General features: G+C 35.2%; 1 protein-coding gene across 1 annotated transcript; it reads right to left on the bottom strand.

The window, feature by feature from the left end:
* Positions 1 to 24,717: 24,717 nt before the first annotated feature.
* On the bottom strand, positions 24,718 to 57,465 carry LOC141016236 (M1-specific T cell receptor alpha chain-like). Its single transcript, XM_073490487.1, has 5 exons — positions 57,414 to 57,465; positions 27,160 to 27,369; positions 26,832 to 26,873; positions 26,634 to 26,741; positions 24,718 to 25,123 (listed from the first exon to the last, which is right to left on the bottom strand). Coding segments are annotated over exons 1-5 (402 nt in total). The 5' UTR covers positions 57,454 to 57,465; the 3' UTR covers positions 24,718 to 25,121.
* Between the last annotated feature and the right edge of the window lie 3,483 nt (positions 57,466 to 60,948).

Raw genomic sequence — 60,948 nt, forward strand, 5'->3', positions numbered from 1 at the left:
ACTTCCATATTCAGCAGAGTTCAATACACAAACCAGAAACATTACCTTTATTCAACATGCTGCCACTGGACTATTATGGGCTGTCTCTGATGTTTCTCACTGTTATAACAGGTATGTTACATTATGCTTTCATTCTGTCAAGTTACATTCTCATCTTTTCTGAAGGCAGTTCATGTCTATTGAGGTTTTTTCTCCAAAATATAAAACAGATTTCTCTTCCTTCAGGTGTCAGCTGTGAAGAACTCAGTCCAGCCAAGAATGAAGAGTCCAGTGTAGAAGACAGCACTGTTACTCTGTCCTACACATACGCCAAACAAGCTGATAGCAATGATAATTTCTTCTGGTATCGACAATATCCAGGAAAACCACCAGAGTTTCTGCTCTACATCTCAGGGCTGAATGTTACAAGACCTGCAGAGTCTCTAAAATCAGACACAAAGTTGTCGACTAAACTGTCTGAAGACAAACGTGGTGTGTATCTGCAGATCTCCTCTGCTGCAGTGACAGACTCTGCTGTGTACTACTGTGCTGTGAGGCCCACAGTGACAGCAAACCCACAGTCTCTGTACAAAAACACAAGCTGACACACTGACAAGCTGCTGGAAGCCTTTTTTCCACACTGTTGTACTGAACTTTTTACCTCCACTAGAGGGCGACATTATCAAGTAGGCGGTGCACTACTTCTGCACTGTGTTCAACCATTGTGTCAATAATAACTGCTGCTGTGAAGAGAACAACTCTCACACTGAATGTTGAACATCAGCTAGTTCCTCCTGCTCAGTTAAACCTTGTTGTAGAGATGGAACATTGGCTGTGGATTATTCTTGCTGCTCTGTTCGTTGGTGAGACACAAAACACAACAAGTTGACTTTTAAAACTGTTTATAACACTTAACTGAGCTGTGAGTGATTTTCATTGTAATGATACAGAAAACCAGATCAGATCATTTTTGTTTGAATCTCGACATAACTCATATATTTTAATGTGACATCAGACAGCAGTCAGTAAAAATCACAGCTATTCTACATGTCCGTGTGTCTGACTCTCTGGCGAGGTAACTCTTTAAACCTACTGATTGTTCTCCTTTAATCAATCATCTTTATTGATTCATCTCTTCCTCTGCATGTTCTCTTCTTCCTCAGAGTGTAAAGGAGCAGACAGAGTGATCCAGCCAACAGGAGATGTCATTGCTGCTGAAGGAGACATTTGAGACCAGTGACCCAAGTCAATACCTCTTCTGGTACAAACAGGATGGAGACAACAGCCCTAAATTCATACTGAGCTGCTCTAAGTTTGGTTCGGTGAAAACAGAGAAGGAATATGAGGAGAGATTTTCATCCAAAGTAAATTCCACCTCAAACTCAGTTCCTCTGAAGATCCAGAAGCTTCAGCTGTCTGACTCTGCTCGGTACTACTGTGCTCTGCAGCCCACAGTGACAGGAAACACCAAAACTCTGTACAAAAACCTTTGGAGCAAAGACAACGCAATACTCCACAACATCCACTAGAGGGAGTCACACACCATGAACCCATTACAGTCTGAGCCAGTGTCACTGGACTGATGACAAATACAACACAACATGAACCAATAAAGATTGGACACAGCTACTGTGACAACAGACAAAAATGGATTGGTTGAGTTGAAGTGAAAAAATAATGTGAAGAGCTGATTGGCCCCGCCCATTTAGCCTCAACTCAACCAATGACATGATTTCTTCCTCATTGTGCTGCAGTGGAAGAACACTGCTCATCTGCTGTCTGTCTGGCTTTAATAAATCCAAAGACATGTTGCTTTACTTCTTTTTACTTTTCTGTCACTTTACAGGTGGGTTTTGGAGCACAACAGGAATTTAAGTTGTGTTGAACCTGCTGCATTAACCACATATACACAACCTGGATTTCATCACTCTCTCATTTCTTTGCTCTGACAGAGTCAATGCTCCTCATGTTTTCATCAGATTGACAAAATGGATGTTCATTGAATGATATTGTTTGTATTTGACTGTGAAGGAGCACAGAGTAACACTGTACACTTGATATTTTCCACTGTCTTCTCCTCTCAGCCTCATCAACAATGTTAGTCTGATGGCTTCATTTTCTACACTTTTTCCAGGACTAATAGCTGGAGACAACATCTCTCCTGAAAAAGATGAAGTCAGTGGAAGAGAAGGACAATCTGTCACACTCGCATGTCAATATCAGACAAGTGACACTGGTGTTAGACTTTACTGGTACAGACATCATTCTGACCTTCAGGCTCCTCAGTTTATACTCTGGAAACGAGCCAAAGGGAGCTCAGCTGAGTATATTCCTAACAAGCGATATCAGTCTGAAACAACACCAACATCAACTGAGCTGACCATCAGAGAGCTAACCCTGGCAGACACAGCTCTCTACTACTGTGCTCTAGAAACACTGTGATACAAAGTGTAGAAGAGGCTGTACAAAAACCTGAACATAGATATCTGACTACTCTTCAAAGAGGAGGGAAGTGGTATTCAAACCACAGCTTCATATCAGATGGATTCTGCTAATTCCTGTTTTATCACAGTCACTGTGGTTACAGCTGCTAATGAAACACTGTGGGAGGATTCACATGAGCAGCAAATCCACATCAATGACAAACCAACTGGATGAAGCTTCAAACTCAACACACCATGAAAACAAAGACATTGAAAGTGATTTAATAAATCTGCTTCGTACCCTAACCGTCCATGTTCACACAGGACTTGTTTTCCCTGGGGACCTCCAGTAATTTGTAAAAATTACAGAGGATATCTGGTCTTAATCCTGTTTGAATTTGCCGTGTCCATAATTTGCTGAGGAAAAATTCCACCCTATATTAACGACCAATATTTCACCAAGCATAGAGATCATGTGATAATATTAGTCCCATATTAATCTGCATGTCAGTGATTAGGGGTGGCATTATTTAAACATCTGTTTTCTGCTCGATCACGGCTCATAATGTATTTAAAAGCAGTCAACACCTGTGCTGAGAGATCGGCCATTTTGACGATTTAAATTGATAAGAGAGAAGTTTAGGAGCAACAAAAGGTTCTCGTATTCGAATACAACCAGAAAGTGTTTTGAACTTGATCTAAATGAGCTGCAAGTGTGCAGAACACATGCACAGTGTGGGAAAATCAACTCTGAACTATAATAATAATGTGACGTTGAAGAACAGATCCTTGACTTCTGAAAGTTGATGTTATACGGAGCCTTGACATCATATCCATGTCAGTAAATACAAGTAAAACACAGACTTGGATTATCCCGTGTGAATGTGCCAATAATTAGAATTTCTGTACAGTATACAGTTGGGAGTTTTCAATTTGTCAGAAAGTTGCTTCTCTCCAGATAGATTTCAGTGAATTTGAACCTAAGTAACATTTGATCGATCTATTTCAGAGTTGAAGGTAGAGGAAGAGTAACAGAGAGGAGAGAAGATACAGATCTAAGAGGAGACGGAGAGATTCAGGGAGGAGCTGAGCTGTTACTGAACTATAGAAGAGAGAGGAACTTCCATATTCAGCAGAGTTCAATACACAAACCAGAAACATTACCTTTATTCAACATGCTGTCACTGGACTATTATGGGCTGTCTCTGATGTTTCTCACTGTTATAACAGGTATGTTACATTATGCTGTTTTTGAAGTTTCATTCCAAAGTTTTATAAATGTGATTCACTTCTTAATCGTTCTGTAACAAAGTATAAAACAGATTTCTCTTCCTTTAGGTGTCAGCTGTGAAGAACTCAGTCCAGACAAGAATGAAGAGTCCAGTGTAGAAGACAGCACTGTTACTCTGTCCTACACATACTTTAAAGCTGCCACTTATACTGATTATTTCTTCTGGTATCGACAATATCCAGGAAAACCACCAGAGTTCCTCATCTCTCACTCTGGAACAGGGGAAATATTAAACAATCCAAACTCCAGACTGTCTGTTGAAGTGAGTGAAGATAAAACCAAAATGTATCTGCAGATCTCCTCTGCTGCAGTGACAGACTCTGCTGTGTACTACTGTGCTGTGAGGCCCACAGTGACAGGAAACACCAAAACTCTGTACAAAAACCTGACAAGAGTATCGCTCTTCAGCTCCTCCATTTATTGAACAACAGCGCCATCAAGTGGACATGATTAGCTCTGACAGTGTGAAGAGTCTGTCTCCTATCATGCCGTTTTAAAATGTTCTTTTTGTTTTCTACAGCTTTGTTCATCTTTTCAGGTCGACTTGAAGGATGTTAAATAAAAACAACACTTCTTCTACCTGCCAGTTCTTCCACCGTATCCAGAATGTCATTTAACTGCTTTACTGAAAATATATTGTGATAAACTGTAAAAAAAAAAAAAAAAACTATATCAAGAAATTGTTGCAACATAAAAAGACTTCACAAGTGACTGTTGGCTTTTCCTACAAATTCAATACCTGACAATCCAAAGAACTCTGTCAAGTTGATGCACAAATAATAGACAAATACTAAATTGCCATGAACAGTCCTGCTCATGGATTTGCAAAATTCCCCACAATAATCAAATTATACACTAAGCTATTAAATGAACAAACTGCCAAGTGAAATGCAGTCGTCTGATTCGGTTTGTAAAAAACAAACATGATGTCTGATGTGACGTTCAGTTGCAGTCCACTTTTGGCGTGGTCATGTAGGTGTTACTGCTTTAGTGTATTTAATTACAGCTGGTGTGTTTGGGATGGAGTCACTCCACAGATCAGTGGATCTTGAGTGGTGGATGTATCTGGCAGGTCATACGTGCAGGGCCAGCTCCAGCCATTTTGGTGCCTTAGGCAAGATTAGGATTTGATGCCTGACCTGCAGCTGTGTTCAAACATGCAGTAGATCCATACTGGTCCACCACTACATTAAGTCTGTGTCATTCCACCTCGTATAAAATAGGCACTGTACAAATAAGTTTTATTTGACTAAGACCTGCATTTAATTAGTAACACGGTTTAACTGGAACATTAAGTGATAATAAAAATAACAACAACGATAAAAAATAACATAGCAGTGTATCAGAGACCACAAATCATTTTCTGAACTTACAGTACATGCTTCAGAGAGTGGTGTAGATGGCAGATTAGCAGCTAACATAGCTTCATTATCTAGCATTATTAGCTAGTTTTGCCTTATTTCAATTCAGCTAGCTAGTACAAATGAAACTTCTTTATACACACAGTATTGTTTTTAATGATATAAAAGACAAAACCTCTATATTGGGATTTCTTTTCCTCCTCCTCTTTATTCCTTTTTCTAAATTGCGCACCTCAGGACTCGGACTTTTTCATTATGAAAAATTGAAATGTAAAAATAGATCACCTATAACCTCTTGACATCTGTCAGTCAGGCCTGTCCCTCTTCCCAAGTGCAGTCCAGGGCCTTTCTTTCTTTTTTGTTATTTTCAATGCAGAACATGAGTGAAGGGTGCTGAATAATTTGCATGTGGCACCCTGGATATGTGGTCTACACATAGACCACATATCCAACACATTTAATTCTTCATATAAAATGTCATAAATATGGAACCATATAGGCTGTGTTCTGCTAACAAAAAGCTTCCAAGACATGCAGTTTTATGACGTCATTCAGTACATTTTACAGCCTGAACAGTCACTGTGCTGTATCTGCCTGGAGGTACGAGGCTCCCTCAGCGTTTGCACTACGGAGCCGCTGGACAAGATGAACGAGACTCGCGATAGATACACACCGGTATTTACTTCCTGCTGTGAGTTTCAACGTTTCAAATCACTAGTGCAGCAGGTCCCTCTTGTGTTTGTGTGTCGCTCGGTCGCTCACAGCAGGAAGTAAATACCGGTGTGTATCTATCGCGAGTCTCGTTCATCTTGTCCGGCGGCTCCGTAGTGCAAACGCTGTGAGGAGCCTCGTGCCTCCAGGCAGATACAGCACAGTGACTGTTCAGGCAGTAAAATGTACTGAATGACGTCGTCCAGTAAACTCTGGATGTCGCCACTTCAGGACACTTGGATTGCAGCGGACGAGCAGTATGGAGGAATATTACAAAGTTTTTGTGTAGTTTTATGGACCTTTCGTCTCGGGCACCATTTACGCCCGTTATATGGATTATTGCTGCAGGAGGGAACCCCGCGGGTCTCCAGCTGCACTCTGAGGAATAAGAAGCTACACCGGACTCTCATCAGCATGAGGGCGAGTCCATAATGACTGAAATTCATTCTAGAGTGAACTATTCCTTTAATGTCAAAATGTCTGCTGAGGCCAAACAGGTTAATTTATGGATAATCAGTCAGGACACTGCTGGTTGGAGACTCGTCCATGTCAGTATATCTTTTTTACTTTAAATAGAAATTAAATCATTTATAATGGGCAAATGAGAGAGTATTGTCATCAGCCCGACTAACAGGAACCACATTCAAATTTCTCAGTTCAAAGACTGTTGCAAAGTGAACTACCGTCTAAATGTAAACGTTAAATTAACGTTTAATTACTTCAAAAACGTTTTTAAAACTTCAACATCTTTCAACGGTGACGATAGACATTTTTTAACGTCTTTTCAACAGATATGCTCATTGCCTTGGTTCAGCGAATAGCAGTTGGCACTCTGAATGTCATCATTTAGTTTTATTTTGTAGTTTTTGTAGCTAGTGCTAATATTTCTCTGGAAGTGAAAACCACTTCATTGACAGCGACAAACCAGCGAGTTAAAAACATAAAGGTAGTTTGAGGTGCACTTTACAGGAGCCTCGTCACAAAACAACACGAGCGCTAAAGACCAGCAACACAGTAATATCATATATTTTAGTTTTTACAAGGAAACTGTATTTGTCTTACCTTACAGCTGTGCTCAGTGAAGAAGCAGTCCAAGGTTAGCTAGCATCTTGTTAGCGCAGGCTGGGTTATACCATTGGTACCAGTCGTTATGACCTAGCGTTAGCCTAGCTATGTTAGCCAAGTTTAGCTAGCTGGGCAAAACAACCGCGAACTGCCTCCTCCTCCTCCACCGGCCAGAGCCGCGTGCCTCTGAACGTCTGAACTGCCTGGTTTTTTTTAAAGCTTTATTGAACACGATAATAAAAAACAGGGCACTTCAACAACACTAAAAATGTGCTAGAGCCTAAAAAAGGATACAAATAAAACCATATAATTAAACTGTTCAAACTGTGCCACTAAATTAAATTATAGAAAGTAAAATAATATAGAAAAAAATACAAAGGAAAAGATTTAAAAATCCATAAATTAAATACATCGATCGTCTTCAATATGAATTAAAGTTGAATACATTGAGGTCTGTTAATTTGTAGAATTTCAGCGGTTCTTTGCAGATTTTAAGTGTTTTTTCATTTACAGTCCAGTCTAAACTCATTATAAAAAACATTAAATATGGGTGTGCTTTACATTAATGTGGCTCTGTGTATGTAATATTTTACCATTATGAGAGCTGTGTTAATCTGACAGGTGGTGACGAGTTCAGTCTCGTCACTGAATCAGCCAATCACATCACGTATAGGCCTTCAAGTGTATTGTGTTACAAATCAAATAAAACTACATGCTTCCTGAGTTGTTTTAATTACTTTGTAAAGTAAATTTACCTCCTGGTATATACCTCTTGCATGGTATATTCATCTTTAAATGTATATTTTATATATGATACTGTAGATGCATAATTCTTTAAACTTGTAACCTGTTAAATAATCACAAATAGGCCTAAGAGAAGCAGTGTGCTGTTACCAATGTTCTTCCACCTTTGTGTTTTTATCATGAATCTAATAATAATGATAACTATTATAATAATAATGATGATGATGATGATGATGATGATAAACTACACAAGGTGTTTTACAGAAAAACAGCAGACTAAGGACTTTTTAAAAGTTGTAAAGCAATTACCAAGTATCAAATAAGGATCTGATTGTGAGCAACGTCAAGTTTCTTATAAACGTCACAGAATTGTGCAAAGATTTGGTTTAAGTCTGTCGTATGATCTTCATCCCTGTACATCCCGGCAGACTTGTCACCAGCTGTGATTGTGCAGATCTTTCATTATTGGTTGACTTATGTTTCTTTATTGTCCAGCTCATGTTTATCTCCCCTGCAGTCTGAGTGTTATGTCAGAATCGTAGACTAAACTACAGGATTTCCTTTGAACAAAACCGAGCTGCATTGCCATTCAGTCTCTGGCTCATCAGTTGAATGCACTTCTGCATCATCTGCATCCAAAAAGGAACAAACACAAAGAGCTTTCCCTCATCACACCACAGGTTTTAGCAGCTTCATGAAGGACCTGATTGATGTGTAACAGTTCCTGGGAAATGTCACAAGGTGGCGCTGGTGTCACACAACAAAAACCAACAGGCAGCCTGCAGAGCACCACCTACAGGACACATGAGAGCTGACACAATATATTAACCAACGTGCTGCTGCTGGACTGGACCGGTTCTGTTTTCTATGATCCCTGATTTATCTTCACAGTAAAAAAGGTTGAAGAAAACAGGTGAAGCAAAAAACACCAACCAAGCAAGGTGAGTAACAGCTCCACGTCCAGAACTGCAGGCTCAGAGTGGGCCAGCACCACCGGGCAGAGGGCCTGAGAACAAGACAAAAGGACATTAACATGGAGGAACTGAAAACAATAAAAAATCAAACATAATTCATCACAAAGCAACTACAGAAATGTAACATCTAAGTTAACTGTCACATTTAATGCCAGGTTTTTCTATCATGATGAGTCAATGTGAATAAATGAAATAAACGGCTGTGTGATTTATTACAGGAGACAGAATAACCCGTTTGAAATGTCTAACTTTTATAAATATTAATAAACACTTACACAATACTTATACTTGTTTATGTAGAAGTTAATTTAATATGTGATAATTGATTTAACACATGAGGTTGATGTGTAAGTTTGCATTAATTTAATGTGCTTTTATTAATTAAAAGTAATTTGAGTACATAAAGTCAATGTTTTAGGCAAATCATTTCTTTGAGTTGAGAATGAGGGAAAGTGAGGTCATGAAAGGCCGAGCAGCCAGTGGCCGGTCTGTGGGAGGTTAATCAGGACATAGACGGACAAAATAAGTTGTGGACATTTTAACTGCTACATTAGTGAAAATAATTCAAACAACAGAGGCAGAAAAAAACAAAATGGATGCAAGAGACAGCCGCCTGGTTCCAGTATCCTCAACTGTAGGTAAAGCAGAGTGCCCGGCGTGAAACAAATGTGAAAGTTGAGTTGAAGAGCAGTGACAGGAGCAGAAAGAGAAACACGAATTTTAAAAAGGGCAACTTCACATGAAGGCACGTCTGTAGCAGAGGGTTTAAACAGCAAAAGATCACCTTTCGATCTGATCCTCGACTTCAGAACGACCAGGAAGGCCCCATCTGAGGCTCATATCAGCATTACTATTATTTTAAAGATGAGCTTTAAAGGTGAACAGCAAAATCACGAAATCAACTCTAAAGCCGACAGGCGGCCAGGAAAGGAGTGGTATGATGTCGTCTGTTAAAACCAGGACTGTTTTCACTGAATGTCTCCAATGTCTTGTTGATGAACTCATGATTGTGAGTTTCCTAAAGGATCTTCTTCCATCACCTGACTTACAGTTGTTTATAGCAGTTCATGTAAAAACCCACAGGATGGTGCTGGTGTCACATCTAAAACCAAAAGGAAAGTGTTCAACGCGCCACCTACAGGACACATGAGCTGTGACACTGATCCAAACACCAGCAGAGCAGAAACACTGCAGCAGCTGCATCATGTGATGAAAGTGAGATCTCATATTAGAGGATTATTAACAGAACAGCTTTAAAACAGTCAGAAACTATTAATCTGTCTAAGCTGTTAGAGAGGGAAAATAAACCTTTCATATCCACACGAGGAAATCTGGATCACAGACAGAAGGATACAGGATAAATACAGGAAAATACATAAATACATAATAATAACAACACAGTCAATAAAATACACAGCTTAAGACGGCAAGAAGAAGAAATCATGAATTAATAAATGAATTAAGATGTTTATTACACTCAGATGTTTATTACACTCAGATGTTTATTACACTCAGATGTTTATTACACTCAGATGTTTATTACACACATACTAAACACTTTAAATGTGTTTTAACAGCCTGGACTTTACAAAACATCATTTCACAGTCGGACCGACAAATAGACTTCAACTGAAACCCACTTATAACATCCTCCTCTCTGCCTCAGTCTCAGTGATCGTTCCCCACTGCTGAAGTGTCCATGAGCAACAGCGAGAATCTGCCAGCACCACACCTCTGACCTCTGACCTCTGACCTCTGACCTCAACGAAAGAAAGACGACCCGGTTCCTTCCAGTGAACAAACACAGTGTAAAAGAAGAGTTGATTCATTTCTGACCTGATGATGGCACCTCGCACACATCAACAACCAGAATTAAAGGTCCATCCTGACACAGTTTGATCAAACAGTATCTTCTTTCTTTTTAAGCTGCTTGTTTCAGAGTTTATGAATCAGACTTCTCTCAGAAATCTTCACATAACAAATGAATACAGTATAAACCTCAGTGAATCCACCGCGAGGTCTTTGTTGACAAGTAGAAACACTACATGATGATCAACAGTGCAACACTGAACACATGTAAATGTGACACAATGTGAAAACATGACATGACAATTAAAATCTAATAAAAATATTCATAATAAATAAAAAATCAACAACATTTTGATGAATAGTAGTTTCACTTATTGTATCATGTATCTGTTATCATGTAATAAACAGTATGTGGTCAAAAGTATGTGGACAGTCGTGATGTCTGTACTGATGTCTGAGATACAGTAAATAACCTTTGTTATGTCTCCATATTAAGTATAAATTATTAATCATATATTATGTACAATAAAAGAAAAGATATGGTGTGTAAGTGAAGGTCACACATCAAGTAAGAGTCTTAAAGTCTCTGGTTCATCCAGCAGTGCAGGCTGCGATATGAACAGAGGTAATAAAGCTCAGTTTAGTAATAACATTTCTGTATATTTTATATTTTTATGATGATTGTGGTCTCACAGGACAGAAGCTGTTGAAAGACTTTGAGCTGCAGTTTGTTTTCCACCACGTGTTGGAAACACGCTGCCGGATGTTTGTCAGATTCTGACCTCAAAGCTTCTCGCTGCTGCAGCCTCGTTTCTTCCTCGTGCACATGCTGCTGCTCGCTTCCTGTTGGTGGTGAAGCAACAAAAAACACCAGCTTACAAACAAACAAATGATTTTCCATCAGCGGTGAAGCTGTCAGGAGGTTAGTGTCACAGCAGGTCACATGAGCTCAGACTCGACCTTCATCATGACAATGTGATCAGTCTGATTTAGACATTTATAAATGTCTCTCATAACGTGATAATGTAGTTTTTTGATTCATCACTATTTTGGAGGTAATTTGCAGCACTAAAGTAAAACATCAGCTCCAACACAACAGAGTCAACACAGAGCCACAAACACACACACACACACACACACACACACACACACAAACACACACAAACACACACAAACACACACACACAAACACACTGAGGTTCAGCAGCTTTCTGTGTCAGTGAGTCCACTTTTATTAAACACTTCATATTCAGGAACATGTGAACATAACATGAAATAATAATTACAGTACAGAAGAATTTTACTACAGTACATTGTTGAGGTATTTGTACTTTACCTGAATACTTTCCACTTGTTACTGTACGGTCACAATAATCTGACATCTAAACTTTGTAGACATTTCAACAAACGAAACATCTGATCAGATTATTAAACTGCTCAACATGAACAGGCTCAACACAACACATGTAACGGGATAATGTAACTGTATTCTGGCAAAGTTACTGAAAAAAGATGTAATTAGATTACAGATACATTCAGTAAAAAAGGTATTTACTACCTGGATTACAATTTTGAAATAGAGGATGATTTACTCGTCTGTAACACAACATCAGTGAGTCTGAGTGAAACCTGTGTTCGTACAGAAAACACACTCGTCATTCATTCTTTATTTGCAAATGTTTGGTATTGAGGTAATCCAAAAGTAACGGAAAGTTACATTACTTTAATATTTTGGTTCCTGTATTATGTTACTTCAGGTAATTAGTAACTGTATCAGAATACATGTTTAAAGTGGAACCTCCTGATTATTAAACATTAACTACTCAACATGAGCAAGTGAAACAGCTCAGTTATAATGTCCACACATTGTAATATATGTAACCAGTCTAAAGTGGCCTGTCTGCATAATGGAGATTTATACTTTAGTTACATTTTGCTGATGATACTTTTGTACTTTTACTCAAGTAAAACTATGAATTGCAGGACCAATGAGATTTTGACACCTGCCCTCTTTAAAGCTCCTGAGTCTCACTCCAACCTGGTGACGTACTGAAGCGATCAGATGGCGACCGACCGACCTTCAGCCCCACAGCGTCACGATTACAGTCTGAGCTTTACGACGGCGCGACTACACGAGTCACATCTGTCAAATTAAAGGTGTTGAAAGCGATTCTGGAGACAGAGTCGAATCACACCTGAGACCTGAGAGTGAGACTCGACCTTGAATCAGATCATTAAGAGCTGACTGCAGCTCAGGGGCCTCGAGAAGTCGCCGGGCTGCTACAGTCGGCACAGCGTCTCTTTAAAGGGGCACTAAGCAGTTTCTGGAGAAGAATTTTAATATTTACAATATTAATGAAGTAATAACACAAACTGGTTTCCATCAGTGAATAAACAAGAAGGTCCCAGAACACTGTTTGAAGCCAGAGAGGTGGCAGGGTCCGCCACATGTAAACAAAGTAAAACAGTATAAATTGTGTTGTCCTTTAAGGTCAGTTTGTTTATTCAGTCATGAAAACAAAGAGAGTTTGATTCTTTAGTTTGTTTCTCTGCTCATTAACATTTCTTCAGCTGAACTACAGACTGCTCCTTTAATGCTGAGCCTGGCCACACTCAGCAGGATGAGAACCAGCGGAGCTCGGTCGGGTAACAAACATGAATCGACCCGTTGTTGGTTTGTGTTTGTTGGACCGTCACCACGAGCTCATTATCATCGCTTTCTCTTTGAAAATGTTACAACATACACAAGAGGAAAGGAGCAGCACCGCACACACAACACAAACAGACACACACAACACAAACAGACACACACAATGAACCCAAGAGGAAACTAAACTGCCCACGTGAGCTCCTGTTGTCCGATCGCTCTCTGCTCAGGGTCTTTGCTCTCATCGGTTGTTGCTCATGTCTGTTTTCGCGGAGCTGTTCTGTGAATTGTGCGTCACGTCTGTGCCTGTGTGTGTTTGCTTGTTGTGGTATTGTTTGTCTTTAGTAAATAAATAATAATTTACATGTTTTAATTTGCTTTTGTCGCTGTCAGTGTCTTTGTCCTGCTCATGTCTTAAATCACAACTGTTATTTTAAACTTTTAGGTTTCCAGCTTCACACCTGTTCACGGACACCTGTTAGCCTCTCGGCTAATTGTGTTGTATTTACAGTGATGCTTATTAATAAAGTTACACTCTTCAAATCTCTTCTAAAGGATCGTGTTTCTCTTCTCCTGTGAATTTTCTACATTTGGAAAAGTTTGTGAACTTCAGAAAAGGGCCAGATTTAACATTTGTGATGATTTTAACTGGATCTCCTCTCTTGAATCAGCAGGTTCCCTCTGTGGTTGTTCTTTGTTTGTTTGCCTGTTATTTCATTAGTGTTGTTTTTATTATTCTGCTTTTTAACCTGTAAAGTGTCTTTGTGAACCCTGAAAAGCGCTTTATAAAACAAACTTATTATTATTATTAAAAGAGTGAATAAGTAAGTAAAAAGCATTAAAGGTTGTCGGGATCTCGTGTTGGCTGCTGACCTCTGAGCAGCTGTTCTTACGTCCACCTGTCTCAGCGTTACACCTGAACACACACGCTGCACACACACGCTGAACACACACGCTGCACACACACGCTGAACACACACTGACACATTTATCACATCAGATCTGTGTGACCTGCTGGTTTATATTTAGGCGTCTGATCTGTTTTCTCACGCTGAGTCTGAGGCCACACCTGATGAGGCGTCTCCACCTCAGCACCGCCTGACCTCGATTTCCCCGCCCACACACACACACACACACACACACACACATCCTGTCCCAGCAGGCTTTGAGGCTGAAACCGCTGCCGCCTTCGTCTGTGACGCAGGCGTCTTCGTGCAGCTCGTCTTCATCGAGCGACCACATCCTGTGGAAACAGTGAGGCTGAAGGTTTTCCAGCAGCAGCAGCAGCAGCCAATCAGATCACAGCAACAAACCCCTCCACAAAATGACACATAATGATTTAAACTTCTGATAAAACAGAGATGTTGATGTGTCTGCACATCTACTCACAATATGTACATTCTTTTCTTCTAATGCATTTATTGATATTTATTCATTTACTGCTTCTGTGTCATATTCATGTTTTTATTTATTAATGTTTTTCTTTCACACAATAATCTCCAGTTCTATTATTTCATCTTATCACTGGAACAAAGCTGCTGTACAACTTCTGACTTCCTCATATTCAGTGTAAACGTTGACTCCTATGATCTGAACTCAACAATCTTCATCTTCGACCTCCTGAGGTCACTTTTATATGTAAATATGAAAACTGAGGATGAATAATTTTACCTCAGTTCAAAATATAATTCAAGAAGAATAACATGTCAGGGTTTTTTGTCCTTTTCTCTGTTTTATATATTGTTTCTTTTCTTAAAATAAATATATGTGTATATACATATATATGTATATGTATATATATATATATATATATATATACATATATATATATATATATGTATATATCATGTCTTCTCCTGCAGTGTTTGTTTTTAGTTTTTAACTATTTATTTGCTCATTTTCTTTCTTTTTATTATTGTCTTGTAAATGTGATTTTAAAAATGTTCCATCTTTTCTAATGAGTATACTGTATATATATTATATTTTTATATATATACTATATAGCCTTTAAAGCACTCTGAATTACCTTGTGTCTGAATGGTGCTTTATAAATATGTTTTGTCTTACCTAGAAAATAATTAAGTTAAAGGATCATTTGAGGTCTAATTTCTACATTTGTTTCTATTTCTATCGTTATCGTTATAATCAGTGTGTCTGAACTTGTTTGAGCTCATTTATTAAAATGTAAAAGTGTTGTTGTCTGACGCTGATCTCTCCACTACGCTTCACACTTCTGTAACAACAGGATCATATTTTATGATTTCTGCTTTTAAAAGTCGATCTGTGATTTTTCTGTCAGCAGATATTTTCAGATTAAAGTTGTCAGTGGCAACAATCAGCCTCTAAACGTGTCGTTCCATCTCCTCCTTCCACTGCGTTCATGTCTCAACACCGCTGTTGTTCAATCATCTGCCCCCTCGAGTCGTCGCCTAGTGTGCACTAGCTAACGTTGTTAATGCTAGCTAACATTCGCTTAAATTAGCCAGCAAACGTTAGCGAGCTAATGTTAATGTCACTAATGCCAGCTAACATTAGGGAAGTACAGCACACTGGTGCACCCTGTAGAAATCAGCCATTTTCACGTTTTTTCACACAAACTGGTAACGACCAAAACACAGACACCACGTGACACCAACAGAGCGATTCTATTGGCTGACAAACCTGTTAGCTGGAACCAGCTGACACAGAGACAAACAAAACAAACGTTTTAAAATGATTCATTCACAATCAGAATAATGTTTTTCAGGAAAAGAAATACTTTCATTCTGCATCTTTCTACGAGCTCTTTTTTAAAAATGATTTGTCTTCATAAAAATGTTTTCAATATGACCTTTAACCTTTAAAGTTTCCCGTCTACAGAGACCAGGTTTATGCAGATGCACAACATGGCAAAAAGTATTTGGACGGAGAAACATTATTAACAGTGTAATGTTTGATTGTGACACCATGAATCAGAGCTCTAAAAATAACAAAAACATTTAAAATCATGTTAAAATCAGCGAATGTTTAATACCAGAGGACGTAAATGATCAGTTCTATAATGAAACATAAACAATCTCACACCAATCACGAAGGTTTAAAACATTATAATGATAAAATGATTAAACTGGGACGGTGCCAGTGGAAACCAGGTGGAGTGGAAGTGGGCACACACACACACACACACACACACACACACACACAGCTGTGAGTTACTGTGTGGTTTTCGTTGTTTCCACCCACATGTTGATGATTCTGATGTTCTCAATTATCTTGTTAAAAAGTTCATCAGATAAAAAACAAACATATTTTTTATCTCTAAATTTCATCACGATCGCTGTCGTCTGTAAGAATAAAATGTCAGAATGATGAGAGAAGAGCTGTGACCAACAGCTGTTTGGAGAAGTTCACTGAGTTCTCTTATATTTCCTGTTTGTTTTGATGTCCATGCTCCACAGTCTCATTATGATATAATAATAATAATAATAATAATGTCTTTATTTTTTATAGCACACACAGTCACAAAGTGCTTCACATAAACGACAAAGTGCATGAGTCAAAACCCAGTGTACATCGATCCAAACATACGAACACATATCGACATACATTCAAACACAAACATGATGCGAACTCAAAAACAGCACAAGACGAGAACTGAAGTCAAAGTGAAGCAACACTGGAGGAATCTATGAGAAGACTAACCTGTAGAAATGAGTTTCTTAGCTGTTGTTTAAAACAGACCACAGACTCAGCGGACCTGATGGACCGATGGAGGCTGTTCCAACGTTTTGGTGCCGCCATCACAAAAGCACGACCACCTCTGATCGTTTGAAACGTGGACGGGGAACAGATAAAAGGCCCTGATCAGATGACCGGAGAGGACGGCCACCAGAAAAAGGGCTTGCACCACACAGAGCCTTATATGTTTACTGGAAGCCACTGAAGAGGCAAGAACTGGGGTGATACATGACTGACGACCTGGCTGCTGAATCCTGGACCACCCCAGTGGAGCTAATGAGGTCCGAGTGACGCCTGTGAAGTTCTATGTGTTGACTGTCTCAACAGAAAGAAGCAGGACTGGACAAGTTTAGTAACGTGATCAATGATCAAAGATCAACTGTTTCCAACTGATTGTTGGAGGTGGTCTTGATAATAATAATAATGATCGACCTCCTTACTAAAATAATAAGTGCATTTTGATTTTCATCCAATTAAAAATGAATAACGACCCAAAAGATGGCTCAGTGTGCTGGTTCTGCCTCCGTCAGTCAACAGATGATTCTGGTGAAATGGAAGAGAACTTTTTTCTCAATAAATTGTTTTCATCCTCTTCTGAGCTTCAGGTTCATTGATGGACGCTGATCAAGTTATTGATAACTCATTATTGTTTGGATTAATAAGCAAAGGACTGATTCTTTTTCCTTAAATACACCTGCAGGAAATGCCCCTTAAAAATGTCTGGGATGGTTCAAAGAAAATGTTATATGGCCAAAAGTATGTGGACAACATTGATGGTGGACAATTCAGCAAAATCATCGATTACATTTTTATCCAAATCTGCATAACGTTTGTGTTTATTGATCAGGAGCAGAGCAAACATTAGCTGCAGGTCTGTTAAGCTGCCTGTCGACACGTCTGTCCTGGTTTGGGTCTCTTAGTTCCAGTGAAGGTTAAATGTTAATGCTGCAGCTCAAAATGTTCAAAATGATGATGCCACCGTACACAGAGCAGCTCGATAAGACTACAGTTCTCACAGTTTTACTGGTCCGCACAAAGTCCCGGCCTCAACCAGCACCATCGAGATGAACTAAAGCCCCGGCTGTGAGTCGGACCTGATCGCCAACATCAGCGCTCGATAACACCGCTCACACCTGTGGCAATGTCGTACATTTCTACACTCAATATGTGAATTTATTGATGAGGTTAAAATACACACACACACACACACACACACACACACACACACACACGCACACTCTTATCTTGCTGGTGTGTTTTGTGCAGCAGAACAAACAGGAAACCACAGAGAGAATCGCAGCTCGATCCAGTTTGAGCTGCTCTGCTGATCACAAACACTGATAACACTGATCTGTCTGATCAATAATGTTTAACACCAACAGCATGTCACAGCATTCAGGCTGAAAACACAGTTTAAATGATTAAGAATACAGCAAACAATCGAGAGATAAACCATGGTGGGTGAAGCTGAGCAGAGTTTTGATGAAGACTCGACAGTGAAGTTTGTTTTCCATCGATCAGTTCAGATGTGAAACACTGAGCCTGTTCTGAGAAACTGCCCACATGTTGAAGGAAATTATTAAAACATGGAAAGTGTTAACTGATAATTCATCAAATGATTCAGTTCATTCCTTTAAATCAACAGTGTTCATTTCTCATCAGCACAGACACTCATCTCAGTTCGTTATGAGACAGAAGAAATGACACAACTACAAAACGTCACAGATGAAAAATGTTGACGCTGGAACTGAAAACTGATTCATAATGAAACTGAAAAGTCTGAACGCAGTTCATTAAGAGTCATTAATGCAGAAAATCTGTATGAAATGTTCCCCTCAGTGTGTTTAAGGTGGAAGCACTTTCATATTTTCAACACACTCTGATCTTAAACTGGACTGAAAGCCAGTCAGACAAAGTTCATGATAATCTGAATCAGACAGACGCAGCTGTAAACATCAAATGTGTCATACAGGAGTTTACAGTTTTTTATTCAACCAACAAACAGTCGACAGTCAATACTTTATCAAAACTCTTCGTTCAGTCTGGAGCACCAACAGTTTATCTCACCTCCAGACCTCAAAGCACCAAAACATTCATACATGTGTCAGAATGAGTTTGTTCAGCCAGAACACCCGGAGAAAAGACATTTCAGTGTGCTTCTTTCTGTTTGAGACTTCATTAAAGTGAACAATCATTAATGAAATTAGTTCCACCTGTGTGATCTGCACAGTGACATCTGTGAGTTTGATGTCAGACATAAAATAGAAACAAAATCTGTTCAGTCAACCTTCTGGACTCTATGCTGGCCATTTGTGTCCACCTCACTTCCTCTTTGTTGACCATTTTAGCTGTGTTAATGGAATGATATTTCCCAAGGGTCTGGATTTTTTTCTGATTTTTTAATTTTCAAAACCTGCTCTTTAAATATGTCAATATTATACTGTATATCTCCAATTGTACCTCATGGCCTCGTGGACACTTTTGGCCAATTGAAACACATGAAAACTACATTTTTTAATTCCTTGTGATTTACAGTATTAATTCATATAATTTAGGTAAAATGGCTGTCATTCTAAACACAACACTTGAAAATTTTAGTTTTTAATGTTTTCTACCAGATTATGTCATTTGTCCATTTTTGGCCAAGGGAGCAATTTTAGGTAATATTCTTAGTTTCCACTAGGGGCGTATGATGGCTTACTGCACTCCAATGAAGCGAATGAATGACACAATTTTGACATAGGTGTGATCTGAAGGATGTCAGGTAATGATGTGTGTTTGTGCATGAGAAAACATGTGCCTGTAAATATGTATTTGCAAGATAGAGTGACATAAATTACAGTGTGTCATACCTCCAAGTTTCAGTGAATTTCTCTTGGGACCGGCTATTGAGCTTTGAGTTTCCAAGGCAAACTTGGCTTTGATGCACAGGTTGAAAAACCTTTAGCTTTGATCTTTTCATAAAAGAATGCCACACACAACTACACAATAGCCCTTAGATACTCAAATAGCTGCTCTCCGAACAAAAGGATCACAGGTCATCTTGACCTCTGCCCTCAGGGGAAACAAAAACAAGTCTGACACTGTTTATAAATCTGTCCTGGAGTTTATGCAGGTGCAGTCAGTACTAATGCTGTAAGTGAGCCTAACAGCTCCCAAATCAGTCTTTCTCTGGCAAGATGGCGAGAAGGTCATATTCACTGACTGACGCACTTCAGTATGTGATGGGCTCGGAGAGTGAAGATGGGGAGAAGTGCTCTGCACTTGAGGAGGAGACATCTTCTGCCCAAGATGAGGACACGTCCTCTCCTGAAGATGAGGGGACACCTTCCTCAGAGGATGACAGCAACACCACGGATGAGGAGTACCAGCCAGTGCCTGATTCCTCTTCCTCAGGGGAAGAGGACGATACAGACACAGCGGTGGAGGCCGAGCAGCTGATGGCAGAGACAGAGGAGCTGGCGGGTGAGTGGATGTCTCATCATAGGAAAACTGTGTAGTTTCCCACTCCTGAAGAGACCCTGCACTATAATCCAGTATCCACTGGTATCACCCCAGGGCCCACCCTGTATGCAGTTGCCCGCATCAGCAACCTGAGGTCTGCCTTTGACCTGTTTATAACAGAGGAGATCATTCAGCTGCTGTGCACCCACACAAACATGCATGGGAGGCGAAGGTGTGAGGATTGGAGGGATGTGGATGAAGTGGAGATGAGAGCCTACATTGGGATTCTGGTTCTGGCTGGCGTCTACCGCTCAAGACATGAAGCAACACGTGGCATGTGGGATGCCAAGACAGGACGGGCCATGTTTCGTGCTACGATGCCCCTCTACCGCTACACTCGGCCATGTCCCCCACACTCGGCAGCTGCTGCTGCCATTGTTACCGGGATACGAAGAGAAGAGAGTATAGAAGAGTGTGAATCAGAGTGTGAACCAGAGCCGCCAACAAAAGTAGGAGAAGGTGTGAACTGTGCACCCAAAGAAAAAGAAGAACGGCAACCGCTCGCTCCAGCTGTGGAAAGTGTGTCTGCAAGGACCACTCTGCTGTGGTTTGCACATCCTGCTGCCCTTGAGCATGCACACACACACACACACACACACACACACACACACACACACACACTGAAACACACTGTTTAACGTTCTCTCTCTCTGACACACAAACACGCACATGCTGTTGTTGTTCTGTTGTTCTCTAAAAAAACAACAACAAATGGGCATTTTTGGCCACTCACATGCAACATTGGAGTTTTGTCTTTTTTGTCACTGCTAAAAAGTAATAATGCAAAAAAATAATAATCTTTGTTACTGTTACTGACCTGCAATGATAGAGAAATATTGGGTTGCATCAATCATATGGTGAAAAAATGACAACTTTCCCCCTGGAAAGTTAGTGGTAATATATAAATATATAGTCTAACTGGTATTTAAAGGGTTAAAATTCTGGAATTGATTAAAATTTTGGATTTCATGATCAGGACTGATGCCAAATTAAAAAAATTAACCAGTGAAAGAAGCAAATATTTTCAGTATATAGTGTTTTGTAGAGGCAAAGAGGAGGTGGCCATTTTTGGCCACGAACAAGCTGAGAGGGAGTTTTTATGTTTTTCTGTCACTGCACAAAAAACTAATGAAGTATAAAAATCATTGAATCACTGCTTATTGTTGACACACATTAAGCTGCAATGATGGTTAAAGAATAAATCAGGTGGCATGTATTATTTGGTAAAAACAATGTGATTTTATGCTTTTCTCCCTTATAAATCATTAGCATTATGTGATCTAAGAGGCAATTAAAGGGTTAAAATTCAGAATTTGAATGAGATTTTGGTTTTCATGACCAGGACTGATGAAAATTTTAAAAATCAAGTCAGTAAAAGTGGAATTTTCTTTATACATATATTAATTTTATAGCATTTTGGAAATGTTAACAGGAGGTGGACATTTTTGGCCACGAACAAGCTGAGAGGGAGTTTTATCTACTTTTCCTTCCCTGCACAAAAATAACAATGCATAATAATCAGTGTTGTTGTTAATCAGTTACATATCTCAGACTGTGTTATTGATAATACAAGAAAAACCGGTAGCACTGAGAAGATAGGCAGTGGTCATTTTTGTGGTAGTTTTCCAACAAGCGCATTGTTCAAACTAATTGGCATTTGAGGGGTTAAAAAATTAAAAAGGAATGGATATTTTGTACTGGTGACAAGAACTGATATTGATTAAAAACTTTATGCAGTAAAAGCAGCAAAAAACACAAAAAATAAAAAAAAATTACAGACTCAATCTGTTGGTGGCCATTTTTGGCCACGAACAAGCTGAGAGGGTAGTGATTTTGAGCAATGCCAGAGGGTTAAACAATGAGATGAATTGTAAAAGGTTAAAGCTCTGATGGTTTCACTCTGGTCTGTATCATCGTCCTCTGCAGTGTTTCCCTCTGCTGTCTGTTGTTTGACACCAACGACTGTAGAAGTCAGAACAACAACAGACACGTCCTCAAAGTTTCACAAGTCTGATGACTGATGTTGATGGAGGGTGTAAGTGAGTGGAAAACAAAGGCAGCTTTGTAATTTACAGGTAAAATATGTTCCTGTGTATCATTTGAGGTATAAAAATAACTTAAGTTTACAACTTAGAAACATTTTACGCAGCCTTTGCAGACATGTGATTTCTTTTCTTTCACAGATCATGTGAATCACATTAAATCACAAACATTAAATCATGTGTCTTAAAGGAGAGATTAGAGTCAGTAAACACCAGAATATATTTGAATTCACTGATGACCTGTAACTTTTCACTAGTTAAAGGTACGCAAGGGTTACTGGTGGATCTAATGGGTCTGCAGAAGAACATGTTGACTGTTTTATTGACAGTTACCTGGAGAGAACACGACCTGAGCCACTGAACTGGTGAGCGTAGTCACAAAAGCTACAGAGGACTGAAACTGCCAAAATCAGAAATAAAGAAATAAATAACTGGCTCAATAAATGAATTAATATTCCATTAAATGCACCAAAACTGTGATTAGAAATACATGTATGTATAAAATGTGACATGAATCAATATTTCTGTTTTAACTTTATTTACCTTTATGTTAATTCCCGCTTAACATAAAGGTAAATATAAATAGCACAAAGGACTCACTTTGTTTTTTAACCCTTTTTTAAAAAAAATTATAATACATTTGCCTTGTAACTTTGTAATTTATTCTTTTTTAAATGTATTTATTTAATCACTTATTTCCGTATTCTTTGCCTTTGCATTTTGCATAATAACTAATGCACTATGTGCATGAATAAATACATCTAAAAATGAATTAATTAAATGTAAAACTAAATGTGAAAGTAAATAAATATGGGAATTAATACAAAGGTGAATAAAAACAAAAGAAAATGAAAACAGATTTATCAATTTTGTAGTTTTTTTAGATTTATAATAATTTATATAGCACTTTTCTAAACAAGGTTACAAAGTGCTTCACAGAAAAGAAAGAATTAACAGCAGATAAAAACAGTTAATTTGTACATTAATAAATAATAATACTTAATAAACATTCATAAAATACATTTATTTGATGCAACATGTTGAGCCATTTATTGGTTTCTTTATTTATTTGTTAATTTTGGCAGTTTCAGTCCTCTAAATCATCTGTTTTGATTCTGCCTCTTACAAATAAAACAGAATCATCTGCGCACAGTCGGATTTCAACTTCAGGACAAACAGATGGCCGATCGTTGATATATTGACTGAATATTAGTGGGCCGAGGCTAGATCCTTGTGGTGCACCACGAGGTAACTGCAACAACATGGATTGAGTTTTTAGAGTACGATTCATTAATTTCATCACATCATCGAACAAATTAAATGTTGGTTGCTTCACAAGGATGACTATAAATGAAGTGTCACAAGCTTTCTGACTTCACTGTGTTTCTGCAGACTGTTGTTTCCTGTTAACCTCCATCAGTCGAGCTCTGTAGGCTTCACTGTGTTTAATGACACACTTTGACTCAGAGTTTCAAACAGGAAGCACATCAGCTCACATCAACACCTCCAGAGAAAAGCATGACCGACATCTCGAATGTCTGATTGTCTGATTGTCTGATTATACAACATGTCCTGATGACACAGTGACAGTAAAACCTGCTCAAACTATAATCCCTGTTTACATATTCTGGTTTTTAAACATTTTTCTCTTTCAGACTTCAGTACGTAGTGTTTCATATTTCAAAGATTTATTATTTGACTTATGAGTCCACGTGCACAGCAACACACACCTGCTGGCTTCTGTTGTCCAATGAGAGAAATATTAAAGCCCTAAAAACAGTCTTTCAATCAGTTTAGACATTAAGATGCAATTTTCTGATACTTCTGTGCACTAATCAGGATGATTCAGCAACATCTTTTAATCAGAATTTGATGCTAGATGATTGGTTGTTTAGTACAGAAGCCCTGAATATTGTCAACATCATGGGTCGAACCATATCTCCTCCATTTTCCTGTGATAAAAGTTTACTCAAGATCAGGAGTTATTTATGTCATTACCATGGGCTATCATAAAGAGATCATTTACGTTATCACAAGAAAACAAAAGGTTGTTCCCTCTCATTCCTGATAGCTTCATGTTTATTAGATCAGCAGTGCAATGACAACATGCACACGTGGCGTCTTAACAAATGTACCGAGTTAAGATGAAAATGTCAGATTGAGGAGCACCCATTATTAAACATTTGTTATCCTGTGATAATAAATGGATAAATTAACGATTTCAACAAAACAAATACATGCAAGTTGTTATCATGGGAAAATGGAGGAAATCATATGTTAGACCCATGGACATTTAGGGCTTCTGGAGTTTAGGTGTTATCAATCAAATCTCATCAACTTAGTTAATAATATCTTTACTTTTACAGATGAAGTCTGTGTGACCCGAAACAATGAGGAAGTCGAGTTAAAGCAGGAATTATACATTTTAAATAAACACAACAGTCATTCGGTCTGTTTTCTCTGTTTTTTATTGTAGCAACAACACACAGGAATAATAATAATACCACACAGCAGTTTATATAAAGGTTTCTTCAAAGATTTTTTCTGGAAGCAGGATGCTGTCAGTCTGTCAGACTGTAAAATGTAACTGATATTTACATCAGCAGGACAGAAAGAGTCAAGATCATTCATCAAAAGTAACAGAAGCATTAACTTCTCCAACATAATAAAGATTACATGTACAACAGGATGTCCTGATGATATTCAAAAGCTAACAGATGATTTGATATTTATACATGTTATTATACACGATGAGACAATGATGAAAAAAGAAGTGAAGCTCAGCGATGACTCGATCAAAGTCCTTCTGTGTATCCACCATCTTGGATTTGTTTCTGGTGAAGGTCTGCCGAGTTTCTGCAAGATAAACCAGAAAAAATATTTAATTAATCTGACCTGAGAAAGCTTAAATATACACAGACATCCACATTTCTTACAATTACATCTCTGTGGTTGAAAAAAGAGCATCAACTTCAGTCTGCAGATTTTTAAAATATTATTATACATCAAATTACAGAAGTTTCACAACAGAACATTTTCATTTATCTATTTTACGTCACCTTTATGTTATCAATAAGTCCCACTGAGATCAAAACCTTTAACAAGACAGACCTGGCCGAGGTAGCAGCCATATCAAAGTCACAACATGATAAAATACCATGTATAAAACATGATATATAGACGTCCTCAATAAAACAGGAGAGCAACACAGTGGTCTTTAAGAGAAACAGCAACATGCCTGCATCACCACGTTCCTAATGCTGCCCTTAAATTCATAAAAAGACATAAATGTGTCTCATTTCAGATCTTTGCAAGTTAAAAAACAAAAAAACAATGCAGTTCCCACTACGTCTGTCAAAACCCAAAGGTACATTAAAAAACAATGTTGAGGGAAAACTGCATTTTCGCACTGTGCACCGTGGTCGTAGATAACGTGAATCAGTGACTGTTTCTGTCTGCTTATCAAGATGTACGTATTTTTGTAGGCTAACTGAAGTTAGCATCGTCCTGGTTCCCTCCACAAAAAGTCTATGGGATTTTGGATTATTGCTGAAAATAATCTCAAATTTATGATACTTACACGTTTTTTCAGCAAGATAATCTTCACAGATGAACACCACTTTATGATTTTTGAAGCGTAAATGAAATGGCCAGAAGTATAAAGCTAATGTTATAAACAAGATGATGATGCATGATGACGTTTAATGTCCCCGACAACCTCTGTAATCTCATTTAGACACTTTTTAGCAACCGCTAACCATTTTTAATTGTATGTTATGTCGTAGAACAAAAATCTCTTAAAAGGAGCAATATGTAGGAATTCAAATGTGTCAAATTCATACTCCAAACAAATAGGGGGCAGCATATGACCGAAGTAGCTGCTAACGGCTGCTAATTGTAGCAGCCGTTAGCTAGCAAGCTCAGTTAGCGTTTGTATTAGCAGACTCTGTCCAGAGCTCGGAGCTCGGTGGAGTGTTGGTGTCTTTTACCCTCCGTATACATCACCCTACAAAGAGGCTCAAGGCTAGCTGGTTAGCATGCTAACTTCAATAGATATTTCTGCAACATGACACATCTTTAACATAATTTCAGAACTGTTATTTCTTCATGTTCTGTTAATACTTTTAGTTAATTTTTGAATATTTTAAACCTTTAAGCTTCTTTTTTTAACCACAGACATGATTTCAGAAATCTAGACAAAAAACAATCTACTCTAAGATGACGCCAACTTATTTTCTGGTTTTAGGACACATTCCTGTGACACTCAGGAAAACAGGACGACTCTTAAAACATGATTAAATATAGAGGAAACAAGCTTCCCTAAGACTTAATGTTCTTTGTATGAGTCATGAGTTTTTGTACTCACACTGACTGATCCACAGTCGAAAAGTCATCAGGACGTTGAAGACGACGGTCTTGATGAAGATCAGTCTGAGGCACAGGATGGTCATAGCAACGAAGTTGACTGTGGGATCTGCAGACGACGACATGACAAAGATTAAACTGAAGAACAAACCAACCTTTAAAACACAGAAACATCTGTTCAGTCAGATTTAATACAAACCTGGATTGAGAGTGTCTTCACATGAAGCCTCTTTAGATCCGTCTGAAAGAACAAGACGAGACATTTTTAGTTTTCACAGCAATAATTACTCTGTGATCAGTGACATACGCCGTCATTTCGAAAGAAAAGTAAAATGGAAAACAAGAATTTCAATGACAGCGTATCAATGACAATGAAGTCATTCATTTTTCTATTTCACATTTTTCTCTTCTTTTCCTTTATCTTAGTTTTCCACTTCCTGTTTATTTCTTTTCATCTGAAATCATGATTCTTTAGTCTCATGATGAAATCATTTACTCAGATGTCAAACATTAAATTGTATCATTACCTTTCTCACATTTGTCCCCATTGTCTCCACTTGGTAACAGAGCCACCTGGTTGTACACCTTGTCGTCTGCTATACGGACGGGCTCTGTCTTTTCGAATTGATCATTGTAGGTATGGTTGACTGTTGCATCTTGTCTGCTGAAGCCGGTAGCGAGGCATGCTGTGGTGCCATCACCTTCCAGTTTGTAGTAGTCCGCCTTGTACGGGATAGCTGAAAACACACAAAAAGACGAATAACGGTTAGACACCACTAAAATGACCGTGTGTCCAGTTCACAAGACGTTTTCTCAGTTTGATGTGTTTGATTATGACAAAAATCCAAAGCAGAGGAAGACGATGCCACTCACAGACACACTGTGAGTGAAACACACTCGCAAACATCAGCTGTGAAATCAGACGACTGCTGGAAAAGATCTCTAATTATTCCTGAACTTGTTTCTGGAAATTTAAGTAGAAGTGCACATTTTTATCCACGAGGACGTTTCTACTGTTTTAATGGAGTCAGACACATTCTCACATGTGACGGCACTTTTCAATCTTTACTCAATACTAATACAAACTCAGCAGGCTGATGTTTCCCACCAGACCTGGATGGAGGACGAGTCTCGCCCAGGAAAGCCCCAGTAGCTTCTGGTGAAGATCCAGGAATTTTTTCTCACTTTCCTTAACATTGTGAGACGTCTTTCAAGATTTGGGTTCATTTCTCACTGAATGGACCGTGATAAAAAACATCAGGTGTATTTAAGTGGCTATATGAGTGAGTACGCTTTGATTCCTAATAAAAATCTGGATCTAGTGGATTTCAGTTTGTTTTATTTGATATTGGATTAGGATTGATTGAATTAAAGAAGACTGTTGGGCCTTGGAGGCTATTAATTCCCCTTTTAACTTGTTTTTGGAAGATTAACTTCAGGTTTACATCTCCATCCATCCGTTTTGTTCCCCTCTCAAACTGAATTTCTTCACATTTATTTTTAAGTAAAGTCCAAAGTTTGTTGTCCAGCTGTCACGTTATCAGATTTTCAGATTATCAGTGACAAAAGATTCCACGATAACGATATTATCACAGTATCAATAGAAATTTGAAAGAAAATGCTCGTAATCAAATTCATCTTTAACTTTGTTTACTGTGTGTTTTGTCTCTTTTGGGTAGATAAATTAGGCGAGGAGGAGGAGAGAGTCTGTAACAAGTGTACAAAAAGGACAATTACACTCAGTTATAGTAAAAATGCAACCAAACGAAAGAACCACAACCCTATTTGTGTGTCGTCCACACTTAAATTTTTCGGTATCTATTATCGATAACTTACTCAACACGATGACGACCTTCGTTCCTGATCCAAACAGGACTTTGTTGTTGTTGTAATTCACACAACAGACCAAGTGATTACAAAAACCAGTCAGTGTGGTCTGTTTACAGCTGGAGCAGCAGCTTTACAGAAGAATAAAAGAAGGTGAACAATTGTTGACTAACGTTCCCGTTAAGCTTCATTTCTATGTTTAATAAAATAAGAGAAAACCATCCAGAGAGTCGAACATACTGATTGTCTGTTGTGCCGTTACGAAGACATTTTGAATTTTGACATGGTGTTGTTATCGTTATGAGTTCAGTTTTAGCTACAATACGTCTCACACTTACTCGTCAGGATAACAAGTTTAACTCCAGCTCCAAACACAATCCTGATGTCGTTCACACACGCATTTATCTGACAGCAAAAACAGCAGCAGCTGTGATCGAGCCAGGATTTTAATGGTTTTAACCATTTTGTTTACATCGATATTGAGAATGTTATTATTTCAATGGTAATAGTAGTAATGGTTTAATGGTAATATCAGTTCCTAAGTGTTCTTTGGAATGGTAAGAGATGGTTAGAAAGACCTTGACCAGCCTTAGTTCATTATTTCAAGAGGTTTTAGTATGAAATATGAGCTGCAGTTAAACTTACGTGTCCTGATAATAAGTTTAACTCCGGATCCAAACACAGTCCTGATGTTGTTGTTCACACACACATTTATCTGACAGCAAAAACGCCAGAGAGCTGAGAGAGGCAGCGGATGTTTGAAACACTTAACCATCGTTACTCTTTATTTTATTTTTCTTCTTGATTCAGATGTTAAATGTGTTATTTTATCTGCATGAATTCTTAAAGGTCAAAATTCAGGGTCTGAGGTGAAACAAAGGTCTTTTTTAAAATGTGTTTGCTCAAATAAATGTTTCCTCTGGAAAACTAAATGCTTCAATACTTTATTCTTATGTGGAAATAAGTCATATTTATGTCTTGTTGTATTGTGAATATTCTGTGTTTACGATTCATCGTCAGTCCTTTCATGTTAACTGTGTGCTGCTTTTGTTTAACATCGTTAATTAGAACAAATGTTGTCAATAAGATAAAAAAGTAATAAAATGTGATTATCTGATCAGAACCTTCTAACGGTAAAAGTTTAAAATATTTCATTAATAAAGGAACGTGTGCACAAAGAAACCTTGATGATTATATTAATAATTATTCTTTATAACAATCATGAATATTATAAACGCACTCACGTGACGACACGATAACTTTGACTCCAGATCCAAACATGAACTTGTAGTTGTTCTGATTCACACAGTCAGTCAGCCACATTCAAAAACCTCTGCAGAACCTTCAGAACCTTCAGAATCTCACTTTGTCTGTTCAATTCAACAAAACTACATATTTTATGTTTTCTGATCTGTATTTAGATTATTATCGTCGTGAACAAAACCAGCTGGTCACATTTACTGTTTATTGTCTTCAGTATCTTTTAACTATTCGTTCCTTCATTCTATTCCTTCCTTTTAACACGACTCACTCAGCAACACAGTTTATCTTCACAGACAGGTTACTGGACTGTTGTTGGTTTTATCAGTTTTGAAGGAATTACTACAAAACTTCAGTCTGTTATACGGATCAATATTATCATTAATATGGTTTAATGACTCCACATGTTGATAAGCAGTAAATCATTTACATTACAAATTAAAAGCTTGTGTCTGTTGCTGTTTGTGTCAATTTAACGTCTTCAAACTGTATTAAACAATCCTAGAACATGTTTTAAAAATTCATTTGGAGAATTAATTAACGATTTATTATCAAAACTTGTCAGTTAGTTTTCTCTTGATTTGTTCATCAACATGATCACATTTCAATCTGATTTTTCGCTCTGGGAACTATCTGCAGGTCGATGTTGGTTTTAATCATTAATCATTAACCAAACTAGAACTAAGATGAATTAATTCTGCTCATATTTCTTTTTTCTTTACTCACTTGTTTGTACGATTAAATGGATTCCAGCTCCAAAGACGATTTTCGAGCCAGCAGCGTTCACACAGTCAGCAGCCACAATACAACAAACACTGGCAGCTCACACAGTGAATGTTCATGTGATTAAACGTTACCAAACTAATTATTAGTAATGTTTGGTTAATTAGTTTGTAAAATTACAAAAATGACAGTTTTCAGAGTGATTTGGACTTAAGATTTTACTCATTTTTAAAGTTTCACCTGAGACTTGAAAAAGCGGATGACTGAATGACGATAACTTCATGAAGTCAAATTATTGCTGTTGAAAGAATCATTATCATCAAGACAATAAACAACTTACGATCCTGGACCAGCAGTTTGATCCCATTTCCGAAAACTAACTTGTATCCGTCATTCACACACTGATCGACTCCAAAACAAAAAACCATCACACACTCTGATCCAAACGCTCTGCGGCCTCTCAGCTTCAGCACAACACAGGATCATTCATTTATAGCTTCAACACAACGTTTGGTCACGATGACAGTTAACACAGTTAATTTAAGAAAACTGATGTTCGTCATCATTAATTCACTTACTGGTTCGCTCACTAATCAGTCGATGCATTAACATTCTAACATCGTGTTAAATGTTTGTTAAACGAGCTTTAGTCGAGTTGCACCCTCTAAAATGTTTCTCTAAAGATGTTTCCTAATTTCTTATGACTTATGTGTGCATCATATGTGTGTGATTAAAATATTTCAATACATTTTAACTTGAACGTTTGATGTATTTTGTTGTGTCAGAAGGTGTAACTGCTGTTTAAAGATTGCAAACCACTCTTTATAACTGAACCAGTTTAGTCGTGACGCGTGAATATTAAGGAAAAGTCGCAAATCACTTTTCATATAAACATCAGCCATCCAGATTCACAATGTCTCTCCAAAGTTAACATGCATTGTGATTTGAATATTAATTTGTCTTCCATAAACATTTTTTTACTCACTTGTTTGAATTTTCAGTTGAATTCCTGAACCAAACGTCAGTTTGCGGTTGTTAGTATTCACACTGTGTACGACAGCTCAACAATAACCTGCTGACAACGACCACGAGCAACAACAGCAGAACTGGTGCTCGATAAGCAGACTTGATATCTGAACTGAACTCACAGGTGTTATTGATTATACAGATTGTTCAGCAGTAATTTGTAAAATTCAGTGAAAGATTTTATTGTAATAAATGATTTGATGTTGTGACAGTTGATCACTTTTTATACTATTATGTTTTTAATAGTTTAGTCATTATGAACTAAACATTGTTGTCAGTTGTTTTCTCATATGCATCTCCCATTTTAATGTATATCTTATGTGTAGTTGTCCTGTTTTATATGTGCTTTGCTCGATGTACAGTCCTGCTGCCTCGTTTCAAAGCATCTTATACGTCTACTGTGAGTTTTATTACACCACGCAGTTGAAAATTAGCCTCGATGGCTAAACTGGCACATTTACAGAGAGGATATTAATGTGCAATGTCCCTGTAACTTGAGTAATAACATGTATATAAACCAACTAAGTCAGAAAACCTTTTCGTGTACAGCAACAACAAGGAAATATGTCTTTACAGTTCATTTGTAGCTGTTTTTCTGTACATTCATTTGTATTTGGTTATTTTTTATGATGAAGCTCAAACATGTTGAGCCTCAGCAGGACGACTTAATAATTTAAATTAGTATTTGTAGTCCAAATAAACTTGAGACATAAAACACTTTAGGATGAGGACAGAGTAGCTTTTAAAAACTTACTAAAACTAAACTAAAAAGGCTGTAGATGGTTTCTTTGTAACCATTTAAAATGATGAGCAGCTTAATGAATTATATCAGGACTCACGTGTTTCCACAGAGACGTGGACCCCTGATCCAAACAACATCTTTTGGACTCCAGTCTGAGTCACACATCAGTCAGAGCTTTAACAAGAACTGCAGACTCAACACATGCTGCTTATTGCTCTTCCTGTCTGTTATTTATCATTTATTTATCTAGATTTACACAATCACAGAAAGGAGAAAGTTACATTTGACCTGTAACTGCAGGATTTAATAAAAACATTCAAAGACATATTTGACTTGAAGGTTCAGATTCAAGTTTAACGTTTAAGCTAATTTTGTAGCTTCAGTAAAATATCGTCCCAGATCATAACCAAGACAATTCTGGGATAGTTGTGATTATTGGATATGCATATTACAATTTTGTTACTAGTCACTGGAAACTCACCAATATTAAAAACTATCCTTGTATTTTTTTCAGTTAAATGAACTATATGTCAATAACTGATCAGTGCAGAAGTATTTACCAAAGAAAAATCTACATTTAAATGTGTCAGGCAGCCAATGTTGTTGAATTTCATGATATTGTTTTGGACTAAACACTTAATAAGCAACTTATCATTGATTGATTTGGTTATTTTTCGGTTGTTGAGTAGAAAATCTTACTGTTCTGTATTTTCAGCTCGGTTCCTCGTCCAAAGATCAGCCGTCGAGTCCCGTCATTCACACAACGAGACGCCTCATAACATAAAGTCAGTGAGCGGCTCGACGGATGTTTGACAGTTTTACAGGAACCTCAGCAGGACAACTCACTATTTTAACAGTAACTTTGTGTTTGGTGATTTTAATGGAGAAATGTAGTCATGAATGTTTTGTCTGTAAATCAGTTTGATTTCACGTCACAGTCAGATGCCTCCCAACCAACTGCTGGAACTTTACATATGTTCAAATATTGATCAGTTGAAAGGTTGGAAATGACAGGATTTTAGTTTTTTCACAAAGAGTACGCGCCGTCTTTGAAGGCTCCAAACAATAAAACAAACTTGAGCTTAAAGTCTGAACTCTTCTTTAAAACAGGCCTTTAGTTAATTTGTATTTATACTCCATGATAACTATATTTACATTTGTTTTACTTCCTTTTGATTTTTCTTTTTTCCCCCCCCCATTTCATTTAAAAAAGCATTTTGTAGCTTACTTAAGAAAATTACTAAAATAAATTCATTCTTACTGGATTGTACGAAGAGTTTAGTTCCTTTCCCAAAGACCAGCTTCTGTGTGGCATCATTCACACTGTACATGGGATCAGTTCAAAAACCTCTGAACTGATAATCGCTTAATATTTTAACTCTAGAATGTAACAATGAATCATCTCAATAAGGTAATAAACTATGACACAACAATATATTGTTAAAACCATGATCATTGAATATTTAAATGTATTTATATATTTATATTTTCGTTATTTGTCCTTGTCCATTTTAATGTAACTAATCATTAAATTAAGGGGAAATGTTGCACCTTGATTTGCATTAATTTGACAATTATAATAAGTTAAACGTGTCAAATAGAAATCTTAGTGTTGATAAACAGGCTAAGAGCAAATATTGATGTTCATATATGAGACTTGACCTGTAACCCCGATGTAAAACAGTGATCACATTCACAAATTAACACTCAAATTAAATAGACTCTTTAGTGGATAAAGAGACTTACTGCTGTGGACTGTCAGCTTTGTGCCAGATCCAAAAATCAGTTTGTTGGCTCCATAATTCACACAGTGTCACACTTCAGAGCAAAAACACTGAGGAACACAATCTCTTCACTTCAAACCTTAAGTGCCATTTAACCTCTGAACTTCATTAAGGTAAATGGAAACACAATGAAATGTGATCTTGTGCAGATCAAGTGGCTGATTTAACAGTGTGATTAGTGCTCAGGTGTGCTGTGGAGAGCTCACAATAAAAGGTCACTCAACAACTTGTTAAATCCACACTCTTACTTCAGAAAAGTCAGATTTTAGAAACAGTTTCACTCACTGTCGTGGACCATGAGTTTGATTCCTGATCCAAACTGGAGCTTTTGATAACCAGCATCAGTCACACAGTTCAGGAAGGCTGATCAATAACTCAGATCCTTCCTCGTAAGTTCTTAAGTGTTCAAAAACTTTTACAAATCCAAGTTTATTGACAAAACATAGGTACTCATGAAAACTTTGGAGCCAACGTAAATTCTTAAATTTTTGTGGTACTATCCCGATATAAAAATAATTAAGTGATTCCCATGATATAACTACATGTTATCATAAGACACAAAATAATTCAGCGGTCAGTTAAAAGGGAAACTAGGTTTGTTTTTTACTGCAGACGAGTTTTTATTTATAAATATTTTACTCACTGTCGTAGACGATGAGTTTAATTCCTGATCCAAACTGGAGTTTCTGGAGACCAGTTCCAGTCACACAGTTCAGGAAGGCTGATCAATAACTCCTCACAAACTCTGAAGGTGTTAATGACTCAATTTGTTTTCTCTGGACACATTTTCAGTTTTGACTAATATGGATCTTATTAGAAACGAAGACTTGAATTAAATAACTAATTAACTATTATGAGGTTAGAAACATGGAACGTGTGCTAACGAGACGAAGGTAAACTGAATCTTACTGCAGTGTTTTAACATCAGTGTTATTCTATTTAAACTGCCGGTAAGTTTTTCCATTAATTAGCTGATTGTCTTGTTCATGTGTCACATGAAGTTTGAAGGAATAACTCTGTTCTTCTTATCAAAACATGTCACATAAATCACATGTCAATTTTCTTCTTTTTTTACATGCAATTAGCAATTTTCACATGTGAACAAAAATTTAGTGAAAATAAAATAATGTCACGTCAGCTGGCATTTTGACAAATGATTTGTTTTTTTAAGAAGAAGAAATCTACATTTTTGTTTGTAAATTACATATTTTCATAAGCAATGTGCATTTTTCCACTTGTGGAAATATTACTTAGTGATTGATTTGGTTATTTTCTGGTTCCTGAATAGAAAATCTTACTATTTTGTATTTTCAGCTCAGTTCCTCGTCCAAACATCAGCCTTCCTGTCCCGTCATTCACACACTGACATACCTTACAACACAAATCCACAGCGCAGATATAGATTTGACTTTTGACATTTTTAAAGAAAAAAAACAGAAATTTTGATTTATTTGGTTATGTTTGAGTCTGATTCATATTTGGAAATGTAATGGTTTCCTATTAGTCCATTGACACTGTATATTAGTTAACGTTCACGTTAGTGTTGATGGACCTTTGAGGAAATAACTTTACAAAAGTTCCTCCAACAATAAATAGTTTGTTCTTAACAAATGTAGAAGAATAAAGAGCTAAATTGTACATATATTCATATTCACTGTTGGTTTCCTTGTCTTCAAAATATAGTGGTAATAAACAGTTTCACTCACTGTTGTGGACGATGAGTTTAATGCCTGATCCAAACAGGAGTTTTTGGTAACTGCTTGTAGTCACACAGTTCAGGAAGGCTGATCAAAAACTCACCTCAACTTCAGTGTTTACTTATATTTTCTTTTTGTACGTTTTTAGTTTTTCTCATGTACTATCGGATGAAAACTTTGTCGTTTGTTTGATATTCATGTTTGTATTTTATTTTCCCAAAATAGAAATTCATGAGAAATTAATCACAACACACATTAAATGTGAAATCTGTTATGTCTGGATAGCTTTTCAGATCACAGTAACGTGGTTTTAGTCAAATGCGATTAATATGAAATGCAACATTTGTTTTCAGACATTGAGCAATGACCCAGCCCACAGTATTTTAAAACAGCAGTGTGTCCTTGATCAATCTGATCTACTGCAAATTCTGATCGTACAAAACCAAAACAAGTCTTAAGGGAAACGAAAAAAGACGCCGGATAAATGGAGCCAATAAACTGTCAAAATAAACTGATAAACATTGAAGTGCATGCCAGATATTTTACAAAGCCTACATGAGTGTTAAGAAGAGCGTTTGAGAGTGAAAACAGTTGTGTCTGTCATATGAAATCCAAGTAAAGTGGAAACAGATGGAAAGAATCTAATTTGTAAATAAAAATCAAAGATTTGACTCACTGGTTTCAATAATTAATTTGGTTCCTCTTCCAAAGGAGAGTTTTCTGAGTCCAGACTCAGTCACACAGCACTCAACCACAAACCAAAAACTCTAACAGTAACCTTCATATCATCTTGAAGCAGTTTTTCAGTGACCTTAATGATCAGATATGAAAAGTATTTTTGTTGTTGAATTGTTTCAATCTACAGATGTACAGCTTAATCCAAACTTTAAATATTCTCAGGTACATTTTAAAGTCTCATCTCATTCTCGAGACAAAACATTTACAGTAAGAAAAATAAGTGATAAACTATTAAGTGAAGAAATTTGATTACTCTCCATAGACTTTTTTAAGAAGAGATTTTCTTACTGTTTTGTACAGACAGGGTCGTCCCGCTGCCAAAGAGAAGTTTTGTTCCCCCAAGATTCACACAGCAACAACAGGATGAACAAAAACTGACCTCAGCTGCTTTTAAAGCTTACAGTTGATTAAAATGTGAATTTACTGCCGATAAAGAGGAACTTCTTAAAGAAATTAACCAGATTACACCTGGTATGAAATCCATAACATAAAATATTGTGGAATATTTTGTGTGTGTGCCAGTTTTTCTTTTTCTTTTTTTTTGTCATTTTTACAAAGAACGCTACATTTATATTATCTTCTCCTTTCACCTAATTCCAAGCAAGTATGTCATTATTTATTACATGGATAACAATATTGACATCGATGTGTTCAAACTACTCAAAATATGTAATAATGATCAATATCAAACTATTAGAAGACTTTGACATTAAAGCAAAAAGAGTTATTTGTATTCAGTGCAGTTGAAGCTATTTAGTCAAGCATCATGTTATTTGGATAACTGGTCTCACAGTCCTCAGGAAAACTCTCATTGAGTTTGAATCTAATCTAATCTAATCTAATCTAATCTAATCTAATCTAATTTAGATCTCAATTTTGGACATTCGGGGGGTAAATTAGCACGTTTCTGTTCTTAGCGTACATGGAACTGACAAAAATCTTCAGAATGAGACTGTGACAAAAATCTGCATTGTGAGTTAGAATTAGACAGTAGATCAATAATCAATCTTTTGATGATGGTATGAATTAAAAACTTACTGGACTCGACAGTGAGTTTGGTGCCAGAGCCAAAGAAGATCTTATAAACTCCAGAGCCAGTCACACCGTGACAGAAACAACTACACAAACAACGACACAGCTCGACACAACGATCTCAGCTCAGCTATAATTCCAAAAATGTCAATTTTTACAACATTTTTTACGAGAAATGCTACAGCAGCACTGCTATCAACAATGAATCCTTTTTTTTGTTTCCATCAGTGTCAGCAGATTTTTCAATGTGGAAATAAAGTTTATTGTTATGAGAAATGAGAATATGACAAAAATGTAAAGTGTTTGAAAAAGAGAGAGTGGAGAGTGTCTCAGATGACTTTCGTTTTGATTTTGAAGTTTAAAATATTAATAAGATCCACTTACTCTCTCTTCTTTTAACCCCTTAGATATTCAGGGTCTAATGTTCACCAGAAAACAATAAGTTAATCTATTGTAAGTTTATCTTTAAGTAAAAAAATAGTTTTTCCTTACTTGTTTCTATGCGTAGAGTTGTTCCAGTGCTGAAGAGGAGCTTCACTCCAGCATTCACACACTGGAAACAGACTCAACAAAAACTACTGGCACCTTTCTTAAAGCATGATTAAGAAACCACCATAGATAAATAAATCATTAGGTTGGAACTGGAAATATTTCAAAGCTAGACAAGTCACAACTTATGTAACATTTTAAGTATTGTGAAATTCTAAGATAAAACATTTCAGATATTCATTGTTATGAGCATTAATGGTTTAATAGAAATGTTTCACAGTTTGATATATACATGATTATTAAATTATGCCTTCAGTTAAACATGGATATTGACTTACTTGAGGCAACAATCAGTTTTGTTCCAGCACCAAAGATGATTTTGTAAAGGCCAGAGTCAGTCACACACTCAGACATTCTGCTACATTAAGTACTGACATCACTGAAATAAGACAGCTCAGTAATGATGATGAAGTTCAGCGAATTTATGCTTTTTACAGCAAGAACAAGTTAAATGTGCTGTTTTGCAAAAACTGTGTAATGTACTGTGGTTTTGTTTTTACTACATTAGTTTTCTAGAACAATTTAATCAGCTCACTGTGTTCTGGCTTTAGTAGAGTAACTGCATTTTCTCTCATTACTAGATAAACAAACCCTCTTCTGTAATTATTTAACATTTTTCAGTCATATAAATACTGTGATGAATCGTGTATCAGGTATTGCTTGGGTTTTTGAAAATGAATATATTGATGAGTGTAATTCAGGCTCAGTGATCAAAGATAATGTGATTAATTTTTAACTGGATTTGTCTTTGAACTGCTGGTTTTGTGTGTTGCAGGTAATATTGTCAAGCTTTAAGTTACATTTAAATATTCACTGTGCATTACAGGTTGTAGGTTGTGTAATTGGGTAATATGTATTTGAGGAAACAAGCAGTCATTAATGTTTTCAGTAAAGGTTAGTTCAATATTGTTATCATGTATTCAGTTATTTCAACAGTTAGGAAGCAAATCTGAAGTTCTTAAAGCTCTGTTTATGTCTACATTAAATGTGCATTTAGAGATTTCTTGGAGCATTTAAGTTGAAGGTATAGAACAGCTGAAAAACATCAGTTCAGAATGAAAAATGAGATTTAAAAAATCCATATAAATGAATTAAGTAACTTACTCGATTCAACTTTCAGTTTTGTGCCAGAACCAAAGATGATCTTCTGCCCATTACCATTCACACAGTAAGTAATCCAGTGACATAAATCACAAGGCACTTAGTCTAAAACAATTTCTGATACGTCAAACAAAAACTGCCTAACCAACAAACCAACAGTTTAGCATCATAAATACTGCATTTTCAAACACTTTTACATTACAAATAAAACATCCACTGTTCCAAACTTTTATCTTCCTAATTTTGAACACTGTATGACTTAAGTTAAAATGTGGAAATCAGTATGTCCTGCTGACATGTACTTTACAGTTGTGTCCTCTGAGGTTTAAAATACAGAAAGGTGGCATCATCACAACTAAATAGTTCAGTCAACAAAAAAAAACCTGCAGCATAAATAGCCCAACAGTAACAAATATAATCAAATTGTCTGCAAACAGCTGCACTTTTACTGACAGACTGTTGACAACTGTATGGATACAGGGTTCATTAGGTTAAACAAATGTATTAATCTGAAATAAAATATTCTGAATTCTTTTGAGTTTGGAATGAATGGATTGTACTGAAGTGATTAAAAATTTAAAATGTGTACTTATATGAGTCTGTGTGAATTGTGCAATCTCCTTTGATCACAGATGGGCTTATTTACCACGTTATTGACATCATGGATGAATAATTTTTTGTTAGCTTTTATGTTTTTTTTCCATTTCATCTCAACTCTGTAAAAAGCCTAACCTGATTAAGTAAGAACATGTTAAATATAACATGGTTTACTAATAAATTAGCAGCACTTACTGAACTCAACAGTCAGCCTGATTCCTTTGCTGAAGATGAATTTCCAGTTTGCAGTCCCACATTGTTACAGTCTTTAACAACAACTATTGTGAAACCTTCACAGAAACAAATTCAATCACATCGTCTGCAAACAGTTTAACTTTTGAACTCTTCAAGCTGAAGGGTTGGTTTGTTAGTGAAAACACCATCAAAATTTTTCTTCAGAATATATTAATTGCATTTATTGCAACATTATTAACTTTGGTAGCAAATATTTTTGAACATGTTGAATTTTTTTAAACTTAAAGATGACTGATAACTGTTAGTCACTGTTTCATTAGTTTCCAGTGATAACAGGTCTTTATCTTAAACTTGTCTGAACTAAGGAGAAACCATGTGACAGCTTGTAAGAACTTTTAATTCTACTTACTAAGTTCTACAGTCAGTTTGGTTCCTTTTCCAAAAATCAGTCTCCAGCTTGATCCCGAGGCAGTCACACAGTGGATCTGACCTGATCAATAACTACAAACTGTTTCCTCATGAAGCTTTAAATCATAAACAGCCTAAAGATTTAGAGTCAACACTAAGATCTGAATACATCATATATTATAATTATTCTACATTAAAATCTTACTCATTAGTATTAACTTAGATTCACAACTTTTTTAATAAAAGCTGACTATTTTCATAAGTCATAAGTCACAGTAAACCAAATCAAACTGGATTGATTTGAGTCTATGAAGATTCATTTTTAAAATACGGAGTTTTGAAATGGTTTGAGCAGCCTCAGATGTCAGACATCTTTGTGATGAGCAATTTTATCAACATCAAAACATGTCAATAGACATGATACTCATGTAACTATTTGCATTTCAGACACATCAGTCATTTTCTTTTTAATTATTTAAATAGTTGATACTCACTGCTCCCTACTTTTAGTTTGGTCCCTTTTCCAAAACTCAGCCTCCCAAGTCCTGAAGAAGCAGTCACACAGTGGATCTACTCTAAACAACAATGATTGTTTCCTCATGCAGATTCTCTTTTTACTAAATAATGATTGATTCTTTTTAGGATCCCTTAAAAGTTATTGGATTTGAGTAGAATGACTGCATATGACTGAATTATTTAAAACAAAATTATAAAATAAAATAAAATATTTTAAAATTACAACAATTACAGCAGTGAAAGGATTTTTTTTACAAAGCGTGTGTATGTTTGAACTGAAGATTAATCTATTGGGGGATATTTCAACAACTGTAGAACTAGCTGAAAAATGTATAAGATTAGATCAAACATTCATTCTTACAAATGAACAAAGTTACTTACTTGATTCAATTTCCAGTTTTGTGCCAGAGCCAAAGATTAGCTTTGAATTGGAGTAGCCAGTCACACAATACAAAACACAACTACATAAACCCTGAGGATCATGAAATGGACCATGCATTTCCCCATCACAATGCTCAAGGGAAATGAAGAGGGAAAAATATATCCCTAATAATTTTTATGTGGCTTTAAATTAACTCTGCTTAAGCTTAAGATATTTGTCCCAAATTAATGTAAAGGAATGTGATTTTAGCACGTACTGAAATTTTCAAGCTGTTGGCAGTGTGAATCAAAGCAAAAACATTCAGTTTACAGTTTGTATTTCTTGCAAATCATTAAATAACTTACTTGATTCAACTCTCAGTTGTGTGCCAGAACCAAAGATGAGTTTTGTATTTCCAAAAGTAGACACACAATGAGGACCCAAAGTGCATAAACCCAAAGACCAATGACATGAAGTACTTCATCGCGAAACTACTCAATTCAAATTTTAAAGAAGGTGATATGCAAGTAATCCAGGTAATAGTATTTGGCAAATAATATAGCCCTAATGATCCTCACGTGGCTTACGGGGAAATTAACTTCACGACAAGAACAGCTACATCACACAAAACATCTAAAGTGCCGCAATAAATGTGTGTACAAAAAAATACACAAAAGTTTCAAATGGACCAATTACAAGGATGGAATAGAGTGTAAATGTTCGTTTTCTGTCTAAAGCTGTGTCTAGAGATTTCTTAAAGTAAGTAAGTTGATTATGTAGGATAGCCAAAAAAATACCTAATTCGGACAGTTCAATCAAATAAAATCTATAATATAAATGAATGAAGTAACTTACTCGATTCAACTGTCAGTTTTGTGCCAGAACCAAAGGTGATCTTCTCCCCATAATTATTCACACAGTAAGAAATCCAATGACATTAATCACAAGTCTCTGATGAGAAGAGATTCTGTGGCATCAAACAAAAACGGGCCATCAAACCAAGAGTTAAGCAGCATAAATACTGTATTTTACATCAACTATTATTTTGTGTGTTGTTAGAAAGTCACTCAGAGCGAGTCTGTGAGAAGTATTGAAGGAATATTGCAAAACAAGTTCTCTCATTACAAATAATAAAACATCTACTGTTTAAAAATGTATCGTACTAATTTTTAACGCTGTATGATTCCAGTTAAAATGTGAAATCAGTGTGTCCTGCTGACATGTACTTTACTCTGTTCTTTACTGAAGTTTCAGAGTGAATAAAGTAAGGTGTCATTACAGCTAAATTGTTTAGCATGCACAGTAATAATATGTTTAAGAATATTTAGTGCATGGCACAATATTTGTTACTGTAATGGATCTTTGTACATGAAGTTTAACTTTTAATTCACTGCACAATCAAAACAAACATAAGACTAATAATGCAGGGGGTTAATGTTATTGGGGAAAGGACAGGCTAAAGCAGATATTTGTGCTGTCGTGGGTAGAATATTCATTTACATTTTGGATCCATAAACTGGAGATTGTTTGCAACAATAAAAAATAAAACTTACTGTTCTCCCCAACCAGTTTGATGCCATTTCCAAAAATTATTTTCCAGTTTGCTGTTCCAGTCACACAGTGTTCATTTTCTCAACAAAAAACCCTGCAGCTTAAAGAACCTAACGGTAACAAATATAATCACATTGTCTGCAAACTGAGACACTTTTACTAACTATTGATAACAGTATGGATGCAGGGTTTTTTCGGGTTAAATAAATGTATTAATCTGATTTGAAATAATCTGAATTCTTTTGAGATTATGTTGGATTTCAAAAACCTGCAGCAGACTGTTAAGGGACCGTGATTTTTTTCCAAAATCACATTAATTATGAATAAAGCTTTTTAAGCAATGGCAAAAATGAACATCATAACAGATGTGTTAATAACACTTGAAAATTATTTTTTTTAATACTCACTGCTTTCTACTTTTAGTTTGGTCCCTTTTCCAAAAATCAGCCTCCTGTTTCCTCCAGTAGTCACACAGTGGGTCTGATCTGAACAATAACTACATGTTCTATTATATAATCAAACTAATAACAAATACCAAGAAATGGCTTTTAAAAAGTGTTGCTTTAAAACTCCAAATGATCACAAAAGAGTGTGTGTGTCATTATACTATATTGCCCAGAAGTCTCACCAATTCTTGGGAAATGACGTAAAACTGGCTCATTTTAGCTGTATGTCAATGCAACTCCAGATATACAGTTGTTATTAATATTAAATAAGACATAATATGTTTATATTTATTTGTACTTACTGGAGCCAACTGTCAGTTTAATGCCGGATCCAAAGATGACATTAGATGCTCCAGAGTATGTCACACTCTGGGAAATACAGCCACATAAACCAAGACATCTAAATAGAAGTGAACTGTAATGACATTTAGCTGTCATGATAATAATAGCCATACATGGTTCACTTTGCATTGTGCCAATACCATTAATATCTTGGGATGAGATTACAACAACACGGTTTAATGCCTTTTGTACATTAAAATATAGATGACGTTTTATACTCACAGTTCACCACAGTTAGTTTAATTCCTTCTCCAAGCTATTTTTATTAAATGGTAAATTAAATGATAAATTAATGGTAAATCAAATCTGTAGATATAAGAATTTTTCTGACATCAATAAATGGTTTCTGTACTGCCTCCTGTGATTTATCTCATTTGTTTTAAATGTGTAGTTTTACCCTGCAGTAGACATTTGACTGATTTAAACTGCAAAATAATAGGGAGATATTTGTACTTACTGGAGCCAACTGTCAGTTTAATACCAGAGCCAAAGATGAGTTTACTAACTCCAGAGCCAGTCACACTCTGAGAAATACGGCAACAGAAACCCAGAGGGATCAGTAGGTTTATTTAAGTGAACTCAAAGAACTGAGTAAACTGAGTCTAAATAACTTGAAGGGGGATAAAAATAAAAATAACAAAAGTAAGTATAAGGAAAGTGCTACACAGAGATGTGTAAAACTTTTAATTCTAAGGTCTGCTCTTTCCTCACAAATGATTAACACATCTATTTTAAATTGTTAATCACATATGCCCTCTGCATTCAATTTAAAAAGTCATTACACAAGGTGGAGAAGAAGTTATAGTGGTTACTAAGTTCACATTTAGTAACTGATTGAATATTTTCTGTTATATACATATAGCATGTGTCTGCCCTGTCTTGTTTGGATTTCAGTTTGGGTTCGGACTTCCATTGTTTTCAATTCTTCCAATTAAGAAGATTTATGTTTATCAAAGAGTCTTATTTTATTGTGATATTATTCTAATTCTGATGCCAACAGGTAACAGAAGTATGTTCACTGAACTTTGTGTTTGTTGAGCTGCTGAAGTTAATTAATATTTTGCATTCTGTCAAAAAATGTGATCTTTACCTTAAATGTGATTAATAAATAAATAATAAAAATACTCACTGGCCACTACAGTTAGTTGGACTCCTTCCCCAAAAAATATTTTCCAGGCTGCTGCCCCAGAACCAGTCACACAATGTTTCTGCTCAGATCAATAACTGATGTGCCACAAAAACAGTGACCATTTAATAACATCATCTGCAAACAATCATATTTGGATTTTAGACATAATTGGCTGTTTCATAGGGGTTTATATGTGCCAGTGGATGAATAGACTAATCTCAAAAATTAGTTTGGAGAGCAATTGATTAAAAAAAGGTCACAACTGAATATCAAGCCCACAACCATGATGTTCTCAAAAATTGACTATAGATGCCAAACTACATAACCGCTATAATCATCATCTGATCACCTTAAAAAGTTACACAACGTGTCATGGACAATTATTGTATCATCAACATATATTATGAAATTGTGCGGCCATGATATTTTTTTAGCTATAGCTGATTTTATTTCAACTCTTCAGAACTACCTAACTACTAATACTGACGCATAAACAGCTAACAACATGTTAATTTTATCTAATGATGATGCATATTCTTGATACTCACTAGTTTCTACAGTTAGTTTGATTCCTTCTCCAAAAATGAGCTTCCAGTTTCCTCCAGTAGTCACACAGTGGATCTGATTTGAACAATAACTACATGACTGCTGCCGCTTCAATCGACACTAATTACACCAGTTACTAATGACTAATTGAGTTGATTAATAAACAAGATGTAATGGCAGTAAATATATTTTGCATGATGAAGGCTCAGAGCCAGAATGTGTAATAAGGCAGTGCATCAGCTTTTGTCACATTTGTAAGAATATAAAGTCAGAACTTGTCATTTTCATATTTACAGCCATAAATTTGCGTTACTTTAAGTTGTGTCAATACTAAATCATACCTTGGTATAAATAAATAAAATGCATATTGATATATGAATTCATGATACTCACTGGTTTCTATAGTTAGTTTGATTCCTTCTCCAAACATCAGTTTGAAGTTTCCAGATCCAGAAGTCACACAGTGGATCTTGGCTCAACAATAACCACATGGACTGAAACTGCTTAAATCTGCTTCATCAACAACAACTAATGCAGCAAGTCTGCACAAAATCAATAAATAATCATCACAGTCAAATTAGAGGTAAAAAGGGTTACAAACTTGTACTACATTAACAATTTATTAAGTTGCATAGTAAAAAGTTGTTGAGTAAAAAAATACGAAACCAAATTTTAAAAAAATGTTCTGGCACAACTTTGAGTAAAACTGTCTCATTTAAGTCCATTAAGATTTTGTATTTGTTCCAAAACAAAATTAGCCTTTTAATCTTTTTTTTTTTTTTTTTTTTGCCCTGGAATCATATTTAGGGCTGTCACAATATCAGATTTTTACTACATGATTATCATGGCCTAAAGAATTCACAGCAACTGTATTATTGCTATATCTATAGAGTGTAAGTTTCCTTTCTGTCGGATGAAGTACACTCAAAATACGATTGTAGAGAGGTTTAGAGAGTCTGTTAATAACTGTACAAAAACATACAAAAAGAACAATGATACCTAATACATTTTTGTGTTTTACGGTGGGTGGTTGCCAGCCTTAAGGTGCATTACTGCCATCTATTTTGACAAAGCGAGAACACTAAGAAATGTAAATGATTTAAGAGGTGATGTATTATTTACGATATATCGATATTTCATTTTTAAATATTACGATTGCAATACCAGTACATCATGACACTCCTAATCAGATCACATGTGTGTGTGTTATATATAGACAGCAAAATTCAGATACTGTAACTTACTTGAGCCAACAGTCAGTTTTGTTCCTGAACCAAAGATGAGTTTATCCAAAGAGTTAGTCACACTCTAACAAACACTGCGACATAAACACACCAACAGTTAGCAAGCAGCTGCTGTGTCAACATGTCCAGCTTAATTTTTATAAATTGTTAATCAAGACCAACCATGACTTTGAAATAATGGATTATATTTAAAAAATCAACATCAGTAAATACTTGAAGATATGCAGAATAAAATACTAAACAGGCGTTTCACTTCGACCAATTGGAAAAGTTATTGACTTAACAGCCTTTCAATCTTTGTCTATAAAACAAAAACATCAAAACGTGCCTTTCTCGATAACTGATCATTGATCAGTGATACTAACAACAAAAGTCAGTTTGATTCCTTCCTTAAAGATACTTAAGGATACTAAAGCCTTTCAGCAATGTCTGAATCCAACAAACAGAATCACATCATCTGCAAATTATAGACGTTTTCTACAAAAAAATTATAAAATAAACTTTTAATAATTGATTTCTTTGTACCATGTGGTTGGTCTTTAGAGTTGTTTTTTTTTAATGATTTGGTTACAAACTTAATACTAACAAGATTTTCATCCATGTTAACTCGTGGCAAACAGGATTACATACATAAAATATAAGTCAATGTTTTTTTTCTTTCTTGACTATATTAGTATTTGAATACTCACTGCTCTCAACAGTTAGTTTGATTCCATTTCCAAAAAAGATGTTCCAGTTTCCAGATGAAGTCACACAGTCACTCTGATCTGAACAATAACTACATCAACTATTTCCTCAGTCAGACACAGGAGTTAGTCAACAAATTATAGGTGATTTATTTTTAAAAAAATACCCCAGATTGAATATTAAGTGCAAATACATGTTTGAGAAGTGATTCAGAATCAATTATTTTTTTAACTAAACATGTTTTAGAAATACTAAGTGAAACTTATTTTACTTTTCTTTAATTCAGTTTCAAAGTTCAAAAACAAAGAAATTAATAATTGGAGCAACTGCATTGCCAAATGTTAGTGGATACACTATTTCCTCAAGGACCAGGCTGTCATGCATGCAAGAATTCCATCAAAAATAAACTGAAGTATTTCCAAAGCAAAGAGCGAGTTAAATCATTTGTCAACAGTGACTGATTTATCATCATGGAGACTGAATGTTTGGGGGTTTAACAATTCAGTACAGGCCTAGATGGAATTCAAATATTGAAAACGTTTTCTGGTTTTGGCAGATAAGGATGTAGAATCTTATATCTCTTTACACTGTTTGACATCTAAATACAGCAGAGATACATTAAAAGTTAAGTTGTACTCACTTGAGTCAACGGTCAACTGTATTCCTTCACCAAACAATATTCTTCTGTTTCCTGTCCCAGTCTCACAGTGTTTCTGTCCTCAACAATAACTAAAGAGGTTACACTGATGGAAATGATCACATCGTCTGCAAATAGTTTCAGTTTTGGGATTAAATTTGCAATTTGTTTATTCCTTATTGTGTAATGTTTCAAATATTTGGTTTTCCTGTAAAAAAAAAAAAAAAGCCATTCCTTGAAATCCAAATATTGCAGATATCTTTTGTATTACTTTAAGAAATCTTTTTTACAAATAAAACATATTTGGCATCTTTAGAAATTTAAAAGTTTTCACTAGAATAAAAGATATCCTAATGTAAAACCAATCAATGCTGGAACAAGCAATCTAAGTTTGGAGACAATTAGTCATGGAATCCAAACTATCATATATCATTGCTGTCAAGTAACAACATTGAATTTTTTCTTAATGATTTTTCTTAATTGTTAGATGAGTTGAATGATGGCATGCTCCCTCGTGGTATGAGATAATTTCAACCACTTACATTCCTATTACATAACAATAAAAATACTCACCCAGCTCAAATCATGCTCTTTTGGCCAGAGGCGTTGACCTTTTTTGAAGATACCCTAATTCTAGATTTCTGAAAGCTAGTTGAATGTATGAAGGATACATTTTCAGGGCCACTCAATTATCAATCACTCAACTATCAATAAAAACATTATGCTCAAATATTAGGGAACTGATTTTAACTGATCTTTACATTTTTAGGCAGCAAGACATGTTCAATAACTTAATGGAACAGCAGATTTGGCAGAAGGAAGAAAAAGTCCAAATCATTAAAAATGTTATTCTTAATACTCACTGCTTTGTACAGTTAGTTTGGTTCCTTCTCCAAAAAATATTTTGTAGTTTCCAGTCACACAGTGGATGTGATCTGAACAATAACTACATGTCCTACATCCTTGTGAACGTACACTGATTAAAGATTAAAGATTAAAGATAGCTAAAACAGTCACAGCAAACTTGTATTTGGCTTGATGGTCTATAATTCTTCGATGTGAATATGGGGCAAAATATTTTTTTAAAATCAACACAAGAAATCTGGAATATTTCCATCAAGGAAAACCAAATATGTGAAACATTTAAGAACAATGTTTTGTCTTTATCAGAAAATGTATAACAGATGAAAACCAAATAGCGAAATAAATCTAAAAACTAAAGTTGTTTGCAGACATTGTGGTTATTCTCATCAGTGTGACCTCTGTACTTATTGTTGACTGAACTTATTTGGACAGACAAATGACCAAAATCTGAGGTTTTTACTTGGCAGCATTACCTACATTGGCTGTAAATAACTGAATGACTGATTTTTGAAATAAAACAAGACTGACTGTACTTACTGGCTTCAATGTTCAGTTTGATCCCCGACCCAAAGATGAGCTTGTAAGTTCCAGTGTTCACACAACACAAAACACTTAGACATAAACTCTGCTTCACTTCAACAGTGACACAGCTCACAGTGAACTCAAGAAACTTCTCTTATTCCTAAAAGGAAATTAACGGATGTCAGCATGGACTTACCTGTGTGTTTAAAAAATCTGTTCATCATGAATATAGCTGCGGTTTTAGTCTAAGCCCTGTGATTAAGATAGACTAACTTTTCTCCTACATTTGAAAAAGTACATAAGTCAGTGTGTGGTCATCAGTGTAAGTCTTGTATCTATGTTAACAGGATAAGTTTAACTCATAAAAGTTAAAGTTACTGTTGATTAGTTGGTTTCATTCATTTTGTTGATTTGTAGTTAGTTCGTTTAATTTACCACCACACCTGTAGAAAGAGGAGCACTTAAACAAGTTTCTCTCACAACAAAAAGAGAAGATGTTTTAGCTTTGTTTAAAGATTGAAAGATTCACTCCCCATCTGCATGAGCAGAATTGACAAAACTACAATAACTGATGTTTGAAGAAACAGTGATGGATTTAATCACAACTTCTGCAAACTGTATTGTCTTTACAGATACGGGTGTAAATAGCATGTGTCTATAGGCAGTGAGGAAAAAGTTGTTTTGGACAATGATGAGTGTGTGAATAATTTTGTGTATTTGAAATGAACTCCATGTGTTATTTCAGTTTTATAACCACTCTACAAGCAAGTTTTTATGTCAGGATTCAAGGATTAGTTTGTAACTGAAAGCTCAGTTAAATTCGATCAATAAAAAATCACGTTCAGTTCTGGAATAGAGCAGATCTACATTATGTGGGACTGATTTTAGATAGTTTAGATGAGTTGACTCACGTGTCTCCACAGTCAGTTTGATTCCAGCTCCAAACGTCATTCTCTGAGCATTTGTCCCACAGTACGAACTGACAGGACAATAACCCTCAGAGCTCTATCATAGCCCTAAATAAGTTTTTATTTTAACAAGGTGCTAGAATTGAAAAACTACTTTTGTTTTCAGTTGACGTTTCACATTTTCTGCAGTTGATTTACCATTAATATCTTCTAAAATCTATCTGTAATTGTCTACAATGAAAGTTGTAGACAAATATTGCATTCATTATTACATTACATGCCTGTAAAAATAATAGAACATCAAGTTTTTTGGGAACTAAGCAAAATAAAAACTAGATTTCAGTTTGCCCCTTTCTTCAGAAATCCTGAGAAATTTGTTATTGAAATTTTCTTCAATTGACCAAAAAAATTATTTTTTTAATTTTGATTTTTAAGGTTAAACTTCCAAACATTATTTTATACTTAGCTTTCCATTTATGTTTGTCTGTTGTTTGAAAATCAAACATTAAAGTAATATGTTGCTTCAGTATCATGTCTCTATATGTTGATGAAAATCTACGTAACAATAATTTGAAACCGAGCTTGTCAACTTTAATTTGGAGCTTTTAACAATTTCGCTATCGGATTGTCACCAAAGCATTAAAAGAAATTTACTTACTGACATAAATATGAAGTTTGGTGCCGCTTCCAAAGAAAATCTTGTTTCCATTCACACAGTTTGAGACGTCAGCACACAAACCTCAGCAAACAGCACACTTCAGCTAAATCAAACTAAACTATAGAGTGAAAACTCTGCAAACACATGACGAGTTTATGTTATGTGAGCTTCATTTTTTGGTTCATTTGATAATTTTGGGTCAAATTTTGTTTGCGCTGCATCTTGTTGGAAGTGGAGTTTCTTCTGCTCATACTGGGGAAATAACTGGAAATTTTTAACTCTTCACGTCAACAAATTTGAAAACAGTATCTCCAAAACATCAAAGAAAGAGTGGAACTAAGGGGAAGGAATTGAAGTCAGTCAGTGATTGGAGATAAAGCTTGATTAGTAATTAAAGTATGACCTGCAGACTATTGAGCTCTTGCAGAAATCCACCCTGAATATCCAAAGTACATTCAATAAAGTTTCAGCTCATTTTCAAACTTTACATGAACTTACGTGACTGAAGGTTCAGCCTGATTCCTCGGCCGAACAGCAGCTTATTCCCCATAGTCACACAGTGTTTGTCAGCCTGATAAAAACCCTCAAAGACGACAGACTGGGACTGAACCAGTGCAGGTTTCATTTAAACGACAGACACTGAACTGAATCAGCAGACAAACTTAGAAAAATCCAACTAAATGTCTGCTAACATCAATTAAATGTGCCTGTAAATTGTTTTTATAAATTAGAAAATCTCTTTTTGTTTTGTTTTAAAAACATCTATTATATTTTTCTACTATTTCAGTTTGTATTCATCACTATAAAACGTGTCACTTTTAATGTTTATAATATGCTGCATTTTGATACTTACTGGGTTCAATGTCTAATCTGGTTCCAGTTCCAAAGACGATCCTAAACTGGTTTCCAGTATTCACACACCATGACGCACCATGACACAAACTCAGTTACAACTGCACCAAACTTCATCTGACAACTGAAAAGTTATTTTCAACTTGATTAGCCATTTATTTTATTTAATATCTAAGTTGATTGATGTATCTATGATTTTAATGTTTAGGATGAAAATGATCAAGACGATCTTAAAACTGGTTAGTGTCCAAAAAGAATCTGTTATTATTTGGATAACTCATCATCCAGATAAAACAAAAACTACTTCCTCAGTCCCTGGAAAGTTTACATTTTAGATTTTACAACCAGTGTTGGACTGACTTATTTTTGACCTTTTACTGTAGTGATTTTATGAGCCTGATATCGATTATATTTGACATTAATATCAGTACTTACTGGGTTCAATGTTGAGTTTGGTTCCACTTCCAAAGAAGAGTTTATATCCACCTCCAGCATTCACACAACATGAAGCACCATAACACAAACTGAACTGACTGAACAACAGACCCAAACTTCATTCAGAAAAAAATTATCTTTAGTTTGTAATATTCACTATACATTAGAGGTACTGAATTAACTATTTTAGCAATCCTTTTTCTTCAATACCTGTTTGGTTGATGTAAATATTATGACTGTGCTCATTATGTTCATTAAACCATCTTTAAATATTTGGATAACAACTAAACTGCAGCATCGTCCAAATAAAACTATTTTTGTGTTTGTTTTACAACAAGCACCTTATTGAAGTATTTTCTACTTTGTGCAGATTTTATGAAAATCATTTCCATCACTGTCAGCAGCTGTTAACACACCAATAAGTCCAGCTAAATACAGCTTTGCTCGTTTTCTTGTTTTCATCTTCAGTCTGATTTTATTAGAATAAAGTTTATTTGCTTTTAACAATGCTCATATAAGTATTGATTATGATCAATATCAGTACTCACTGGGTTCAATGTTTAATCTGGTTCCACTTCCAAAGATGAGCTTGTTTTGATTCGACGTAGTCACACAACATGAAACACTATGACACAAACTCAGAGCTGCTAACTCAACCAAACATTTTTATAGTTGGAAATTTTCTCAAATTTAGAAAAGTGACAATTTTCTTGAAAAAAACATATATATATATATATATATATATATATATATATATATATATATATATATATATATATATATATATATATATATATATATTATTTACAAAATGAATAAAATGTAAATGGTGATATTGACTGCAAGATATTAATCATGAACACACTGTTCATGCTCTTGATTAATACATCAATGACTAGATTATCTCGATCAATGTTTTCATGTTAAACGTGATAATGTTTGCCATTAAAGACACCATATAATGCTGTTTATGATCGATGTCAGTACTCACTGGGTTCAATGGTTAATCTGGTTCCACTTCCAAATGTGAGTTTATTTGGATTCGTTGTAGTCACACAACATGAAGCACCATAACACAAACTCAGGGTGACTAACTCAACCAAACTTCATTCAGAAAAACATTATTTTTTACATTTGGGACTTTTTCCAATTTAGAAAAGTGACAATTTACAGATTAACCTCCGATTAAACCATCTTCTAATATTTGGATAAAACCAAAACTGCAGCATCATCCAGATAATAATAATAATCATAATAATAGTAAAAGGATTTTTATTTTCACAAGTGTCACACTAAAGTATTTTTTACTTTCTACTGATTTTGTGAGATTAGCGGTCAACTTTTCCAACCTTTCATCTTTTTTTATCTTCTAGTCAAATTTTAAAAAATGATATTAAGTTGGATTAAACAATGCTCCATAGAAATAAGTTTATGATCTATATCAGTACTCACTGGGTTCAATGTTTAATCTGGTTCCACTTCCAAAGATGAGCTTGTTCTGGTTTGTTCCAGTCACACAACATGAAGCACCATCACATAAACTCGGAGTGAATCACTGAACCAAACTTCATTCAGAAAAGCATTGTTTTTACATTTAGGACTTTTGTCCAAGAAATCAAACTTGTTTGTAAATATGTGACAATTTTCTTGAAAAGAAGGAAATTATTATATTTACTGCAAGATATAAATAACGGGCAAATTGTTGATGACTGGATTATCTTGTATCTATCAATGTTAAACACATTATTTGCTTTTAAAGACGCCTCATATAAATATCAATTATGATGTATATCAGTACTCACTGGGTTCAATGTTTAATCTGGTTCCACTTCCAAAGATCATCTTGTTTACACCTCCAGCTTTCACACAACATGAAGCACCATAACACAAACTGAACTGACTGAACAACTGAACCAGACTCCATTTAGAAAAGTAAAGTGTACCTTCTGATATTCACTGCGAAGTAAAGATACAGTTTTAACAATGCTTTTCTGTTAAACCTACTTGGTTGGTGTATTTAGTTTGAGTAGTCTCATTAAACCATCTTTAAATATTGGATAACAACAAAACTGCAGCATCATCCAGATAAAACTTCTTGGTTTCACCAAAATGTCATATTGAGATATTTTGATATTTGATATTCTGAATTATTATTTCCATCACAGTCATTAACTCAGTTTAGTTTAAATAATACCAGTAAAGTTTGACTTTAAAGATGCTTCATATAAATACAATGTTTATGATCTCCATCAGTACTCACTGGGTTCAATGTTTAGTCTGGTTCCACTTCCAAAGATCATCTTATTTTGAATCGTTGCAGTCACACAACATGAGGCGCCATAACACAAACTCAACAGTGACTAACTGAACCAAACTTCACTTAGAAAAACATTATTTTTATATTTAGAGGTATTTATTTAATTTTATTTAAATAAAAAAATTAACTGAATTGATAAAATGTACGACAAGATATAAGTTATGAACAAACTACTCATGCTCTTAATTAACACATCGATGACTTGATTATCTTGATCAATGTCTTCATGTTAAATGAGATAATGTTTGCTTTAGAGGACACTGTATATAAATATTAATTATAATTTGATTGAGGACTTACTGGGTTCGATGTTTAATCTGGTTCCACTTCCAAAGATCGTCTTTTGATTCGTTGTAGTCACACAACACGAAGCACCATGACACAAAGTCAGAGTGACTAACTGAACCAAAGCTCATTCAGAAAACAATATTTTAACATTAAGGACTCTTGTCTAATTAAAAAAGTCATAATTTTCTTCCAAAAAAATACTGATTATTAATGAATCTTATAAAAAATATCCATAACTTGATTTTTAAGATCAAGACAATATTTCAACAGTTTCAGCTCATAAAAACTTTGTGTCTTTGTTTTAGCTGGATGTTGATGCATTTCTCCAATAGTCTGCTAAGAATTATTATTTTTTACCTTCTGATGATTTTATGAGACTGAAGAGTCGATTATTGTGCTCAACTATCCCGTCTTTGATGCAACACACAAATAACGTTTGTTTTTGAAGATGCTTCATAAAAATAATGTTTATGATCTCTATCAGTACTAATAAAGATGCTTTATATAGATATTGATTATGATCTATATCAGTACTCATAAAGATGCTTTATATAGATATTGATTATGATCTATATCAGTACTCATAAAGATGCTTTATATAGATATTGATTATGATCTATATCAGTACTCATAAAGATGCTTTATATAAATATTGATTATGATCTATATCAGTACTCACTGGGCTCAACATTCAGTCTGGTTCCACTTCCAAAGATGATTTTATATCCAGCATTCACACAACATGAAGCTCCATAACACAAACTCAGAGTGACCAACTGAACCAAACTTGACTTAAAATCTGTTACATTCACACCATAAAGATAAAATGTATTTTTAAAGTTAACTGAACAGTAGAATTATTGAGGTGTTAATGTTTATATTGATCAATAAATTGATGATGTGATTATCATGATCAGTTTGTTCAAGTTAAACACTACATTTTTTACTCATAAAGATGCTTTATATATATATATATATATATATATATATATATATATATACATATTGATTATGATATAGATCAGTACTCACTGGGTTCAATGTTTAATCTGGTTCCACTTCCAAAGATCATCTTATTTCCACCTCCAGTATTCACACAACATGAAGCACCATAACACAAACTGAACTGACTGATCAACTGAACCAAACTTTAGACATTTAGAAAAACACGAGGCTTCTGTTCAGTTTAAAGAATACTATTTTCATTAAATTAATTGATCATTAATATAAATTATAAATATCATTTAAATTGGTATAATAACTATACAATTGATACTGAAAACAAACACAACCAAACTTCATTTAGAAAGTAGTTGTTTTTATATTATACACAATGATGTATTGATTGTGATTAATGACTGAGATCATCTTTTAACCATTTAGGTTTTTAAAACTATCTTTACTGCTGAAGAAACTGCAGCGTGAGTGTTGGAAGTTGATGCTAAACTGCATCGATGGCTTTAAAGGTTAAATAAAACCAATCATGTATGAAAGATCTGGAATATTTGAAGGTTTGTTGAAAAGCTTAGATTGTTTTGAAGCGTCTGAAGTAGATTGAATAGTGGAAAAGAAGGAAGAGTTTAAATCTTTGGATAACTCCAAATGCTGTAAACCCAATATATAAAATCTACATCAGTACTCACTGGGTTCAATGTTTAATCTGGTTCCACTTCCAAAGATGATCTTAAACTGACTTGAACCTCCAGTCACACAATGTGAGGCACCATGTAACAAACTCAGCAGTGATGAACTGAACCAAACTTCATTCAGAAAAACATCATTTTGTAAATTTGGTTTGCCTGTGAATGTTAATTATGACGTTTACAGTACAGCAGAGATACTGATCAAAGTATTCTAGTGTTACACGTTTGATGAACACACTGATGATCTGATGAACTTCATCAACTGATGTATTTGATTATTCTGATCAAACTGTTCACTCATCAATGAATCAAGACAAACACAGCTGTTTATCTTATTTATTTTCTAATCTAATTTTGTGTTTAACAACAACAAGTCTGCTTTCAAAGATGTTCTGTGAATAATATTCATGGTCTCATGTTCAAATATGAAATTTGTACCTCTGGTATTCACACAGTATATTTAGTCGAATATCAATTCTACATGTGAGACATCAACTGGACTGATTACATCCACTTAGGCCTCACCTTTTATTAAATATTTCGTTTTTATGATTCACACAGGTAAAGTTTTTATGTTTGATTTTAATAACCTGGTCTCATTAATATTTATGTCCAACCCTGCAAAGTGCTGCATATAAGTATTGTTTATGATCAATATCAGTACTCACTGGGCTCAATGTTTAATCTGGTTCCACTTCCAAAGATCATCTTATTTCCAGCATTCACACAACATGAAGCACCATAACACAAACTGAACTGAGCAACAAACTCAACCAAACTTCATTGAGAATAGCATGATTTCTACATTGAAGACTTGTGTCCAGTTACAAAATGTCAATATTTTCATTAAATACATGTGTTTGTGATGTGTGTTAATGTTAAATAAAATGTAAACGGTCAGATTTACTGTGCATCAGAGATATCGTACAAACTGTTTTAGTGTTCGTTAATTAATTAATTGCAGAACAATCTCAATTTTTGCTCATAAAAGCTTGAAGATTTATCATTTTGTATATTTTTAGACTGTTATCTGAGTTTCTTGCTTTCTGGATATACAAGGATTCAACATGACAGCTGACACTGTTATTGAGTTTCTGTTTGTTTTCCTGTATAACATGAGTATTGTTCAGTCTTTAAGACAGTTCTCAGTACTCACTGGGCTCAATGTTCAGTCTGGTTCCACTTCCAAAGATCATCTTAGATCCAGATCCAGTATTCACACAACACAAAGCACCATAACACAAACTCAGCAGAGTAACAAACTGAACCAAACTTCATTTAAAAAAAAGTAAACTTAATTTTACACTCAGGTTTTTTAAATTTGATTTTAAAATAGCTACCTCCCAAAATATTTCATAAAATCTGGCCAGTTTGTTTCATTACATTTACGTCACTTTTACATTTAGGATTTTTGACTAAAAGATTGAATTATGATCAAAACAAACGAGCGGCTTCTCTATAAACAATGATTAGAATCTATATCAGTACTCACTGGGCTCAATGTTTAATCTGGTTCCACTTCCAAAGATCAGCTTAGTTGCAGTATTCACACAACATTCAGTCCCATAACACAAACTCAGCAGAGTAACAAACTGAACCAAACTCCATTTAGAAAAACATGATTTTCTACAATGAAAAATACCGTCTGGTTAAAAAGGTCAATATTTTTCATTAAATGAATACCATGTGTTATTATTTATCACACTGATTATTCTGATTAAGACTTTTTAATTGAGTTTGTTTTTGTTTTAGTTGTTTAGATTCTTTATATTTGGTGTATTATAAAGACGGTCTTTGTTAAACACCAAAGTTGAGGAATCGTCCATCGTAGTTCCTGACATTTTGAAGAAACAAGTGTCTCACCTGACAGTGCTGACTGAATTATTTTCTACTTTGTGCTGATGTCATGTTTCTGGAGAGTCATATGAATCATTTCTATCAATGTCAGCAGTTCATTATTTTCATTAATAAACTAATTAATTAGTCAAGACAACTACAAGTTTCTATCTTTATCTACTACTCCGTATATATTCATGTTCAAGTGTGTTTCAAGATGCTTCATATAAATAATAGTTATGATAAACTACTCACTGGGCTCAATGTTCAGTCTGGTTCCACTTCCAAAGATAAGCTTGTCATTTACAGTATTCACACAACATGAAGCCCCATAACACAAACTCAGAGGCAAACTGAACCAGACTTCATTTAAAAAAAACTGCAACTGAAGAATTCACTTTGCACATAAAATATCTAGATATGATTAAACTATTTAAATAATCATGCATTTGATTATCACATTGATTTAACAGGTTTGAAACTATTTACTATTTATCACACTGATTATTCTGATTAACAATTTTTAATTGAGTTTGTCTTAGTTTCAGCTGGATGATTCTTCATTTTTGATGTTTTCTAAAGATGTTCCTGTTCCTGACATTTTTATCTCCTGACAACAGACTTATACTGAATGATGTTCCACTTTGTTCTGATTTAATGACTCTGCAGACTTCAGTGAATCATTTCCATCACTGTCAGCAGCTTCACTCATCAAGAAATCCTGAAAACTACAAGTTTTTATCTTTTTTATCTTCTACTCTGGTTTGTATATATTCATGTCAAACTCTGTAAAGTGTGCAAATATGCTTCATACAAATAATTATTATAATAAACTACTCACTGGGTTCAACGTTTAATCTGGTTCCACTTCCAAAGATCATCTTAGATGCACCTCCATCATTCACACAACATGAAGCACCATGACACAAACTGAACTGTGCAACAAACTCAACCAAACTTCATTGAGAATAGCATGATTTCTACATTGAAGACTTCTGTCCAGTTACAAAAGGTCAATATTTTCATTAAATACATGTGTTTGTGATATGTGTTAATGTTAAATAAAATGTAAACGGTCATATTTACTGTGCATCAGAGATATCGTACAAACTGTTTTAGTGTTCGTTAATTAATTAATTGCAGAACAATCTCAATTTTTGCTCATAAAAGCTTGAAGATTCATCTTTTTATGAGTCTGGAGGTTCGAACAATGATTTCAGTCACCGTTAGCAGCTTTTTTACCTTTTACATCTAATATTGTCTTTCTGTTTGTTTTCCTGTATAACATGAGTATTGTTCAGTCTTTAAGACAGTTCTCAGTACTCACTGGGCTCAATGTTCAGTCTGGTTCCACTTCCAAAGATCATCTTAGTTCCAGCACCAGAATTCACACAACACGAAGCACCATAACACAAACTCAGCAGAGTAACAAACTGAACCAAACTTCATTTAAAAAACGTAAAATTATTTTTACACTCAGGTTTTTTAAATTTGATTTTAAAATAGCTACCTCCGAAAATATTTCATAAAATCTGGCCAGTTTGTTTCATTACATTTACGTCACTTTTACATTTAGGATTTTTGCCTAAAAGATTGAATTATGATCGAAACAAACGAGCGGCTTCTCTATAAATAATGATTAGAATCTATATCAGTACTCACTGGGCTCAATGTTTAATCTGGTTCCACTTCCAAAGATCAGCTTAGTTGCAGTATTCACACAACATTCAGTCCCATAACACAAACTCAGCTGAGCAACAAACTGAACCAAACTCCATTTAGAAAAACGTGATTTTCTACAATGAAAAATACCGTCTGGTTAAAAAGGTCAACATTTTTCATTAAATGAATACCATGTGTTATTATTTATCACACTGATTATTCTGATTAAGACTTTTTAATTGAGTTTGTTTTTGTTTTAGTTGTTTAGATTCTTTATATTTGGTGTATTATAGAGACAGTCTTTGTTAAACACCAAAGTTGAGGAATCGTCCATCGTAGTTCCTGACATTTTGAAGAAACAAGTGTCTCACCTGACAGTGCGGACTGAATTATTTTCTACTTTGTGCTGATGTCATGTTTCTGGAGAGTCATATGAATCATTTCTATCAATGTCAGCAGTTCATTATTTTCATTAATAAACTCATTAATAAGTCAAGACAACTTCAAGTTTTTATCTTTATCTACTACTCTGTATATATTCATGTTCAAGTGTGTTTAAAGATGCTTCATATAAATAATAGTTATGATAAACTACTCACTGGGCTCAATGTTCAGTCTGGTTCCACTTCCAAAGATGAACTTGTCATTTACAGTATTCACACAACATGAAGCCCCATAACACAAACTCAGAGACAAACTGAACCAGACTTCATTTAAAAAAAACTGCAACTGAAGAATTCACTTTGCAAATAAAATATCTAGATATGATTAAACTATTTAAATAATCATGCATTTGATTATCACATTGATTTAAGAGGTTTTGAACTATTTACTATTTATCACACTGATTATTCTGATTAACAATTACATTACATTACAACATTAATTGAGTTTGTCTTTGTTTCAACTGGACGATTCTTCATTTTTGATGTTTTCTAAAGATGTTCCTGTTCTTGACATTTTTAAATCCTGACAACAGACTTATACTGAATGATGTTCTGATTTAATGACTCTGCAGACTCCAGTGAATCATTTCCATCACTGTCAGCAGCTTCACTCATCAATAAATCCTGAAAACTACAAGTTTTTTATCTTTTTTATCTTCTACTCTGGTTTGTATATATTCATGTCAAACTCTGTAAAGTGTGCAAATATGCTTCATATAAATAATTATTATAATAAATACTCACTGG

The sequence above is a fragment of the Pagrus major genome, chromosome 21 (assembly GCF_040436345.1).
Source record: "Pagrus major chromosome 21, Pma_NU_1.0".
NCBI classification, from domain to species: Eukaryota; Metazoa; Chordata; class Actinopteri; order Spariformes; family Sparidae; genus Pagrus; species Pagrus major.

Bases quoted from the DNA above. Each gene is read 5' to 3' on its own strand.
- LOC141016236 (XM_073490487.1), bottom strand. From the start codon at position 57,453: ATGATCTTTGGAAGTGGAACCAGACTGAACATTGAGCCCA. The intron at 27,370-57,413 runs GTGAGTACTGAG...GTGTGTTTTCAG, and splicing joins CAGACTGAACATTGAGCCCA to CTATCCCGTACAAGGCGGAC. The intron at 26,742-26,831 runs GTTTGTATTAAA...CGTCGTCTGCAG, and splicing joins TGAAGACACTCTCAATCCAG to ATCCCACAGTCAACTTCGTT.